The sequence below is a fragment of the Myotis daubentonii genome, chromosome 13 (genome assembly GCF_963259705.1).
Source record: "Myotis daubentonii chromosome 13, mMyoDau2.1, whole genome shotgun sequence".
Classification (NCBI taxonomy): domain Eukaryota; kingdom Metazoa; phylum Chordata; class Mammalia; order Chiroptera; family Vespertilionidae; genus Myotis; species Myotis daubentonii.
In genome coordinates, this window is record NC_081852.1 from 10,767,320 (window position 1) to 10,833,612 (window position 66,293).

Below are 66,293 nucleotides of genomic sequence, written 5' to 3' on the forward strand. Positions count from 1 at the left end.
GTCTTAAAAGAACAAAAAATAGTTTATTATACGATAACATAAACAGCATATTCTTGTGAGAAAAACATTTTCGAAAGCAAAACCATTTGTAGGAAAGTAACAGTTTTACATTTTTGCAAGTCTCTAAGTCTGGCTTCACAGAAGCTGTTGGATTCTCCCATCTGTAGCTGGGTTGTTGCACTATTGCACGTCGTGTGGCCTGCAGGAAACTCAGCTGTGCTGTACCCTTCATCCTTCTCCATAACTTTACTTTAAAGCTGAGGTTTGAAGTTAATATCCCCCCTTCTGGAAGACGCATGAAGGTGATAAAGTACCCACAATCATCAGGCATCCATCCCTAATGAAAACATTAAGCCAAAACTAAATTCTAATCATTTTTTATGTACAAAAAATTTAAGAGAAATGTGAGAGAATCTACAAACCCACAGATTATATTGCTTTATTATTTTTTAAATATATTTTTATTGATTTCAGAGAGGAAGGGTGAGGAAGAGATAGAAACATCAATGATGAGAATCACTGATTGGCTGCCTCCTGCATGCCCCTTGCTGGGGATCGAGCCCGCAACCTGGGCATATGCCCTGACCAGAAATTGAACCCTGACCAGAAATTGAACCCTGACCTCCTGGTTCACAGGCTGATGCTCCACTGAGCCACACTGGCTGGGCACAAATTATACTGCTTTAAATCTTGACATAACCCAGATGTTGAGAACAAACAGGTATCCTATCCACAGATTTCCATTTCTCTTCTCAAAGGCACAGGATGGGAGATGAATCCAGCAGAGATCTTTCTTGGCTCTAGTGCCCCTACCTGTCACTGACAAGGGCTACAATACCTGAAACCACCCATCCCTGCACCCAATGACAGGCTGGAGCTCATTTCAACTGCTCCGTAGGCCCCTTCAGGCTGGACCTCTGATTTCTTTTTTCTTTTTGACCCTGAATTCGAAAGAGCTTCTTCCTGAGATCCTTCTGCCGCTTCAGTTTCTCTTCTTCCTCCTTCTGCTTTGCTCTGAAGTGCTCTTTGTTGTGCAGGTGCCGCTGCTCCTTGGCCTTTCTCATCTTCTGACGGTGCACTGTACTCAGCGCATCCAGCAGCGCGAGGACCTGACAAGGACAAAACCCGGTGAGCAGCAGGATACCCTTACACTTACTGCGGGCCTGCCTTCTAAGGGCCACGGTATCCAAACTGACTACCAAAACGAGGATCCATTCATGATACGAATGGATGTTAACCTGGTGAAATTTATCCTGAATTAGGAAATTATAATTTGCATGAAGCTATATGTGGGAGTCTATTTACTTAGCGAAATACTTTAATGACCTTCCCCACAAAACTACCTTTGTCAGTCACTCTTGGATACTATGTACAACCAATTAACACAGAGTGATTCGCCAGCTGTGTGCCAATTCTTCCCATCAAAATGCCTGAGACAGAGCATAGCTGAACAGAAGGGAAATGGACTCTAGTTTTCCTCTAGCTTCCAGTTCTTAGGGCCTTGAATTACTCTGGCCCTTATCCTTTCTGATGAAAAATGAGAACACAGTGGATATGTCAAGTGTGCTACTGAAAGCATTATTTTCACATCTAAATGCAATGTGCAGTAAGCCATTCGTTGACAGTACCTTTCTTTCATGAGGCTCCCGTATGACAGCTGGTCTCTGCCTGTCCTTTGGTATCTTGCCTGCCTTTGCTTGGGTCTTAGGCTTGTTCTTAAAGGGCAAGGCCTTCTGTAAGGCTTTCGGAATGTGTAGTGAATTAAAATGTTTCTTTTGCCTCACAATCAGCTGAAAGACAAACAAAAAAAACAAAGACTGATATAAATTATGACCTACATGCATTTAAAACTTGCATAAAATCTTCTCAATGGATTGTTGACTTTTCCCACAAGATCAGTAACACCAGAATCTGCTGACAATCAGAAATCAGGATTCAATCATACATCAAACATGGACTGCCTCAAAAGACATGCATAACTCTAGGTGAAACACAGAAATATATAGAATATTTGCAATTCTTCCCGAGAATTCAAATGTGCCTATTACTACAATATGTACTATGGGAGTCTTTACAGAGCAGATAAAAAGATCCAAAGTCTCTTTAAATGGAAAAGTCCGGCCTTATCTCTGAAGCACTGAGGTGGTTTTTCTAGCCGAACAAGAATAATCTCACTGTTCATCTTTACTATCAGCCTCTCTGGACTTAAGGACATAGTTCTTCCTCAGAACCAGTCTCCTCACCCAATTCTCACTGAGAAGTTTAACTTTGTTCTGTTTCTAATGGAAGGCCAGCTGAGAAAACTGAGATTTAAGCAACAAATGAATGCAGGGTAAGCTCTACTTTCAGATTTTAAAGTAATCTAAATTCTATGCTTAAATTCAGATGACTAAAATTGTTAACTGCCTCAGAACTAGTTAATAAGTAGAGAGTTTTACCCTACATTTTTACCAAGGTCAACATCAACTATATAAAGCAATATTTCTCTTATGTCCTTAAATTTATTATTGCTCTAGCAGTGGATAGAGCGTTGGCCTGCGGACTGAAGGGTTCCAGGTTTGATTCAGGTCAAGGGCACATGCCTGGGTTGTGGGCTTGATCCCCAGTAGGGGGCGTGCAGGAGACAGCTGATCAATGAATGATTCTCTCTCATCATTGACGTTTCTATCTCTCTCCCTCTCCTTTCCTCTCTGAAATCAATAAAAATATATTAAATTTTTTTTAAAAATTTATTATTAAAGACATCATCTATAGTAATATTCAATATTCTGTTTTAAGAAACTAAAATGCTTTAGAATGAAAGAAATAAGAGAAATCACCTTCTCAAAAAGAGTAAGCACCACAGACTGGACAAGAGGTGCCAAGAGCTGAAGGGCAGCATATTCTAAGAGACATGAATGTAACATGGTTCAAAATCTTATGAACTATTTTAAAGAAATAGTAATGCCCAAGCCTGGCCAGTGTAGCTCAGACAGTTGAGCATCAACCTATGAACCAGGAGGTCACAGGTTCAATCCCTGGTCAAGGCATATGCTTGGTTGCAGGCTTGATCCCCAGTTGGGGACGTATAGGAGGCAGCCAATCAATGATTCTTTCTCATCACTGATGTTTCTTTCTCCTTCTCCCTCTTTCTCCTTTGAACTCAATAAAAACGTATTTAAAAACTTTTTAAAAAGACAGAAAAAGTAATGCCCGGGGACCTTCTGTCTTAGGCAGAGATCAGACTGATACCCTTCACTACCATCTTATTATATAACAATTAAATATCCTACATTAAAACAACTCTTTTCAAATGTAATGTTAACCTGCAAAGAAAAAAAAGGAAGTTTTGAGACCAAAATCTAAATGAAAATGGGAATCCAGACAGATACTAAGAACTTAAAATAAAAAAGTACTGATGAAGCCAGACTGGCAAGGATATGGACCAACCAGAACTCTGGTAGCTGTTACTGGGAGCCTCACTGGGTATGACTCCAAAATACTACAGGCATCATACACTGAAACAGAACACATGCTGCTCTGTAATCTGGCAACCCCACCCGTGGGGACCTATGCAACAAAAATGGGTGCTCGTGCACACCAAACAAGTCATACATATGTACTCAGAAGAGCATTTATAATAACCAAATATTGCAATTAAACTCCATCAGTAGATAAACTGACATCATCATATAACAGAATTCTACTAGACAATAATGACAAATGAATGTCTGCTACATACAAGAACATGAGCGAATTTCATACTACTACTGAAAGAAGCCAGGCAAAATATATGCTGTATTTTATAAAACTCAAAAACAGGCAGACCTCATTTACATGTCAGGAGTCAGAATCAGACAGTGAGTGTCTTTGAGGTGGAAAAGGAGTGACTGGGAAAGGTCACGGGGGGCTTCTGTTGTGCTGGTAATTTATTGCTTCATCCAGGTGATGGCAAGCTGTGTGTGTTAACATCATTGAGGTATACACTTCTGATTTGTATACTTTTTTGTATGTATGTTAACATTTCAATAAAAACTTTCCCCTAAACCCACATTGCTTCAATAAGAATTAGCATATTATTTTTAAAAGTAGTAAGTATATGTGGTGGAAAAAAACAGTCCAAAATATACAATGAAAAGTTTAAGTCTATTTTCCAAATCACAGAAACAATTATTACTGCTTTGCAATGTTTCTTCTAAAATAGTCTATAAACATACAACATGTTCATTCAAATTTAATGTTAGACTCTCTACTTGAAAATTCAAAGCACAGGAAATGTTACATACAAAGCATCTGGACGACCCATCTAGAGAGCACATGCGTGACTGTACCTTATACAGAGAATCCTTGTTGGGCTTTAGTTTGACACGATTGGCGAGCCGGAGTTGACCAGTTGTCCGCATTCCTGACCAGGTATCTTTCTCACCAACTGGTTTCAACAAAGATGTTACTGGGTTATAGAAGGCTGGAATGGAGACAGGATACCAAGTTCTCATGAAGACAATATCTGGAAGAGAGGAAATTTACTTTAACATTTTCAGAAGAAGGTTCATATCCATATGTCAAACAAAGAACAAAACATTCACCCCAAACTTCTCAAGCTGGTTGCACAGAATTTGAAGACAGATTTTACCAAGTGAACTATGTACTCTTGAATATCACAAAACTTTTACTGGTTGTGAATCACATGGCCCCAGATACAGCGTGACCTGGCACACTGCAATGATGCTCCAACCGGAAGAGCTGGAGCTGACCCCAGTTTTCTAAAGACCTGAACTGCAACTTCTAACCCACACTAGATGGAAATCAATAGAAAGGTATTTACCACTCATCAGCAACTTGTCCTCAAAGGTGGCCCGGAAAGCGCCTTCGGGAGCTCGGAGAGCTTTCTTGATCTGTCCCCTTATTCCACTGACAGTGCGGATCACAGCACCTTCAAATTTGGCCACTTCTAAGGCAGAATTAAACATTCCCTACAGGCATATATATATGTAAAAAAATACACACACACAAAATCAGATACTTTACTTCTTAGTTCATAACTACATCCTTGGTTATAAAACAGAACTCACTGAAGGGTGATAAAGGTAATAATCAAACTATTTCCCCCTTAAGTGGAATTACTAGATTAAAAAGAATACAACTCTATTTTATTTTCCCCAAAATAACATTAAGATACAAATGTTATCTATTGTGGGCTCATTATCATGCTCATCATTGATATCGAATAGAAGATATCTGTTAGTCTGAACTAAGCTGGATAGCCTCTGTTGTCCAGCTCATTTCCTATTACTTAGGTGCACACACTCAGAAAACAAAGAGCTAGATAAATGCTATATTGTAAGAACATCTTATAATCAATCATCTTAACTCTGTGTTAGTGGGAATACCCACCAATGAAAGTTTCAATAAACGTCAAACCACCCTCCGATGTTATACCATGTAAGTGTCCATCTCTCTATACCCTTGTCCACAAGTATGTTGAGAATGGCTTTGTCTATTTTTCTACTAATCTGTCTGATAAATCTATGATTTTTCTCTTTTCTTAACACAAACCAAAAAGGCAGGAAACAAAGCCCAATGAAAGATTACACATATTAGCTCTATGACAGTCTCACTGGAAGTAATAGCCTCAATTACTAACTATTTCTATTTTACTTCACCTTAAGATTGCTGAGCATATGTAAGTAACACAGAAACCAACAGAAAAAAGTACTAGTAAACTGAAAATATCTAAGACCAAGTTTATTTAAATTCCTTTTCTGAAAACATTAGACCTACATTTTAGAAGTATTTCACTGCTCCTTTAATAATACAAGGGGGAGGCAAAAAGATTTACAGTTATAATCCTATCTAATAAAAGACAAAGATGCTAACTGACCATACCTTTGCCATGCCACCAGCCAATCAGAGCAATATGCAAATTAACCACCAACAAAGATGGCGGCTAATTAGCATACTGCAGGTAGGGCGGGCCAGTGCGAGCCGCCATCCGGGCCCCGTGTGTGGCCCTGGGCGGCGAGGATAGGCGGCGCAATCGGCCCGAGGAAGCCCTATTCTTGCAGGAATCTTCCTGCAACAGCCCTCTAGTATAAATAAATACAAGAATAAACTGTATACTCACAACTGTAAACCTATTTTTGCCCACCCCTATAATATACATTTATAAATATGTAAATATACAGACCTTAATGAATGAAGTATTCTTGAAAATTTTATATGGAAAACCAGTTAGCTTTAATTTCTTCACAATTTTTATGGATTTATCCAAATCAAGAACAGTTCCTGTGGCAGCTATCCTGAAATCAGGCTAAAAAGGAAACCCCCAAAATTTGAATACAGGAATAATATCAGCAAGAGAACAACTACAATTCTGTGATACAATAAATTAGCAAAGTGCACTTCACTTACAATTAGCTAAGAAAAAAGAATATCTGAACATGCGAAACAGTATTTTAACATAAGCAATCTGAAACTATAATGAACATAAGCCAAACTAATGTTGATGTCTTCAGTATTTTCCTGAATGAGGGTGATCTCACAGTAACATAGTTTCACAACAATGACTTATCTGAGATAAAAAGGAACATGAAAGTTTGGTTATATTGTTTAAGAAATTAAATTTCAGACCTCCAGGGTGGGTTCCATCTGTTCACTACAGTGAGGCCTTGACTTACAAGTTTAATTCGTTCAGAGACCGAGCTCGTTAAGGAGCTCGTTAACTCAAATTACTCTGTCAACTCAATGCAAAAAAATCGGCAGAGACAGCTGGTATCTCAAAAAACTCATTAGTCAGGACACTCGTAAGTCAAGGCCCCACTGTATTGTTTTCTTTTCTGATAAATGGGGCCAATAAAAGCCACCCTGATTGATCACATGAAGACGGTGTGAACATATTTTGCTAACCCAACATTACAGGGTGTAGCCTTATGTCTAGCTAGTATCTGACACATCCCCAAAACCTAGTATAGTATTAGTATAGTATAGTACTTAGCACATGGTGAATACTGCTTACATATTTTTAGAAAAACACATCCAAAAAGTACATAAAAATATAAAATGTCCTTAGTATCATTACAATTCTTCTACCTCCCTCTTCTTTACTCCCACAATCTACTTAAAAAGATGCAGGAAAATTAAAAGCAAAGTAATTTAGTATACACACTAAAAATGAGCAATTTTCCACTTAAAGGATCATGTACATATTCCATATTTAAGATATATCTCAAACACAATATATAAAATAAAACATCCGAGATATTTACTGTTGTGCCGTCGACAAACTGTACTGCCAAGAATCCAGTTCCTTGTGGAGTAATAGGACCTTGAATAAAACAGGAAAAAATATATAGTGAACCACAAAATTTAGTATCTATTTTACATGCATATATACTCCAATCCAAAAAAAAGGAGAGAGAATTGGGATTTCATAAAATGGAAACTAATTATAAAGCTTAAATGTTTAAATTAACCTAAAGGCAAATTATTCTAATCACATTTTACCCCAAAAGGCTGCTCCACAATGCATGTGCTGAGGGGTGTATTTTAGAAGTCTTTGTCTTCCATTGTGGTCTTCGATATAATACAGTGGGATGGTCTGAAACCTCCTCCACCCTACAGAAAAAATGATTGGATCTCGGGACTTGAGAATTTTCTTATACCAACGATGTTTCTTCAGACGCAACTGAGGGGAGAAGAGATTTCAATAAGATTATTCGGTGAAAGTATGTCAAAAAAAACCTCAATGATCATATCACACAGCAAAGGGTACCTACCTGTACATATCCAACACTGCCCTCACTATTGCCCAAACCACCCAAAATAATTGGGTAATGGGGATCAAAGTTAAGCACGAATTCACAGGGGACATTCTCTATCTCAATTCGGACATACATCCCAGGTCGAAAACCCTCATATTGAACTCTGGCTTCATCATCTTGGTCTTCAAATTCTGCTCGGTTAAGCTATATAAGAGAGGGGGGGAAAACACAATAAGAAACCCACAATACTGTCATCTTTAATAAATGTAAGATTAATATATAAAAAATGAGCTATTTCAAAATAAACAATCTATAAGCAGAATTATTTAGGCTTTATCCTAATTAAAAATATTATATATTCTATCTTCACAGTTTGTTCAGGATATGTCCCAAAATTTTCTTCTCTGCTGTTCCAATATACAGCAAATGTCAGCAACACAGAAAGAAGCCGTAATGGTGATTAGCAAACACCCTCAATTTCCCCAGTACACACTTTCTTTTTTTACTCTCCAAATAATTATTTCACACTTTTCCTCCTTTCTTCAATCACCCAATATCCAAGCCCTCATCCTCATTCTTAGCTGCTGTTTCCTAATTTACTCAAAAGCTAAGCATCTACAAGAACTTCAACACTCAACCTCTCTACCAGGATTTACACCTATGTCTAGCCTTTCATTATAGCTCTACACTGTTCAATATGGTAGCCACAGATGGCTTTTCAAATTGAAATTATTAAAATTAAATAAAAATTTTAACATTCAGTCCCTTGGTCACATTGCAAGTGGTATTAACATGTGGCTAGTGGCTACAATATGGTACAGCACAGAGTTCTACTGAGTGGTTGTTATAGATTATACTAGAGGCCCAGTGCATGAAATTCATGAATGAGTGGGGTCCCAAGGCCTGGCTAGTGATCAGGGCCGATCAGGTCCCCCACCTCCCCCCTCCTCCTTCCCTTGCCACTCGCGTCTGTCTATTCAATTTCACTGATACACTAGGTATCATCCACTCCTGGACTTGATTCCAATATATCTTACCTACTATTTTTCTCATCTTAAAACTTCCTTTTAAGTCCACTTCCTTCAACTAGAATCCCATTTTTCTGAAGAAAATTGCCACAGAAGTTCTCTATAGTTGCAGTCTCCATTTCCTCTTCTCCCATTCTCTTAAATTCCCTAAAACTGGACTTTAACCCACACTCGATAAAAATGTTTGCAGTCACATAAAGGCCTCAACATTCCTAATCTAGTGGTGAATTTTGTCTTAATTATAGTTAACACATCAGCAAGATCTGAAATAATGTCTCATTTCCTTCTGTAGTAGCTTCCAGCATACCTGGCGTTCTCCTAGATTTCTTAGGTCTCCTGAGCACTGCTCCATCCCCACTGCTGCCTCTTCTCTGCCAGCCTTGCAATGGGGCACCCAGTGTCAGTACTGGACCTCTCCTCTTGTCTCTACACTCACTCCCTCGTTGTCCCATCCATATCATGGCTTTAAGCAGCATCTAGCTCTGAGACCCTGGCTCCAACCCCTCCCAGCTTGACACTCTACTTGTCTGAAAAATGACCCCAACCTAACAGACCTAAACTTCATCTTCCCAGACAAACCTATACCAACTAAAGCTTTTCGATCTTATGAATACTCAGTTCTTTCAGGAAGTCATCCTTATTTTCTCTCTCACACCCCCCACATTTAGGAAATCGTACGGGTCTACTTTTCAAACACAGTATACCCAGAATTTGATTTTCTTTCACCTCCACTACCACATACCTCCCCATGCTGCAGTGTGTGTTACTTAATCTTACCAAACTCTTGCCAGAGCAGCCCTCTCAAGGTAATTAGATTACATACATCTATCCTCTGCTCAAATGGGCCCCATTCCACTGAGTAAGCCCGTCAAGACCTTTACAATGGCCCATGAAGTTCTAGGTGAATTAAATTGTAAATGCCTGAAGCAGACTTCAGAACTAACTTTACATTTCTTAGTCACGGTCTGTATAAGGTCAGTACAGACCTGAGACACTATGTTAATGACTAACCAGCAGATCCTTCTTTGACTAGATGAAGGTCTAGGTTGATCACATTTTCACAAATGATATACTTAACTTGCAAAAGGCATAGTGTGTTCCAGTTTACAGAGACTCCTGTGCCCACTCCCCATCAACTGTGCACACAACTTTGTGTCTTTCAGAGTGAGGTCAGCATCCCCAGGCAGGAGGGCTAGACTAGCTCCCTTTCAGCATGCCACATGCCCTTTTTATCTCCCCTTAACTCAAACTACTCCTGAACTCTGATCAAGGTGAGTTTCAGACAACCCTTCCTGAAGACAGTGGTGTGTGCATCAGCCACACAGGCCAAGAATCACCTACCCATTCAAATGATTTCCTTATGGTTCTAGAGAGCAGTGATATGAATGCTAAGGCCACGCTGGTATTTAAATAAACTCACTGCCTCAAATAACTACACAGTGAGAGCCTCAAAGGTGGTGGCAGTGTCTCAGCCATTTCTGTTCCTCACACTTAATTCTTGGTACAAAACAGGAACTGGTATCTTCTGATTTCTTGCAGAAACAGAGGACTGCATTAATAAACACGAATGAACACACTCATCTTCACCTCGACCTTGGAGTCCAAACGAGAGGCACAGAAGTAGATCAGGGAGCAGAGAGCTAAAGAAGTTAAGGATTCACAACACTGTATTACAGCCTTGAAATGAGGCTGATGGGATCTGAGTTTTCTTACCTGTGCTTGTTTATGCATTTCCCCTTTAAGATCATCAAAGTACGTGCTTTCTCCTTCATCATACTCTGCATCAAACATCTCCTTCAATTTTCTCTTCTTATCCAAATGCTTTTTCTTGGCACTTTCCTCTGCAGAGGAGTCAATTTCTTCCTTAACTTCTTCCTCTACATCTTCAGTCTTAAATTTCCAGAAGAGAAAATTTTGTAAAAGTTTGTGGAGATATTTTCTTTAGCTTTAAAGCAGACTTAAAAAGTTCTACTGAGCTGCAAAAATCTAAGTTATGATCATCATGAAACAAAACAAAACAAAACACAGCCTTGAGCTTTAAATAACATGTATTGCTACAAGAGACTTTTAGACATCTGCATTACAATGAACTGCAATTCCTTAGTCTGTCTGGGAATGCCAAATGTGAATAAAATAGCGGCAAGTGTCCCCACCCAGATACTGTTCTAAAAAAATCTTAGGGATAACAGAGAATTGGTTTTTCTAAATGGCTTTTTTTTTTTTTTTTTTTTTTTGCTTAGATATGAATATTTTCTTCTTTTTCCCCTCTTTCTATTGAATTTATTGGGGTAACATTGGTTAATGAAATTATATAAGTTCCAGGTGTACATTTCTATAATACAAATTCTGTATATTTTATTATTTGTTCACCATCCCAAGTCAACTCTCCATCACCATTTAACTCCCCTATACCTTCTTCTACCTACCCCGACCTGCTCAACGCTCCGCTCCCTCTCGCCGCCCCCCACACCCTTCTCTCTGGTAAATACCATAGTATTGTCTGTGTCTATGAGGCTTGATTATTTTTTTTGCTTAATCCCTTCACCTTTTTCAACCAGCCCCTGAATCCCCTCCCCTCTGACAATTCTCTACCTATGAGTCTATTCTATTTTGTTTGTAGTTAATTTTGTTCATTAGATTCCACATATGATTTAAGAACAGGAGAATGATGGCAAAAATAATGGTGGAGAGGAAGACAGTGACCCAAGAGCTAAAACTTTCAATGACTGAAGAATCATAACAGCAAGAGGTAATAGGTGTCACTCCAAAAATCAAGAATAACAAGTAGCCCAAACACTGTGCGGCTCAGTGGTTGGGCGTCAACCCATGAACCAGGTCAAGGTTCAATTCCCGGTCATGGCATATATCCGGGTTGCAGGCTCGATCCCCAGGAGGGGGCATGCAGGAAGCAGCTGATTTTTCATTCTCTCGCATCACTGATGTTTCTTTTATGTTGTTGTTGTTAATCCTTACCAGAGGGTATTTTTTCCATTGATTTTTAGAGATTGGAAGGGAAGGGGGGGAGACAAGAGAGAGAAACATCGATGTGAGAAAGACACACTGATTGGTTGCCTCCTGCAGGCAACCCGATCTGGGCTGGGGATCTAGCCTACAACCAAGCTAGGTGCCCTTGACCAGAATCAAACCCAAGACCCTTCAGTCCAAGGGCCAATGCTCTCTCTATCCATTGGGCCAAATCAGTTAAGGCTCATCACTGATGTTTCTATCTCTTTCTCCCTCTCCCTTCTTTTCTCTGAAAATCAATAAAGACATTTTATATACATAGAAAGAAAGAATAACAAGTAAATCAATAACCTTTGATCTGTCCCCACCCTCCATGTTTTCAGGAAGGAATCCATCCAGTCTCTAATCTACATGGACAACAAGATTAGAATGTCTCAAAATAGGCCTATCTCAGAATATACTGACCACAGTTATAGGACCAGTGGCTGACAGCCACCTGGCAAAGTCATACCTGAGTATCCAGACTTGATTTTCCCTTGTGCACGTCCCCTGTTTCCAAGTCTTCAAAGTCACCATAGAGCTCCTCTGGGAAAAGAACATCCAAATGACTCATCCCTGAATAGGGTACATATGACACCCTAGTACTACCAGCTCCAGGTGGACAGTGCGTTCTGCATCCCAAACTTCATTGTTACTATTCCTACACTACGCACCCCAGAAGAAGGCAGGACTGTTAAACCATATTACATAACCCGTTCAGTTTAAGTAAACAAGCCCAATCCACATTTCCATACTTTCCTTCAATATCCCACACAACCGAGAGCTATTTTTCCAGTATAGGTAACTGACACTATTGCAGAGATGCACACAGAGGTGGCATGAGTGGCCCTGTAGATGAGACCCCCAAAACCAGAAATGTCGAGAGTGACTTGAAAAGCAATGGCTTAGATAACAAGCACATGTGAAAAAGAGTCTCACCAGTAAGCTCAACACAACAGTGACATACCAAGGGAAAAATCTTAGATTATAAGAGTAGTACCTAAAACAGTGCTGAGCCCACATGAAGAGCCCATTAATTCATTCAGTTGTTTTTGAAGCTCTAAGTTTAGTTATGAATATTACCCTTAAAAGAAACAGACAAGTTAAAAGTCCTCTGGAAGGCAACTTCAGAAAGATATTAAAACATTTTCATATAAGAAAGAGTCAAAGAACCAAAGAGCCAAAGGAAATAAAAGATGGGAAGATTCTATTGTAATAAAAACAAAAAATAGGATATTTAGAAATAAACTAAAAAATGTACAAGATCTTTAATTAAATATTATAAAGGCTTCACTATGCTACCAAAGGGCACATGGACTAATGTTAGCTAACACTTTCAAGTGTTTTACATTCCAGGCACTGCTCTGAGTACTTCTTTACATGACTTAACTACATTTTTCAACTTGACCCAGTGAAGAAGGCATTATTAATATTATCTACTGAACAAACAAAGGGTACCATGTTTTTGGAAAGGAAGACTCAATATCATTAAGACGCCAATTCTCCCTTAACACAATTACAATACAAATAGCCACCACGAATTTCTGGTCTGGAAAAGATTGAGCATACATGTTTCCTTTGTTCCTCTCAGCTATCTATAAAAATAAAAGCATAATATGCTAATTAGACCAGACGTCCTTCCGGACGAAGCTGGGACTGCAAGGGAACCTGGGTCCCAGGAGCCAGAGGGAAGCCGGTGCCAGCATCTGGAGGAAGGGAGGCCTAACTCTTGCACGAGTACATTTTTCAAACTCACAAAAATCTATTTTTAACAAATACATGATAAAATTTATGGACAGTTTCCCATTTTTCTTCAAGGTCTTTATCCAATTAGTCAGTTAACCAGGGAGAGAAAATAAGGTCACCATGGAAGGAAGAACCAGAGTATTACCCATAACTCTGTCAGTGTTCCCCAAAGCATTTCACAATTGACTATTTTCAACCACTAAAATATTGAGGAACTTTTAAAGAAGGTAATCTTTGTTGAAGAATATAGACTGTTGCCTGGCCAGCGTGGTTCACTGGTTGAGAGTTAACCTGTACACCAGGAGGTTATGGTTCGATTCCCAGTCAGGGCATATGCCTGGGTTACAGGCTCAATTCCCACTCAATGATTCTCTTATCATTGATGTTTCTCTCTCTCTCTCTCTCCCCCTCCTTAAAAAAGAAAGGACACATCCCTTTACTTACCATCTTCTGCTAAGATCTTGGCTGCATCTTTATCCTCTTCCCACTTCCCAGTCACGAAGCAATCTCGGATACTGTTCATAACCTTACACAGAAACATCGGCACTTCATTAGGCAGGCAAAGTCCTATTAGCCACTGACCTCGTCAGTAAACAGGCATTTACTAACTCAACAGATTTTCAAAGTTTATTAGTGTTCTTAAGACAATGCAGTTAAACAGCATTTTTAACTTACTATTTGCTACTCCAGACTTATTGTGGCTGTTTGGCTTTCAACTGAATCCTATTTTTGGTTATGAATCATGTTTTTCATACACAACCTAATTCTCAAAAAGTAGCCTTGAGGCTAGCATGATTACAATGCATGCAAAAGCAAGTCTGTTCATTTATTCATTCCTTCATGCCTACACTCACTCACTAAACATTTACTGAACATATCTATCTTATGCCAAGAAGTTTTATAGGCAAGCTGTTCCCAGATGATCCTTATTTCATTAAGCTTAATCATTGACTTAGGGGAACCAAAGACCAAACAAATTTAAAAAAAAATTAGAACCTCCATGAAAAGCACACAACTGACTAGGAATAAAAGGAAACTTCCTCAACACGGTAAAGGACATTCATTAAAAACTCACCACTAGCATATTTAATGATGAAAGACTGAGAGCTTTCCCCCTAAAATCAGGAATAGGAAAGTCTATCTGCTCTCACTTCTATTCAATGCTGTACTAGATGTCCTAGCCACGGCAATTAGGCAATAAATTGACATAAAGGGCATCCAGTTTAGAAAGGAAAACTGTCTCTATTAACAGGTGATATAATCTGGTTTACAAAAAATTCTAAGGAATCCACTGAAAAACCAGCAGAACTAACTAATCAATCAATGAGGTTAGCAAGGTTGTAAAATACTAGATTAGTATAGAATAATAAATTTTATTTCTCTATATTAGGAATAACAAATCCAAAAATGAAACTGAGAAAACAGTTCCTTTTTTAATAGTATCAAAAAGAATAAGATGCTACGTACACATTCAACAAAAGTGCAAAGCTTATGCTCTGATAACTACAAAACATTCTTGAAAGACATTTAAAATCCAAATAAATGCAAAGGCATCCCATGTTAATGATCAGAAAACTTAATATTGCTAAGATAGCAATACTTTCTAAAGTATAGATTCAGTGCATTCCCTGTCAGAATCCCAGCTGGTTCTTTGTAGAAATGGAAAAACTGATCTTAAAATACAGAAAACCCAAGATCCAGATTAGATTAAACAACTTAAAAAGAAAGCAAAGCTAGAAGATTCACACTTCTCAATTTCAAAACTTACTATGAAAGGACGGTAATTAAAACAGGATTGTGCTGGCACAAGGAATGACATAGAACAATGGAATACAATTAAGAGTCCATAAACAAGCCCACATATCTATGGTCAAGTGATTTTTTTGCCCAGGGTGCCAAGACAAGGTAAAGGGAAAGAAAGAGTCTTTTCAACAAATAGCGTTAGGACAACTGATTTCCATATGCAAAAGAATAAGTCATATTCATCTCACACCAAGTACAAAAATTAAATAAAATTAAAAATTAAAAATTTAGTTCTTCTGTCTCACTAGACATATAAAGTGCTCAACAGCCACAAGTAGCCACATTGGACAGTTCATATATAAGTTATTTCCATCATCACAGAGTTCTATTGCTATTTCTCTGCACCACTCTATTAGAAACACAGAGGACAGAGGAGCCTAATAAACTGCCCATAGGGTTACAATGGAATTTATAAAGTACATAATACGAGAAACTACACACCAAATACTTGGTTTCTTAAACAAATTAAATGGAAGGGGAGATGGGCAGAGAAAAGGATCGTATATTTAAAGTTTTAGAAAGCACAGTGAGCAGGCTAGAAGGTGCCAATGGGGGAATAAAGGGGACATATGTAATACTTTCAACAATAAAGATTTTTTAAAAAAAGACACAGTGAAAAACAACCCCCCCAAAAAACCTGGTAAAAGTAAACTATGGTGTTTATGATACAAACTTGAAGGACGAAATGATGGAGGAGATGATTAGCACAGAGTCATGTTCCTTCTGCAGGGAAGGGAAGGACCATCACTAGGATGGGCACACGGTGGCCACAAGGGTCCTCACCTAGTAATCCATTCATTAGGTTAACAACTATTTTATGTGGTCTTCTAAAATCTGTATTAAATTTTACCATAAAAATGGTTAATACACCTCATAAAGTACATAAATGCTATTCAGTAAATTAAAATAGCTAATGTGAAAATGACTGGAGCTCTCTGAGAAGTGACATTTTATGATCAAAAGAAGTCAGCTTGGGAAGATCAGAAGAACATTCCAGAAGAGGAAACAGAGGGGAGTAAGCCTAGCAAGTCTGAGAACTGAATGAATTCCAGTGTAATCAGAGAACGGTGAACAAGAAAGAAAATTTACCACTAGCGTAATAGATTTACTTGTTTATAAACAGCAGAAATTACAACTGCTAAATGAGGGACACTAGATTCATTCAAATTATAAAACAAAATATTTTAAATGTATAAGATTTTTTTTTTAAATATATTTTATTGAGTTTTTACAGAGAGGAAAGGAGAGAGATAGAGAGTTAGAAACATCGATGAGAGAGAAACATCGACCAGCTGCCTCCTGCACATCCCCACTAGGGATGTGCCCGCAACCAAGGTACATGTCCTTGACCAGAATCGAACCTGGGACCTTTCAGTCCGCAGGCCGACGCTCTATCCACTGAGCCAAACCGGTTTCGGCTAAATGTATAAGATTTATGTGCAATGCTTCAAATACTATCCATACTAAAAGCTGAACATTTTCCTTTTCTCCATAACACAGGCACATAGTCCGACTAAACTTAGAACATTTCATTGTTTAGGGTGCATGAAATATCCACACCAACATCTGGGACAACATCCTGTTATTTTACAAAACAACAGGTAGGCAACATTAAAATCACATGATCTTTTAGAACAATTTCCTCATATATAAAACATACTATTCATATTCAGTCTTACCTCCTCTAAATCCCAGTCATGGGGCACATCCAAGTGAAATCTGGAGCAGTCCAAAGAGTCAGCCTTGTACTTACACTCTCTGGCAGGCTGGCTGACACGAAACAACCCTCCAAGCTCCTCCCTGGCATCATCATCTTCTTCATTATCCTCTGTCACTAAAGAGACCACCAAGATGGAAAAGGGAGAACAAATCAACACCCTAGAGGCCTTGGGACTGAGGGTCCCTGTTTGTGGTAGGAATGGTGGAGTCCCTGAGCAGATGAGTCAGAGAAAAGCCAGGGAGCTGCTGCTATCTTCCTGCAAGGCAGCAGCAGAGAGTCCATTGAGGAGGGAGAGTAACAGGGGTTGGGGCAGGGAAGGGTTTACAGGCAGAACTTTCAGTTATCGTAGTTTCTCTGGAAGAATGCTGAGTCCCTAGTCACTAAGAGAACTTAAGCAAAAGCTGACTGGAAACCAGTCCACACCTACCTCCTCTTTCGATGCTCCTAGCTCACATACACACTGTTGGCCTTGTTCTAATCACGTAGTGACTAGGGACCCCAATGAAAAGTTCACCACTTTGTATTTTCTGGGTCCTAAATTCTACCATAAAAGAAATTCTCATAAAAGATTTTGTATAGGTGAGACAAAATGACATAATGAAGACTATTCTCATCAAAAGCTTTATGGCAAAGCCAGAAATCTATTTCATAGGACCAATTTATGGTTCTCATAAACTGATGAATAAAAACACCTGCCAAATACAAACTGACAGCCTTCGAAATATCTTACCGATATCACAAGTACCACTCAAACCTCCAACCAATTTTCTCACTGCCTTTCCAGAAATAGTCTAAGAAACTGCGATGCTTCTAGATATGAACCAGAGCTTTTACCTGTCCCATAAATAAGCTTCTGGAGATTTGGCGTTGCTTGTTGCTGCCTCAGGAAGGCCTCAGCTGCCTTCCTGGAAAGGTCTTCCTTCCATTTGAGAGCACCTGCAAAGACCAATGCCAATCAATTAAGGCTGTTTATCTGTCGTCTCTACTTCAGGCTCACTGCTCATCACCCTGAAATCCTTTTTTGAAGTATAATATTTGAAGTTAACAAATATCCAAAATAGCAGACCCCCAAATGTAGACGTTTTATTTGTAAAACTAGAAGCCCGATGCATGAAATTCATGTAAGAGTAGGCCTTTCACTGTGGTACATCTACACGATGGAATACTATGCTGCTGTAAAAAGGAAGGAACTCTTACCATTTGCAACGTCATGGATGGAACTGGAGAGCATTATGCTAAGTGAAATAAGCCAGTCAATAAAGGAAAAATACCACATGATCTCACTCATTCATGGACAATAGAGACCATTCTAAACTTTTGAACAATAATAGATACAGAGGCAGAGCTGCCTCAAACAGATTGTCAAACTGCGGCGGGAAGGCCGGGGAGGGTTGGGGGGCAGGAGGTAGGGGGGTAAGAGATCAACTAAAGGACTTGTATGCATGCATATAAGCATAACCAATGGACATAAGACACGGGGTGATATGGGAGGCTAGGGGACTGTCTAGGGCGGGGGGATAAAATGGATACATATGTAATACCCTTTGTAATACTTTAAGCAATAAAAAAAAAAAAAAAAAAAAAAAAAGAGTAGGCCTTTCTTCCCCCGGTTGCCGGCACCGGACCCAGGCTTCCCTCACAGCCCTGGCTTTATCCGGAAGGTCGTTTGGAAGGACGTCCAGTCTAATTAGCATATTATGCTTTTATAATTATAGACTAGTGGCCCAGTGCACGAAATTTGTGTGTGTGGGGGGGGTGGTCCCCTCAGCCTGACCTGCACCCTCTCCAATCTGGCCCCTAGAGGGATGTCAGACTGTTGGTTTAGGCCCGATCCTGCACTGGAAGTCGGACATCCCTCTCAAAATTCGGGACCAGTGGCTCCTAACTGCTTACCTACCTACCTACCTGCCTGCCTGATCGCCCCTAACCACTTTGCCTGACAGCCTGATTGCTTCTAACTGCTGACCTGATCGCCCCCAAATGCCCCCCCCTCCCCCGCGGTCTGTGGGCACTGGAGTAATGCTGGAAAACGGAAATTAGGAATTGGGAGCCATTACAGTTTGGCCTTTAGTGACTGACTTCTGGGGAGGCCCTCCTTCTCGCTGGACCTCATCCGCCCCAACTGTAAAATGGGGCTTGGATAACTGGATTCCTAGGCCCCTTCCAATGTGACAACTGAGATTCTACAAAAGCTCTAAGCAGCTGGTGTGGCCCAGCCCCCTGGGTGCCCAGAAAGGCCCAGGCTGGGGTCACACAGGGAAGGGCTCCAACCCCGCCCAGACCGCAATCTGAGCTTCCCGAAAAACTTCGGGTCTCCCTTCAATGGCGTGTACCCCGTGATTGCACCATGGCTGGCATTTCTGTACCATGGGCCCTTCCGCCCAGGCAGAGTGCACACTCCACACCCTGTGCCAGTGCTGCTGCCACTACAGAGGCACTTGTGCCTGGGGAGGCTGGGGGCTCCTGAGGCACCTGCAGGCGGAGGGTGGGGGGGAAGGAAGGAGGGTTTGCAACAATACCTCTGGGAGGAGGCAGCTGAGGCAGCAGCGGTGGCAGTGGTGGCTGGAGGTGGTGGCTAAGGCATAGGAGGAGGTGCCCAGGCACTCCCCCTCACGTTGTCTCCTGGCCCCGTGCCCTGCAGCGTGTCCCGCACCCCGGGCCCTGCAACCAGCCCTTACCTTGCAGCACCCAGCTGTCCCCCTGCTTGCTAAAGCTACTTATCCCAGGAGCGAACCCACAGATAAAAAGTGAAACTTCGGCAGGACTAGAGCAACTGCTGGTTGGTGCCTTTCCCCCTCCTTCCTCCCCACCATGCCCACCCCCTCCCCTCGGTCTCTGGTGTGGTGCCCTGAGAGTTGGAAGCTGACATCAGGGGCCTGAATTCCTGACTTTGCCTGCACGCGTTAGACCCTGTAAGATATGGGAAGACAGGTGCCCGGGAGCTACACGGCACTGCCTGCTGGGGGAGGGGGCACCTGCGACGGGCAGGGGCTGTGCCAAAAGGTGGGTGCACAGCAGGTATTTTATTTCCTGGAAATGAGAGGAGGGGACCTAGGGATGCAGGGTGTGTCTGCTGGCTCCAGCCCCAGCAGCCCAGTGCTGTGGCCTCCGCGGGGCTGGGGCTGGGGTCCAGACGCCCCTGCGGGCTTGTGTGTCCATTGGCTCTGTGGCTCCGATCGGCGCCACCATCTTTGTGGCTATGGGTGCTGCCATCTTTGTCACAAAGTGATGGTTAACTTGCATATTACTCTTTTATCAGATAGGATATGTCAGTGCCAAGTTTATAAGGGCAGTTAAATTAAATTTAGGCATACCTGAAGTTTCTGTGGAATAATTACTTGCTTCCTTGTACTCTTCTTCCTCTTTGAGTAAGTCTTCTATATCACTGGTCTCATCAGTTAAGCTCTCTGATCCCCGTTTCTGACCACTGACCACTTGAGCAGGCTTTGGAAACTTCTTCCTCATGAGTGCTTCATTTTCTGAGTCCATTTCCTCTGTACTGAGAGAGGAGTTTCCTTCCGATTCATCTTCAGATGCAAATGCCTCTTCAGCTGTGCAATGGCCGGAATCTGAAGTCGTGAGGGCTGCTTTTTTCATTGTCTTCTCCAGATTCAAACGGTCACTCAGACCATTACTGTGTTTACTGCCTTTTTCTAAAGCCTCAGAGTCTAAAATATCCCTCTCTCCTGCACTGGAGCCCTCTTCTTCACTGCTTTCATCAGCTTCCTCTACTTCTCCCTCATCCTCTGAGCTCCTCTCCAGGTCATCATCACTGTCAGCAAATGCTGGCAAGTCTACCTCGGTGTCTTCTTCCATCTCAAACTTCTGCCGCTTGGCCCCTTTGTCAGCTGTACAGACTTTACCCGTCACGTCAGCATCTTCTTCCTCTTCTGCTTCATCACTAGAGCTATTTTCCAACCTGTCACCTTCAGACATTTCTTCATCATCTTCAGGATCACTATCCCCAGACTCATCTTCCTCGCCTCCAAAAATGGCTTTTCGACGTACTCGACCAGTTTTTAAATCCACCTGCTTTTCCTCTCTTGGCATCCACAGCCTATATTACCAAGTAAAGCAAAATAATTCAACACGTAAAACAATCTGCTAATCTAGAAATGGCAAGTCAATAAATATACAAAGCAGAAAACACTGTCAAGGGATGGTTTTAAATAACAGCACAGAAAGGAATGATTTAATAAATACTATAATATTTAATAAGCAAACTCATACGCAGTTCCCTAACAACACTTAAAAAAGAAAAAGACTAATTTTAGGGAAAAACTGTTCAACATGGAAGCGAGAACTTAATAGATCTTTTAGAAGACTAATCACTTCCAAGCCTGAACCAGGTGATCCTTAGAAAAATGGCTAACTACAGGTCCAAGGCAGGGAAAGGACAAAGGAGCCTGGAACATCCTGCTGTCAGCAGCCAGGAAGTGCTCAAAGAGCGAAAGAAATGTGCCAAAACGACACAGGACAGGCTAAAAGGACAACACAGGCGCCGAAAGAATAATGATCGTAACAGGGTAATAACAGATGAAATACACAAAAAATGTCCATTGTCCAGTGATACTAAAATAAAGGGGTAGAAATGAAAGCTCCTTGCTAAAGCATGCCAGCTAACAAATTAAGAACATTGCCATTTTGCCCTGGCCGGCTGGCTTGGTTGATTGGGGCATGGTCCCATACACCAAAAGGTTGCAGGTTTGATCCCTGATGGGGCAGGTACAGGAGGCAACCGATAGATGTTCCTCTCACATCAATGTCTCTTTCTCTTTTTCTTTCTCTCTCAATGAAAAAAATATCCTTGGATGAGGATTAAAAAAGAAAGAAAAAATATTGCCATTTTGAAATCACCAATGTAATACTTGATAAAGAATCATCATCAAGATGCTAAATCCAGTCCTGGCCGGTGTGGCTCACTTGGGTGTCATCCATGCACTGAAAGGTTGCCAGTTCAATTCCCAGTCAGGGCACATGCTGGGGTTGCAGGGTCGATCCCCAGTACGAGGTGTGCAGAAGGTAGCCAATCAATATTTTTTCCCCCCTCTCTCTCACGCTCCCTTCCTCTCTCCTTAAAAATCAATAAAAAATCTTTAAAAAAAATGCTAAATTCATGAGATAAAATAAAAACTTATGAAGCTATTTAATGTAGTTTATAGAAAATTGTGAAAAAATACTAAAAATTGTACTAAGAGAGATTATATAAGTTAAATATACCAATAACAAAGTGATGACTATATAAAAAGACTATAGAAAAAAGAAATGCTCACAATATAGACACAGAAATTTTATCTGATTATGACTGCAACTATGTTAGAGTGTCCATGTAGACAAGGATGACCAAAATACTTAAAAATGAAAATAGCTAATAACACTGACCATAATAGGGATCTTTAATACTTGTTATCTGCATCATGCTAAATAGTTTATGTATACTATCGCATTTAATAATCATTACTACTATGAGATTATAAAATTGAGGCTTAGAGATGTTTTCCCCAAATAGTAGAACTACTGCACTCAACTACCATGCTATACCATCTGCTAGTTAAGAGGCAGATGATTTTTTTTCTTCATTAGTATTTATTTATAACTAAAGGCCTGATGCACAAAATTGTGCAAGGGGCTTGGCCCTCGCAGCCACGGCGACTTGTCTTGGCCCTCGAAATTCTGGCTTCGTCTGGAAGGTCGTTTGGTTGTCTGGTCTAATAAGCATATTACGCTTTTATTATTATAGAGGCTCAGTGCATGAAATTTGTGCACAGCCGGGGTGGGTGTGTGTGGGTATGTCCCTCAGCCTGGCCTGCACCCTCTCGCAATCTGGGACCCCTTGGGGGATGTCCAAATGCCAATTCTAAACCGGCAGTCGGACATCCCTCTCTCAATCCGGGACCGCTGGCTCCTAACTGCTCACCTGCCTCCCTGCCTGATTGCCCCTAACTGCCTCTGCCTGCCTGATCACCCCTAACCACTCGCCTGACTGCCTAATTGCCCCTAACCGCCTCTGCCTCAGCCCCTGCCACCGCAGCTTGGTCTGGAAGGACATCCGGAATGATGTCTGGAAGGTCGTTCAGCTATCCGGTCTAGTTAGCATATTATGCTTTTACTAGAGACACGGTGCATGAAAATTCATGCACTGGAGGGAGGGGGTCCCTCAGCCCAGCCTGCCTCTTCTCACAGTCTGGGAGCCCTTAGGGGCAGGAGGTGAGCCGACGATCAGGGGAAGGTGACGCCCCATCACACCTCTGATGTTGCCACTGCTGGCAGCGCAAGCCTTGGACGGCCCTGGTTACCTGAGCCTCGGGCGGCCCTGGGCAGCTGGGCAGCCATCATCCAAGGCTTGCCTGCGCCTTGGGCCAGCCCTGGGTGGCTGAGGGGACTGGGGGACTCCGGAGGCAGGCGTGTGGAGCGGCCGGGCCCGCCTGGCCCTGGCGGGGCTGAGGGTACCGGACGCTGCCATCTTGTGGCTGTGGGCGCCGCCATCTTTGAAGGTGTGGCAGTCAATTAGCCTATTCCCTCCTTATTGGCTGTGGGCACCACCATCTTTGCGAAGGCGCAAGGGTCAATTAGCATATTCCCTCTTTATTAGATAGGATTAATATAGATAAGCTATAAATTAGATAATCTCAATCATTTTCAGAATGATTTTTATTGAGGGTCACAAATTACTTCAATAAAACTATGTACAAGGTATACAAATCCCCAACCCAGACTGAAAATAATTTGTATAAGCCACACATTAGTGGAAATCACCCCACAAGAGATACTACAACACAATGTAAGTAACACCTTCAGAGACAAAAATGTGTAGCTTCTGGACAGCCATGTCCACAAGCTCCCCGACTCTGCTTGCTCCACTATTTTGAAGCAATCTATGGAAAATGTTTTGTGATAGTTGAGGAATATTCTGGGTCTGTTAAAAACAGAATTCTCCATACTGTTTTAAGAAATGCCATGTAATGTGACCTAGGGGAAGAGCTCTCAGAAACATATGCACATACAAAGCAAAGCAAAGCAAAGCACAGCACAGCAAAATGCCCTGCAATGAACCACACCAAAATGTGTCCTGATAGGTTATGAGCGATAGAATCTTCTGTAGTGTAATTTTTTTAAAAAATTAAAAATAGAAAAATAGCAAACTTACCCTTGATTATCTATATCCTCTGACCCCAGTGGTTTGGAATCAGAAAAAAGTGTCACTCTACTTGAAGCCATCTTGGCATCAATGGTGGAATGGGTGGAAATGAGACTCTGGACCAGTTCATGGGTGGGCCTTGCCTCGTCCTGCCAAGGCGACCAAGAAAGGGAAAATGAGGAATGCACAAGGACTGTGAAGAGAGACACACTGGCTTCAATTACTTTCTCAAAATTACCCTAAACGCAGCTCCTGAAAACCCTTCTTCCTGCCTCAAAAAGAAAAGAAAATTCTTACAACAAAGCCTAGTTCAATTCTGTCTTCATTAAACTTTTTCAAAGTTCACGGAGTACATAACCTAATAACCTAAATATTTTGCTAGAAAAACCTTACGTGCTGAAGCTACAGAATGTACTCACTTTAGCCCAATTAAATCCCACTTCAGAACAGTAAAAGAAAAATGAGGTGTATGCACACAATGAAATACCACACAACTGTCTACAGACAGAAATAGCTCTACAGATACTAACGGGGAACAATACAATCACATATTCTTAAGTGCCAAATCTTGTAAAAGCATTTATAGTTAGATACCATATAACAATATTACTTCTCTTTCTCTCACTCACACACAGATATATTATAGTATTTACAGATAATATATAATAATATAAACAAACATTATATATTGAGAGAGAAAACCAAAGACCAAAGAGCTGGAGCTAGAAAACACATTGGTTTTATATAAGGAGAGATGGAAGTCAGGCTCCATGCTGCTTACAGTGTTCGTGTTGGGAGATGTGGGATCCTGTGAATCTTGCAGCCGGGAGGTACAGGGGACATGCCTTTTACTTTCTGCTGAGTGTGGTTAAATATTCTGCATATTTACAATAGGCATTACCATAAATACGAATACAGATTACAAAGCTCCAATTATATTATGCCTGTGACTGCCCTCACCGATTCCTGGAAGCCGTGGCTGCCACCAAGGTCGACATAGACAGCATCTTTATCATACAGCACACCGCCAACTCCAGAGAGGGGTGCATAAACCAACTTCTCCTTTTCATTTAAGCAGCGCTTCTTTTGCTGTTCAGGAAGGGCACAGGGGTCTGGCAGGAAACTGATGTCACTCACAGGAAAATCTCCTACACCTGGAAGAGAGACAGGAAAATGGCTTCAGCTGACAAATCTACCGTCAGCAGGAATGGCCCAGTCAGGAGGCTTCAGCCACGACAAGGGCATCCTCGACACTGGCACTGTGTCTCTCCAGCCAACAACAGAGCAGAGGAGACTTGGCAACTCAGTGTTTGCTGAGCAAGGAGGCTGGCCAATTTGAAGTTTTCCTCAGAAGATGAAGTCATCTAAGAAATTCTACAAATACAATACATCTTACAACGAAAGAGTACCTGGCATGTGAATTTGGCTTTTATTTTTCATATGTGCTCCTCTTAAATAACCATAAAGAGACACCTTTCGGTCACACTTGGCATTCGTTCGGATATCTTCTGGGTTTGTCAAATCTTCCATCCTAGAAAAATAAAACCCAATCACATGGCAGAAATGAATGTCAGAGTTCGTGTACCGCCCCCACCCCCTGCGGTCACGTGTCAATAATTCAACACCTTCACTAGTTCACTCATCACATTTAGAAAATTATAGAAAATACAGACATAAGGAAGCACAGCTCACCATCTACCAGAGGAAAAGAAGCAAACACATGACTGCACCTTAGGCTCTATGAACTATACATTCCTTAAGTAAGACCCCAGAAATGGGGAATGCGTGTCCCTGGGGTTAGGGAAGGAAGAGGATTAAGCTTGGATCTGGGGTTTTTTAGTGTGGGTTGGGTTCTGGCAGGTGGAATAAGGGTACCCCAGGCTGAGAAAACAATATGAAAAAAAAAGCATAAAGGAAGGAAAACACAGGACACAGCTGAGTGACTGGAGCACCAACTTAAGGTTGGAAAAGCAGGATGGAGCCACATCCTACAGCCTTAAATGCTTCAAAATCCCCACACTTTTCTAAACATTTCATACTTTATTCCCAAAGCCACAGCATGTTTATGTAATGATACAAAAATAAGTAGATAATTTCCATCAACCACATTTCTCCCTCCACTATTCACAAAGAAACACAAAATAAGCTCTATTACTGTTCTTTTTCTGACCTCCTTCACTTTGAAATATCTGGGCAAGGAAGAAAAAATGACGTTCACTTTTTACCTGTCTGCCAGGATATAAGGGTGAGATGTCTGCCATGTCAGAGGCCTAAACTTCATAACTGTAATAAAACGGCCCAGGTTGTGAATTTCTTGGTTTTGATATTCTCCATGTACCATTCCAGAAAGGTAGAACAGCTTGGCACCCTAAACATAAAGAAAAAAGAAATTAAATTTCAACTAAATTCCTGTCGATAGTGCACTAAAATAAAGGCTTCTAAATAAGCAGCAAGGCTAAGAAAGCGAGACTCCGGTGCCAATGCTTCCGGAACCTCCCCAGCCTCTCAGAAACCATCTTGTTAGGGCTTCGTAAGGACAGAACTGCAAATACATTTACTTTCAAAACTGCTCTGCAGTCCAGCAGTGGCACCTGTCTGGAGTACTGCAGTGAGGCTCCTGGGCACAAAACATCCTGAGACCAATGGGCCACATCAGTGTGAGGGAGGGAGAAGGGGCAGTATGTGTGCACTTGTTCTTGGCCCTGTCACTACGAGAACCTTTGGACACTCTATTAAGTCACAAATCCAAACCACTTAGAACAGTGGTTCTCAACCTTCCTAATGCCGCAACCCTTTAATACAGTTCCTCATGTTGTGGTGACCCCCAACCATAAAATTATTTTCGTTGCTACTTCATAACTGTAATTTGGCTACTGTTATGAATCGTCATGTAAATACCTGATATGCAGGATGTATTTTCATTGTTACAAATTGAACATAATTAAAGCATGGTGATTAATCACAAAAAAAATGTAATTATATATGTTTTCCGATGGTCTTAGGCGACCCCTGTGAAAGGGTCATTCAACCCCCAAAGGGGTCACGACCCACAGGTTGAGAACCGCTGACTTAGAACCAGACACTGCCTGGTGCTGAGGGACAGAGACAAATGAGACACACTAAGAGTCTGTCCAGAATAAAGACTACCTCGAGAAGCATGCCAGGGGCTATCCACAGACATACAGGAGGCGAGTCCCGTACAGATGCCTGTTAAGATCTCCCACTCACGCAGCCCACTTCTAAAGGGTTACAGGGCTGGTACTCAATAACTAACTCTCCACCTACCGGGTAGACCTCTGTCCAGAACCTGTGCTTCAATCGCTTCTTCGCCTTCTTCAGTTGCTTATTATACTTGAAGGAATCGAGGTGAGTGAGAACGCCCATAATTTTAGGAAAGCCGTGTACTTGACAGATGTTTAGAAACTCAAATGTTTCCATTTCAAACCCGAAGCTGGCATCTATGAGCATCAGAACCTAAAAAAAGAAGACAATTTCTCAAGGAAACGACCCAAAACAGACCATCAGAAAACTAAGGCCTATGGGCCAAATCCCAGCCAGCACCTATTTCACAACTAAAGTTTTACTGGAATACAGCCACGTTAATTCATTTATGTATTGCCTATAATTTTTTTTTTAACTGTAACCCAAAGATACTCCCTCCATTGATTTCTAGAGAGAGTGGGAGGAGGGAGAGAGAGAGAGAAACATCAACATGGAGACACACTGACTGGTTGCCTTCCACACGCGCCCCTACTGGGGCTGGGGAACCTGCAACCAAGGTACGTGCCTTTGACCAGGAATCGAACTCAAGACCCTTTGGTCTGTGGGCCTACGCTCTAACCACTGAGCAGGGCCAGGGCTCTACACCTGCTTTTAAGCTACAACTGCAAAGTTAAGTCATTGCAACAGAAACTATAACCCACAAAGCCTATCTGGCCCTTTACTGAAAATGTGCAACTCCGCAACTCCTGATCTAGACTAAATCAAATGATTATTTAGGAATAACCATGATAGAGAAAAAAACAAACACATCTTTTGATTTGCTCTAAAAGGTAAACATAAGACAATATCCACCAAGATATAAACTTCCACTTCAGGAATTTTGATGTCTGAGAAATAACTCAGAAAAGGCTGTATCTACTTTAGCCCTTATCTGAAAAAGTTCTTACTTCAAGAAATAAACTGTTTGGCAAGGTGTTTTTAAGCCAATAACAGGTCTCTCTAACAAAGAAGCCAAATCTTTGACATCCAAAAAATGGGAGAAAATGATAATGAAAAATATAAAAAATGTAGAGAAAACCAAATATTTTTGTTTCAATTTTCTCAGATGGAAAACAAGTCTTTTGCTGGGAAGAATGTAGTAGAAAAGCTCTATCTTAATTTGTAACATGTAATTGCTCAGAAACTAAAAAAAGAAGGCTACCAGTTTAGAATGGAGTCAAAGATAATAAAATTATAAATGGTAATCTATAAAAGACAAGCAGATAAGAACAATTTTTAAAATTTATGACCCTTCAAATAATTTCAGAGTTGATTACTAGAGACTTCTAGTTTTAAGATATTACATCTCTGTCTTCATCTTTTTATAGATAATTAGAAATAATTTTTAGCCCTGTCAGTGTGGCTCAGTAGTTGAGTGTCAACCCATGAACCAGGAGGTCAGTTTGATTCCCGATTGGGGCACATGCCCAGTGGCGGCCTCAATCCCCAGTAGGGGGCATACAAGAGGCGACCGATAGATAATTCTGTGTCATCATTGATGTTTCTGGCTCTCTCCCCATCCTTTCCTCTGAAAATCAATAAAAACATTTTTAAAATATAATAATTTTTAAATACAGAAAAACTTATCTGATTAAATTATGGAACATTCTTAATCCTGAACCACAAACTACATGAAGGCGGGCTGCTGAGCCTTGTGAGAAAGTATAGCTGCTGCTGCAGAGCATAGGCTGAGCACACAGAGCTGTCCAAGACACTGGAGCAGGCTGAAGGGGAGCGGGCTGGCGGTGGTATCCCCATATCCCATTTGACAACATGGAGTGACAAGGGGCAAGCAATCAGTTGTATGATCAGAAAAACTGGTGGCAAACACAATCTTTGTCTTAGTTACAACCTTTCCCAACTGAAGATAAATGAAACCTGCATTCCTCCTCCAGTGCACACACATGTGCATGCAAACACAAATCTGTGTATTATGTATGCCTGCTGTGACTTAGAAGGCTTTATAACAACCCAGAGCAGAGCAATCAACAAAAGCCAGGTTAAATATATATAGTACACACAATGGAATACTTAGTAAGGTTGAGCTTATTTACCTCCAAGAAATGCTAAGTGAAAAAAAACAGAGCACCTGAGTATAATAAACACCGTGAGCTTCAAAAGGGTTATATGTGTAGGTATAGACATATCTGGAAGGATGCTGCTTTGAGGAAAACTTAGAGAAGCAAGGAAACAGAAGACAAACATTGTTTGCACCCTGTAGTACAGTTTGAATATTTTACCAAATTGATGTGTTCCTTTTTAAACCTTAAAAAAATGTATACAAAAGGCTTCTTAATATGTATATGCTTTTAAAATTAGGACTTGGGCCTGGCTGGCATGGTTCAGTGGTTGAGCATCGACCTGTGAACCAGGAGGTCACGGTTCAATTCCTGGTCAGGGAACATGCCCAGGTTATGGGTTCCATCCCCAATGTGAGGTGTGCTGGTCAATTATTCTCTCTCATCACAGGTTTCTATCTCTCACTCCCTCTCTGAAATCAATAAAAATATATTTTAAAAAATTAAATAAAATTAGGGCTTGGAATATTTTACATGAAAGAGAAACTAATGACTCATACACTAAGCTTTCAATCATTTCACATATGTAAGATTTAATAAGTTTATACTATTTTGTGTTGACAATAACATTTTTATTGAAAATTTGAATAGTATTTAGCTTTCTGATATTAAAATGGGATAGCCATAACATCATATTAAATTATTTTTTATTTTAGAGGATTTCCTGGGCCAAAGAATAAAATCTGTAGCTCTTTCACCAAACAGCTATCCAGAAAGTTGAATAAAAAGAACCCCCAAACACCAAGGAAATTATTACCCCAAATTTTCTAATCAATATGGCTTAATTTTTTTCTTTTTGGCTTTATTTTTGCACAGTAACATCTCTGTAAATGCAATCGAGGCTGCACAATTTCCACATGCTGAATACTGTAGAGATTTTTTATTTTCAACTCTGACAACTTCTCATGGGCAATCCACATATTTATTTTATCATAATCATTTAGGACAGAGGTTCTGGCACCAGCTAAGAGTAGAGTTCCCACCCTCTGACAAATCATTTAATTTCTGGGAATCTTGATTCCATCACAATTGGAGATAATACCTATTTACCTCTAGGGCATACTAGGGGATTAGATGAGCTAAACTTGTAGAAAGCTGTTAGCACAATGCCCACTAAGGGTCCAAGAAATGGACCGTTACTACTGTTTCATGTACATACTTATGCATATATATATATATGTATATATATATATACACACACACACACACATGCATATATATATATATGTGTGTGTGTATATATATTTTAATGAGCTTTTATTAGCTATGTTGGTTAAAGGTTTTCTTTGTCCTGTGATTTACTTTTAGATTTTAGAATACATTTCATTGTGCACATTCCATTTTTACTATAACAAAAATTATTATGACCATCATCATCAAATACATCTACTGCATCCCTCATAACACTCATCACTTCCTTAATAATTATAATCCTTTCTTCCCTTCAACATGGGATAAATAACCCATCACATTGCTCTAAGTCCCCATCAGAAAACCACTGCCCACACTTAACTTACCAAATCTGCTACTTTAGCCAGGTCAATCATCATGTTAATGTCACATCCACATTCAATAATGGTGAGTCTGCGCTTTTTACCTATAAGTGAAAAGATGAAAACTGTACTTTAAAAAATATATATCCATTAACGTTAATTAACATTTTTAACTGCATTAAGTAAAGCACCATATACACTTATAGGAGTATGCCAGAAATTCATTTTTATAGGAGAAAATTAATAAAATCTATTTCATCTTGGTTTTCTTGCTACGTTCTCTAATTTTAAAATATCACAAGACTACTCATATGAATAAAGTGCTCAAACAGGTAAAATTCCGACTAGAATGGGCAGACAAGTGGATTTCATGATGACCCTGATCCTGCTGTTCAGTAGTGGCCAGCGCTTCTACCTCTAACAAAGCTTCCCGTGTTCCCACTAAAGCTAAAAAAATCCTCAAACCTACTACAACAGAATGTTTGTGAACAATCATTACTTCTAAAATAGGTCTAAAGAAGTCATCACCATAACAAAAATGTCTTAAAGGTAAGCTTCAGTCCAACTATAGTTGTCCTTTGAACAATTAGGGGGTTAGGGACGCCAACCCTTGTGCAGTAGAAAATTGCATATCATCTTTGACTCCCCCAAAACTTGAGTCGTCCCTTGGTGAACACAGGGGTTGGTTCCAGGACCCCTGTGGATATCAAAAGCCAAAGGGGCTCAACTCCCTTACATAAAATGGCTCATGACAATGCAGAGTTGGCCTTCGCATATGCAGATTCCCAACCACGGATGAAAAAATACTTTTTGATCCACAGTTGCTTGACTCTGCGGATGTGAAACCTAGGGATACAAAAAGCCAACTGTACATTTATTTAAAAAAAAAAAATCCAGATAGAAGTGGACCCGTGCCTATTATTGCTAAATGAGAAAGTTCAGGCTCTACCACTGTCATTCTGGGAATTTGTTTCATCTTCCCTCAAATTTAGAAAGGTCACCATCTTCCAAAGCAGATAAACCTCACAGGAAAGAGGAAAACTCCCTTACCTCCACAAGAATGGGAAGTACTTGCTATCTGTTAAATGAAGGTGCTCACCAGGACCAAGCCAGCCTGCCCAGGCCAGCCACGCCTTTCGGAGGAGCATCCCTAGCAAACGCACACTGCAGTCAGAATAAGGTATACACCTGCAGCATTACTACCTCTAGGAACTTATCTTTTTCTGAAGTTACAGCCAACTTAGTAAAACTTGTAAGAGGTAATATGAAGTGACCATGTTAATTTCGCATTTACCGGTAAAAAAAAAAGTTCAACAAGGACATGCATGCTTCTCAGACGACAACACCTGCCATGACAGTCTGGGGTCGCACCCGCCTACCTGACACAATTGTTACAGGGCCTCTGATCTCTGTGAGCTTCTGCCTGGTGAAGTTCCGAATGAGGCACTGAATCAAAGTGCTCTTGCCGACTTTCGGAGGCCCCATCACCACCACCACTACTGGCGGAGGCTCCAGTGGAGTTCGATCAACCACTGGGATATGGTGCTTTTTTGTCTTCAAATCCTGAGTCCTAGTTGTTAAAAAATGAATAAATAAACTCATTTTCAAAATATAAAAGGCAGTACCCCCATATGTAAAGATTTTAAAGAGAGCAGAACAGACAATACACAGGTATAATTAACTTGTTAACTCCTGGCTCCAATCCAAATAACCACTTCAGTAAATATAAAAACAGATGGGCTTCAACAGTACAGAAGGTTGAAAACTATACTAACCTTAAATCTGATTGCTTTATTAGCTGATTACAGTAGTTTAAAGAGAAAAAAAAGAGCAAACATAGAGGCAGTATATCATAATGAATAAGAGCAGAGGCTATAGAGTTAAATTTGGCTCCTTTACTGGAAGAATATAATTCACTAATGTTTAGCCCGGCCAGTATGGCTCAATGGTTGAACCAGAAGGTCACTGGTTCCATTCCTGGTCAGGGCACATGCCTGGGTTGTGGGTTCCATCCCCAGTGGGGGGTGTAAAGGAGGCAGTTGATTAATGCTTCTCTCTCATCATTGATGTTTCTACCTCTCTCCCTTCCTCTCTGAAATCAATAAAAATACTTAAAAAAAAATAATGTTTAACCCAGCTGGCATGGCTGAGTGGTTGAGCATAGACCTATAAACTAGAGGTCACAGCTCAATTCCCAGTCAGGGCACATGCCCAGGTTGTGGGCTTGATCCCCAGTAGGGGGTGTGCAGGAGGCAGCCAATGAATGATTCCCTCTTATCATTGATGTTTCTCTCTCTCTCTCTCTCTCTCTCTCTCGCTCGCTCTCTCTCTCTCTCTCTTTCCCCCCCTCCTTCCCTCTCCCTCTGAAATCAATAAAAAAAAAAAATAAAATAAAATAGTAATGTTTATAGTACACTGGTTGGCATATAAGGATTCATTAAATAAAGTTATTTAATATTACATATTTCAACTATATAAAACACATCCAAAAAAACCCCACAAGCACACCTATTATCAGAGATATTATTTAAAGTTTAAGAACAAACAAATTCTATTAAAAAACTCATGGCTTTTCTTGGGCAAAAAAAGGCAATCAGTATAATCACTGGAGGCAAGGCAGCTTCCATAGGAACGACCTCTTATGTCTTAGTAAAAGAAACATGGCATGCATCTCCATGTCCTTCAGGGCTGAATAGACTCATGAATTCAAACATCATCTGGAGAGACTCCAACTGTTTAAAAAGAAAAAAATGAGCCCAGCCAGTGTGGCTCAATGGTCAAGTATCAACCTATGAACTGGGAGGTCACAATTCGATTCCTGGTCAGCACACATGCCAGGGTTGTGGGCTCCATCCCCAGTGGGGAGTATGCAGGAGAGAGCTGATCTATGATTATCTCATCATTGATATCCCTTCCTCTCTGAAATCAATAAAAATATATTATTTACAGAAAAAAATGAAAGAACCACTAGAAGAATCTAGCTAAACATACCTGTGAAAGGATCGAGCCATCCGCACAGCAGACTGGACTGCAAAAGCTTTGGGGTTTCTCTTCCGGGCATCTTCCTCATCTCCAAGTTGGAGGTCTTGCAAATGCCGTTTCTTTTTCTTCTCAGCTTTGGGCCCGCTGTTTTTCTTTCTGTGTTTCTTCTGGTCCTTGGCCTCCATGGTGACTTTTTACCAATTCACAAGTAACCTACATTGAATGAGGTGGGGGTGGAGGAAGCATTTTACAATCTACACGGCACCCAGGGAAAGACAGCAAATTTATTTCTTTAAAAAAAGACACAGATATGTTCACCCAAGAAGGGTAGGAACTACTTAATATGCCAAATTTCACTGCTCTGCTATAAATTAGATTAGTTAGCTCTGCTTAGATTACTATCTATTCATCTTAAGTTTCTGCATTAACATTGTCCATTTCTGCAAGGATGGAAACATTCTATAGCTATTTTTAACACAGTAGTCACTAGCCACATGTGGCTAATGAACTTACAATGTACCAAGTGAAACCGAGAAATTGACATTTTATTTTAATTAATTCCATTCTAAATTTAAATAGTCATATTTTACTAGAATATTTGGACAGCTCAGCTCTAAATAGCAACTGGACTAATAAAATGGCTTCCAAACAAACTATTTTAAGGTATTTTATTTAAAAAATCAAAGCATTTTAATAATCCCCCAACATGATAGCAGTATTACTTTTAGTTTGATACTGTAAAACTCTTAAATTATAATTACCTACATACACTTAAAAAATAGCAATATGTACTCGTGTGAGATATGACTGGTTGTGGATGATGCCTGGAGACCACACAGATTTGCAGAAACCCTTAGGACTCCTGAGCATCCCAGAAATTCATTGCTCATAAACTGGGAACCACTGGATTAAGTTTTGTTGTTTTTAAGGAAATCAGGCTGCATACAATATAGCACATGGGTAACAAAAAAGGGAAGTGGGGCAATCAAGTCATCCAATGAAGGTACTGAGATAACTTCAATTCAATAAATATACGCGTCTGCCTAAGATGTGCCAGGCACGGTGCCGGGAGATGGCTGCAGCTATGATCTGACTAGTGGGCGGAATTCAAACCACTGTCTTCAGAGCCAGGCAGGAAGGGCCACATCAGAGGGCTGCACTGCAGGAGGGCAGGCCGATTCCCCCCTCTCACCGGCGGAAGAGAAAGTCCGCACATACCAGCATAATGTCAAGAAATACCAATGGGAGTTAGGGGAGCTGGGTTCTAGGAGCGCTTTGAAACTGAACAGCTGTGTGTTTCAGGACATTCTTTTTCTACTCAACTGTATCTTGGTTCCGAACTTGTATGCACTTGATGCCAAGTTTATCCTCTTGGGATGCTGGTTAGGTGGGGAGAGGGGAAACACTTTTTGGAATTAACTGCCGTGACTCGGGTCTGTCACCGGCCGGGATTATGCCGCATTGAAACGCCCGCCAGCTCTCCCTGCCCCTCTCCCCGGGTCCCGGCTCCCCACGCGCATTCCTTAGCCACGCCCCCAACGACCGAGGAGCACGTCTCCGGAAGGTACGGAAGATGCCTGCCCGGCGCCTCAGGTTCTCCCCGGGGGCAGACTGCCAGACCGAACACGGGCCTTCCCGTGCGCTCGGCTCGCGAAGCTCCCGGAGCCCCAGCCCCGGAGACCCCGCCGCCGCCGCCTCCCCCAACCCCGGGCGCTCACCAAGCTCACAGGTGCTCCTGCTCAGCCCCGCGTGGACCACGCCGGAACCGGAAAGGCGGCCTACGCACTTACTCCACCTCCGGCGGGAAACAAGGCGGGGGCCGAAGAAAGGGACCGGCGGAGGGACGACTTTCCGGGGAGAGCCGCAAGGAAGACTTGTGATTGGCTAGTGGAGGCGCCCCGCCCCGGGGATCCGACCGCGGGGTCCGCCGCCCTCAGCTACAACTATTTACTCTCCTGGGTTTCCGAGCCGCGTCCTCTCCGGACGCCCGAGCGACCCGGAGGCCGTGTCGACTGTGCGGCCTGACGCCGTTCCTCGCTGCGGGACGGAAGCAGGAAGTAGCACTTCTGGTCTCCCTGCGTCACCTTGCCGACCCCCGACGGGCCTGGTGGGGTATCGCTGGGTTGGGAGTCGCTGTGGCTCGACCGCTTGCTCGGGAACAGCAGACTCAGGGCAGGAACAGACTAACCCACGTGGAATGCCTCGGCCTTCCTCTGACCCCGGGAAAGGACTTTCCGTGGGAGAACGCAGCCTCTTGCCGCTTTCTTCTAGCACAGGTTTGCCCATTCCACCCGAGGGACTGCTGCGGGTTCATCCAAGCCCATCCCGGGTGAGCTGGATGCCAGTTTTATCTCCCTCTGGTCTTGGAGGTTTTCTTTTCAATATCCTACCAGTGCCACCCCGCGCCCCCCCCCCCCCAGGGCCCAGTTCTGCCTCATAAAACCAGGCACACTAGTAACGGAGACCCCCTGCCCTCGATGCCCTTCACAGCGAGCTCGAGTTCTCCCTCGGTGCCCACAGGCATTCGCTCTGCATCACTACACGCTGCTGTGCCAGGGAGGCTGCCCGCCAGGGCACACACTCCCTCCTCTGTGAAGAGCTCATAATTTTGTAGCTTTAACGCTAACCCCCATACTCTCGGAGATTTCAGTATACAGGTGGGTAATCCTAGCATCCACTTGGCTCCGTGTGTCCCACTCTTGTCTTCTAACTTGGCGCAGCCTCAGTGCCCCCGTGATCACACCCTAGAACTTGTCTAAGGTCTGCAACCCCTGAAGCGCCCCACTCCGACTACCACTTCCGATGTTTCTAAGTTATTCCCTCTAATGCCCCCAAACCAAAACTCCTGCAACCCTACCAGTATCTCCAACCCATCTCCTACCACCTTCCTCCCTTGGTGAGTTCTCCCTCCCTAGTAAGCTAGCGTGAACTCCATGGTCAGCCTGTAGGAGGAGCTTCTTGTATCCCTTTTTAACTCCCTCATCTCCCTGTCACATCATATCTGCTTGGTAAGGAGAACCCTGGAGAAACCCAATTCCCCGTCTCCATACTGCAGCAGTGCAGCTAAACGCGGCTAGAGGAGAACGCAGAGCCGTCCTGACTGCCCTCCCTCCAACAGTTCCAGCATTGCTTGGTCTCTGCCATTCTCCCAAATGAGGATCTCACGCCTCTCTTCTCTCTTCAGTCCTTCCCACCTCCTTCCCCCTCCATCCTACTTCACTAAGAAAATGGAAGTGGAGACTCCCACCGCTGCAGACTTCTACCACCATATCCACCAGACGCCCCCGCCCCCCTTCCCCGCCCCTTACTGTAGATGCGCTACCTGTGTCCACCTAAACACATCCTGCACCTGACTGCTGGATCCTGTTACCTCCAGGGCGTCGCTCCAGCCAGTCTGTTCTCTCCCCCACACCATCAGTTTTTATTAGCGTATTCCCGTCATCATACAACCTGCAGTTATTTCATCTTCAAATGAACTCCTCTTGACCCCATTTCCTATACCTTTTCTCCATGTTTCTTTGTAGCAAACTTTCACGAAAGAATTGTCAGTATTTTCTCTGGTTCCTCTCCTATTCTCTTAGGTTCGCTTTGCTCTCAGAACACCATCTACTAGTACAGTCCTGGGGTTTTCCTTCTCGATGGCCTTTGTTTGTTCTTCCACTCCTACCTGACCAGCTGTCCACTGGGCGCACTGACTCTAAAGCCTCTTGGGAGGTGCAAGGTCAGCCACCACCTGTGCCCTGCCTGGGCCACCCCGCACGAGCTGCCCAGTGATCTGCAGATGGCTGCTACTTAAGCTGGGCTTGCAGGTGCCCAGGAGAGTCCAAGGTGGGAACCAAGGCTGGCTGCCATTAGTGCCAGGCCTGGGGCCTCTTGGTGAGAGGTATGAGGCATGCCAAGGCTAGATGCTGCGTGTCTGCAATTTGTGAACCTTTAAGAGATTTTCAGGAAAGCCCGCCACAGGAGCTAAGAAAGGCAGTTTGTATAGAAAAGCCACTGGAAACAACTTGGGTGGTCCACAATTTGGGTGGGGCGGGGTCTCAGGGGATCAACAGGGAGGGGCAAACAGGGTGAGCCAGATTGATGGAGACTCAGATATGGCCCCTCGGGCTCGTCAGGGGTACTAGTGCCTCTGCCAGCACTTTGTCAGACAGAAAGCTGCCCCTCCAGCTCTTGCCCAAATGCTGGAAAATTCAGTTCCTCCCCATATGTCCCTTGTGCCTTTCGAGCTGTTGCCCCAGTGCTAGCGCTCAGAGGGAGCAAGTCTGAGTCAGTACAAAGGCCCTTTAAGAGAAAGTGCTTGGGACTCCAGCAGCCTCAGTCCCTCTCAGCTTCCGTCTCCCTCAGTCACCTACCCCCACTGTTTTTTAAAGCCAGATGTTATGGGGTTTTTCTCTTCCTGCCACTGAAACCCTGGGCTGGGGAGATCTAGTGTGGGGTGGGGTTCCTCACTCTTCAGGGAGGTCCTCTACAGCCAAGATAAACCTTCTGATTTTTATCTGGCACATGTGGGCGTGGGACCAGCTCATTCCATATCTCCACCCCTCCTACCAGTCTCAATATGGCTTCTTTAAATCCCCAGTTGTAGGACTTCCATTCAGCTAGACGTCAGGCAGTTCTGAATAATGCTTGTTCTGTAGTTTATTTTAATTTGATGTGGTTGTGTGAGGATTTGAGTAACTGCATTTACCTACACCAGTGGTCGGCAAACTCATTAAGTCATCAGAGCTAAATATCAACAGTACAACGATTGAAATTTCTTTTGAGAGCCAAATTTTTTAAACTTAAACTATATAGGTATGTACATTGTTATTAACTTAATTAGGGTGCTCCTAAGCTGGCCTTTGCTAAAAACGTCCTCAGTGTGATTGAGGTACGTTTGCTGAGGTCGACCCCTTCCAACTCTCCCATCCACACTCGTCTTGTATACTTGTTTCGTCTATCTCCTTTCGTTCATCCTCTCTATATGTCCAAACCATCTCAACATACCTTTTTCAGTCCTTGACACTACATCTTCTTTCACTCCACAACGTTCCCTAAAATTAACTTAATAAACTTTACTTAAAGTTTTAAGTCAACTTTGCACTGTACGTGTACTTCCGCACGTGGTATTTTGTGGAAGAGCCACACTCAAGGGGCCAAAGAGCCACATGTGGCTTATGAGCCGAGGTTGGCCAACCACTGACCTAATTATGTTGAGATAGGGTACCTCTGTGGAAGGTGTGATAGAGGCAGCAGACCAGAAGCTCCAAGATTTCTACCAGAAACTTGGGGTGTATACAGATCAGTACTGAAGGCTGATCATAGGACAAACCACACAGCGGAAGGGTGGCATAGCAAATTTCAAAGGTGATGGTAGTGTATTATCCTTCAATTTGGAGTTTATTTAAGTGTTGAAAGATAAACAGTAAAGCTATAAAGTTACCAGCCAGGTTTTGGTGGTCACACTCAAATATAGCCACCAATTTAACAATGATACCAACAAAATACAATTTGTATAAACAAAATTGTTAACAGATATAACAAATATAAAGCCAGTAATCAGGTTGATATATTCTTTTTTTAAATGTTTTTATTGATTTTTTAGAAAGAGGAAGGGAGAGGACAGAAACATTGATGATAAAGCAATATCAATTAGCTGCCTCCTGCACATCCACTACCAGGGATTGAGCCCACAACCAGGCATATTCCCTGACCAGGAATTGAACCAGCGACCTGTCGGTACATGGGATGGTGCTCAGTCCACTGAGCCACACGAGCCAGGCAGGTTGATATCTTCTTTAGAGCAATTGCTCATGGCTTTACAGAGTAACGCTGCCAAACTTCATGACAAGGAAAAACAAGAATAAATATGAAACCCCAAATTCATCATAAAAAAATAACAATTTTAACAAAGTTAAATGTATTATTTAATGAATTGTGGGCCGAATGTCTCAGTGGGTGTTTTGGACAGGACCAAATGTCCTGCAAAGATGTAATAAAAATGCCGTATCAGAAAGAAAAAGGTGAATTAAGCTGCAGGGACAGCTGGCTTATTTGGAAGAATAGAGAGCTGCTTACCTCACACGACATGTAACAAACACCACAGACGGAAATATGAATAATGCAAGTATACATGTCTGCTTCACACGTTAAAGGTGAGCCATACCTACCACAGTACTCAGTTCCAAAAGGAATGTACTTATGACAACAAAGCACAACAAAGCAAAAACACAACTCTCAACTAGAATAAATTTCTAATGCTGGGCCTTTACATAGGAATTAAGAAACACTGCGCTGCTTATTCTCCATCGGCTCCACCCAGATCTCTGTGCCCCCTTGGGCTTACCTGCAGATGGCATCTGCTTAGGTTCTCCCTAGGGAGGCACCAGCAACTTGGTGTCACAATTCTGGAGTTGGCCCCTCCTTCATGGGAGCAAGTCTCACTGGGCTCTGGTAACACTTGCTTCCATCCTTCGCCCCTTTAGGATTTAGAATAGTGCAGATGCTAGTCTCTAGGTGATTCAATAGCCCGTTTCTCATCCACTGTAAGTCTGCCATTAAAATCTAGAATTCTGTTTTTCACTGGAACCATGCTGACACAAGACCTACCCCATATTAAATTGTCAAAAGAAATAATTCTTCCCAGTCCGACCAGCATGGCTCAGTGGTTGAGCATCGACCCATGAACCAGGAGGTCTCAGTTCGATTACTGGTGAGGGCACACACCCTGGTTGTGGGCTCAATCCCCAGTATGAGACATGCTGATCAATGATTCTCTTTCATCATAGATCTATCTCATCTATCCCTCCCTCTCTGAAATCAATAAAAAAGTATATATTTTTTTAAATGAAATAATTTGCCCTAGCCGGTTTGGCTAAGTAGATAGAGCCTCAGCCTGTGGACTGAAGGGTCCTGGGTTCAATTCCAATCAAGGGCACATGCCCGGATTTCGGGCTCGATCCCCAGTAGGAGGCATGCAGGAGGCAGCCAATCAATGATTCTCTCATCATTGATGTTTCTATCTTTATCCCTCTCCCTCACTGAAATCAATAAAAAAATATATTTTTTAAAAAAGAAATAATTTTCCCCAAAATTCACTGTATTTTAAGAATATTAACACTTAGAAAATAATTCATCTCTATTGGGGGAAATGTCTTCAGTTCTAAATAATAACCCTAAGAATAAATGAGAAGCCATTATTATCACAGTAATATAAGGTCCTGAGAGAGAGCAAGTCCATAGAGAGTTGCATATCTTAAAGCTAGGGTTTTCTCATCTTGTGTGCTGTTACCTTTGGGCTATTGCCCTTTAAAGCCATAAACTATAATTTGATATACTATATAGACATGAAAAAGTCCATTACAACAGAGACAATCTCTTCTCATGTTTTCTCATGTCATGACATTTGATTGCTGACATCTTTCCCCAAAGCACTACAGAATATTTTCCAAACATCTCATATCTCACATATCCACCCAACAAAATCATTAGCATATCCACGACTAACTCAGACTAATCTGGATTTACCCTTATATCATCTGGGTGAGGGATAGACAAAGAAAAAACAGAGCCCAACAAATAAGAAGTAGAGTCTCTTGGAACTGCTTATCAACATGTTGCAAGGAATCATAGGAAACAATAGGACAAAGGCAAAAGGGACAGTATGTAACACTATTATATGAAATATAAATACATACTTCCTGGATTACATACAACTTAGGTTACACATATCATGCCTAAATAGATACAGCAATGAAATACCAAGAGTATGAAAGAGGCATTTCATTACACACAACTATTTTTTATTTGTACAGTGCAATATTACTGTTTATAACTAATATTAATCTTTGTGGAATTTATGTATCACTATTAACAGCATTTACAGTATTGACTGAGAGGCTGCTTAAAAAAACTCAGGAAAAAATGTTTGGTTTTTTAATGGAGGTAGTTCAATAATAATGGCAGTACTCATTCATCTATGAGGAAAGGTAGGTGATGTGGCTGTAAAATAACATATACTGGCCGTACTCTAGAGAGACTTGGTAGTATTGAGAATAGAAATGATGAAGAGGTGGTTAAAAAACTCACAGAAACATATTTTGTCTTTATTGAAGTGGCAGTTCAGCAATGACAATAGCCATGTATTTGTCAGGAAATAGGAGAAAAGTTATGTGGTTTTCACTTTAACTCTTCCAAATATATTTTCTTATATCCATAGTGGTGTGCTGCTAAATACTTGACAATAGGTTATCTAAGAAAATAACTCTAATATGTAGAGTTTGCCAATTTCCCTTGTGTAAATACTCACACTAAGTCAAGCTACCAACATGATGGCACTGAATGTAGAGATGAAAAGAGATGTGCAGCTGCACACCATTACTCAGTATTCTCTCCATGAAGACTCAAAAATATAAGTAACCTAAAGAACAAATAGCAAAATATTATAAAATAATTAGGAAGTAATGTGTTGAGTATTTACCACCTTTGTTTTTAATATAATTTAATTATAATTTTATGTAATTTAATTTTTAAATGACTGTGTTTAACAACTGGCTGGCAAAATTCCTGAAAATTTAAATCAGCAGTACTTCCAAGCCAGTATGAACTTAATCTAGCACATCACTATATGTGTGTATAAATATATTTACATGTACATATGCAATTATGTTAACCTACAAAGATACTGGTGGTATTTAGTGTGGGAAATATTAATATAGATCACAATAGTTGTTTAAGTGTTCATACTTTCTCTTCACAATTAATGTTGGACTCTAATATATAAATCAAGCATACCTCAAATTTCTATTACGTTAGAATACTTACATAGGTCTGAACACATTAAGGATTCTTCACATGAATGTTTAACGCTATTGTCATTCAACATTTTTTAAGCTGTGAATATCAGTATAAGTGAGTATCACACATTATGTTTACAATAAAGTTTTGCTATCACATTTGGAATATGATACAACATAAATTCTCTACAAAGATTTTTACCATATAACTTAAATGAACAAATTTTTCCTAAGTACAAATTTTCTGACAAAAGTTTATTTTTTCTTAAAAGCTTCCACATATTTAAAACATTAATAAGGTTTTATTCTAATATTAATTATCTGAAGTGCAATAAGACATAACTTTTGAGTAACTTGTGATGTTCTTTGGGTTTCATTGATCTTATTTTTTAAAAACTGAATAATGAATTTGAAAGGGTGGACAGATTTCTGAACATTCAGGATGTGGAAAGAGCTTTCACCCTTGTGTGAATTCTCTGATGTTTAGTGAGTACTGATCTCTGACTAAAGGTTTTCCCACATCCATTACACTCATAGGGTTTCTCCCCTGTGTGAGTTCTGAGATGCTTAGTAAGAGCTGATTTCTCACAGAAGGTTTTCCCACACTCATTACATTGATACGGTTTCTCTCCTGTGTGAGTTCTTTGATGTACAATGAGGTTTGACTTCACACAAAAGGATTTCCCACATTCATTACATATGAAGGGTTTCTCTCCTGTATGTGTTCTCTGATGTACAGTTAGTGCTGACCTGTGGCAGAAGGATTTCCCACATGTGTTACATTCATAGGGTTTCTCTCCTGTGTGTGTTCTGTGATGTTCAGTGAGGTTTGACTTCACACAGAATGTTTTTCCACACTGGTTACATTCATAAGGTTTTTCCCCTGTATGTGTTCGTTGGTGGTTGGTAAGGTGTGGTTTCTGACAAAAGGCTTTCCCACATTCAGCACATTCGTAGGGTTTCTCTCCTGTGTGTGTTCTCTGATGTTGAGTGAGGTTTGACTTCTCCCAGAATGTTTTTCCACATTCAGCACATTCAAAATTTTTTTCTCCTGAGTGAGCTCTTCGAGGTTGGGTGAGATGTGACTTCTTGTTGAAATTATTTCCATTCTCCTTGTGCTCATAAGGTATTGCTCTCATATGTACTATCTGATGTTTAAAGAGGGCTGATTTCCCTCCCGTTTTGTGACTTACTTTATATTCATGGGGAATTTTTCCTGTGTAAGTTCTCGGATGAATAATGAAAGTTGAATTGTCACAGAAAATTTGATCATAGTCATTATATTCATAAGGATTCTCCCCTGTAAGAGCTCTCTGATGTCCCAATCTTAAATCCACATAGAAGGGATTCCCACAAATACTGCATTCATATGGGTCCCTTTCTAAATGAGTTCTCTGAGATAAACTGAGCTTTAAGTTTTGGATGAAAGTTCTTTGACATTCATTATATTCACAGAGTGTCTCTCCTGTCTGAGATCTCTTATTTGAGAAAAAGGCTGCCTCTTCTTGGAAGTCTTGTCCATTTTCATGATACTCAGAAGGCTGGTCGAAAATTAGCTGAGTGAGATCCTGGCCATGACTAAGGATATTCCTTTTTTGATCATAGTTATAAGATTTCCCTCCAGTAAGAGTTTTCTCATGCCTAATATCAAGGAGCAATTTCTCATATAAATTAAACGTATCAGGTTTTGTTCCAGAATAGTTCTTTCTACTAATAATTAAGTCTGAAATATTCTTCAAACTCATTTCACAAGAGGAACATATCTTATATGAAATATTTCTTGAAGGAACACAGTCTTTACCCAGATTGAAAGTTTTCCTTACTCTCTCACCACCATGTATATTTAATGTTTTGTTGGTGGTGAGAGCAAATTGCCAAAAATGCCCATCTTCATTTTCTTGGCTGCTCTCTATTAGGTCATCATCTTTCCAGTCTTCTGGAAATGAGAAAAATAACCACATCTTATGAATTTCAGTACATTTCTAATGGAATTGGACTTTCACACAAATGCTCTATTATGCAATAAATCCTTTGGTTTAGACCCAGTTTCCTGGTATGAACTAAATCCAACTATATATTTCCTTTACTGTTCTGGTTGGAGTGGAAAATACATGTTGCAGTGGAAGCAGGGAAAGGAAAGTGGCAATGACATTTAGCACTTTATAAATATATAACCTTCAAAACTAAACCAAAAAAAGGAAATAAAATTCAAAGCACTGGGAGTGGCTGATTCAGAAACAAGGAAATGCAAGAGAATGGGGTGAGCCCAAAGGAGGCATTAAACATGGAATAAAGTGATAGTTAAGGTGAGTAGACAAGGGCTTTCAGAGGATGAACTGTGTTTGGTAGAGAGAGAACAATTTAGTAGTAATCCTCTCGTACACAGAATACTGGGGTAGGATTCCAACTAGAGTACATGACTCCACTCTACACATGAAACCAAACTAAAGTTCTGAAAACACCAACTTCCTTAGGTCCAAAAGAATAGTCCTAATAGTCCTATAACCCAGGATCTAGATTTTCCTTTAATATAATTCACAGAAAAATAATTACTTTTAAAAATGTTTTAAGAGGCAAGTTAGAGACAGTGAAATAAACTGAAGAGATGGTGAGCAAACAGTACAGATTTTCTGAGAGTTGTTCATTCGGAAAGCAAGACACTCAGAACTAGATGAGTTCAACAAGGGAAGTTTTTTTTTGTTTTGTTTTTGTTTTTAAGGAAAACAGACTGAAAAACAAATTAGAAGAAGAATCTGCTTTGGCAGAGGCGGATCATAGTTTATGTCCTTACCTTCTCACAACCTGATTACTGTGGGAAGATCCTCACTAATGCATGTTGCCATTCCTTTCTCTCCCCATTTTATGTCAACATCAAAATAAATTTCTGAAAGCATCTATTTCCTCATGCTTTAAGCAACACTGCTTTACCTGAGACTCTAACTCTCTTTCTAGCTGTGACTCACAACATCACAAATGTTCAACAGGAAATACAACCCAGATGAGGAGCAGGCCTTCTTTGCAAAAGGACCAGGTTCATTTTGTTTTCTCACAGCTGTTCACAAAACTGCCCAAGCCATCAAGTCATACGTTCCTTCACCTCAATCTGCTGGCTAACTTCTCCCCAAAATAATTTTGTTTCTGAGGCAGTGTTGATTTTTAAGTCTACTTTTATTTCTAGGTTTATCTTTTATAGTTTTCAGTTTTTATACCTTGAGGCTCATCTGTGGATTTTACTGAACTGTAATATCCATAATGATCACATTTCTCTATATGCTGTACCTTTCTATATATGAGACCTTAAGTAGATATTATCTTAAAGTTTTTGGCTAGCCTGGCCAGCGTGGCTCAGTGTGTGAGCATAGATCTATGAACCAGAAGGTCATGCTTGGATTCCCGATCAAAGCACATTCCAGGGTTGCGGGCTCAATCCCCAGTAGGGAGTGTGCAGGAGGCAGCCGATCAATGATTTCCTGTCATCACTGATGTTTCTTATCTCTTTCTCCCTCTCCTTTCCTCTCTGAAATCAATAAAAATTCTTTAGAAAAGCAAGGACCTATAACCAAGATTACTCTACCCAGCAAAGCTATCATTTAGAATAGAAGGACAAATAAAGAGTTTCCTAGACAAGGAAAAGCTAAAGCAGTTCATCACCACCAAATTAGTGTTGAAGAAGAAAAAAAAATAAGAAGGATAAGAAGTATGAATAAAATGGTAATAAATACATATCTATCAACAGTTACTTTAAATGCAAATAAATTAAATGCTCCAATCAAAAGACATATGGAGACTTAATGGATAATGAAAACAGACCCTTGCTATCTACAAGAGACTCATAGACCCTTGCTGCTTTCAAGAGACTCACTTAGGATCAAAAGACACACACAGATTTAAAGGGATGAAAAAAGATATTTCATGGAAATGGAAACAAACAAAAAGCTGGGGTAGCAATACGTACACCAGACAAAAGAGATCTAAAAAAGAAAATAAACAAGTAGAACAGAAAGAGACTCACAGATACAAAGAACATTTTGACAGTTGCCAGATGGGAAGGCTGTTGGGATGGATGGAAAAGTGAAGGATTAAAAAGTACAAATTGGAAGTTACAGAATAGTCACAGAAATGTAAAGTATAGCATAGGGAATACAGTCAATAATATTGTAATAACTATGGTGTCAGATGGTTACTAGATTTATCGGGGTGATCACTTAGTAAGTTATATAACATCTAATCACTGAGTTGCACACCAAACTAATATAATATTGTATGTCAAATGTAACTGAAAAATAAAAAATTACTTAAAGTTTAAAAAAGAGCATTTATAAGTGAATTTAGGATATAATATAGTATGGGTTTTAGTGTAAATTCTGGAGAGCAGAAAGAAACTAAGATAGGTAGGACAGTAGAGCACTTGTGATCTTGGTTCCCAGCATGTCATCATTTTGGCTCAAATAAATTCTTATAAAAATAAAAAAATAAAAAGAATAGGACCACACTGTAATAGTCAATGAAAGGCTTTAATTTTATTTATAAATAAAAAGCTACTTTATCAGGCTAGTAAAAGATACATTGGATGCTTTAGGTTAAATAAAAGCCATTTTTAGGAGGTAGCTCAAGCCAGAAATGAGACATCACAGGCACAGTTCTGGTTTTACGTGTTATCAGTGAAAAGTGAGAAAATGAAGAGATGTAGAGCAGTGGTTCTCAACCTTCTGGCCCTTAAAATACAGTTCCTCATGTTGTGACCCAACCATAAAATTATTTTCGTTGCTACTTCATAACTGTAATGTTGCTACTGTTATGAATTGTAATGTAAATATCTGATATGCAGGATGGTCTTAGGGTCGTTCGACCGCCAAAGGGGTTCCGACCCACAGGTTGAGAACCGCTGCAGTAGATGGTTTTGAAAGGAAAACAACAGCAGTCTGAATAGACCAGTAATAGGAAATAACAGGTTTAGTATAGTGACCCATGGTTGCCACTTAAGGTAGTAAAGGATTGTAGAATGTCCCTTATTTGACTCCTAGAAAACCAGCCTCTCTGGTTTTCATGCCACTCAGACTGTTCCTTCTCAATCTCCTCTAATGATGAGACTTAATGGATTTACATGTCTCATAAACGTGTATTGTCCCAAGACTACTTCTCTCACAAAGAACCACTCTTTAGAAAAGGAGTCAGCAAACTATGACTACAAGCAATGAATGGTCCTTGAACTAAGAATGTTCCTTACATTTTTAGAGGGACAAAGTAGAAGAGCACTAGGTAGGAGCAAGGATAAGAAGAAAGGAGGAGAATAAATAGGAAGAGAAAGGGGTGGAAAGGGGAGGGGAGGAGCAGCAGCAGCAACAACCATGACCACATGTGGCCACTAACCCTGAAATATTTACCTTCTGGTCTTTTATTAAAGTTTCCCAACATCTGTTCTAGAAGATCTCCTCTACCCATGCCTTTTGACACCACCTGAAATTAATGCCTTTCAAATGGATACTTCTAGTTCTATATTCCATACTTGTACACATCCAACCTCCAATACACAGACTAGATTTTAACAGTTACCTCAAGCTTATTGAGTCCAAATTTAAATTTATAATAACCCCCCTATAATCTCTCCTCCCTAATTTTCTCTATTTCAGTAAATGACACCCTAATTTATCCAGTTGCTTGTCATTCATGACTCCTCTCTTTCTCTCACACACTATTATCTAATCCAACAGCAAATCCTCTTAGTCGGATCAGTACATCTGTACAAATCTACCACCTCTGAGCACTTCCAACATAGCCTTAGCTACTATCTTCTCTCCTCTGGAGTACATAATGGCCTCCTAACTGGTGTTTCTTCCTTGCTAATGCCTAAGTACCACTCACCCACCATAGTTTATTTACTGACCAGAAGTCAGAAAGACTCTTTTAAACTGTAAATCAGATTTGATGACATAATTTGATTTACATGTACTAAAAAAACAAAGGATTTCTCACATCACTCAAAACAAAATTAACCATGGTATCTACCATGGTCCATGCTACTAATTATAATATCATCTCCTATCTATCTCCCCCACGCCCTCTGGTCTCCAGCCACAGTGGCCCGCAGGCCGACGCTCTATCCACTAAGCCAAACCGGTTTCGGCCAGATATATTCTTAGAGTGAAGAATGGCAGGTTTGATTCCGGTCAAGGGCATGTACCTGGGTTGCGGGCACATCCCCAGTGGGGAGATGTGCAGGAGGCGGCTAGTCGATGTTTCTCTCTCATCGATGTTTCTGACTCTCTATCTCTCTCCCTTCCTCTCTGTAAAAAATCAATAAAATATATTTAAAAAAAAAAAAAGAATATATCTGCCTGAGAAGTTCAGCACCTGATGTTTCCCCTGCCTAAAATATTCACGCTTCCACTTTATTAGTCTTGTCTCTATTAATCTCATTAAAAAGGTTTTCCCTGACTTTCTTACCAAATAGTACATCATTTTCCATCCTCCTTTCCACTACTTTAACAGTACTTACCATCACCCAACACTGTGTGTGTATATACATGCACATATATCTACACACACACACACAGGTGTGCTTTGTGCCCCTCACTGTAATATACACTACATGACAGCAGGGACATTATTCTTTTAATTACCTAAAAACATAACTGGATCATAGTGAGTGCTCACATATATTTGTTAAATGAATATATAGAAGTACTGCATGAAAAAACACCAGCTAACACAAAGACAATAGAGGTGAACAATTCTAAGATACACTAACCAAAAAAAAAAAAAAAAGATACATTAACCAAGAAAATTTATCTAAGATGAACCTGACTGCGTTTAGCTTATGGGTATAGGTAAGTCACCCTTAAAATGTAGAAGGAAAAAGGAAAGCACTTATGAGTGAAAGTGACATGTGGAGGAATGTGATTAAAGTAATAAAGGGATGTGGGCCAATTGTCCTTATAACTTCCAAAGGTCTGGGCTACAAAAAAAAAAATATCTGAAAGGTGATAAGCCCTAAACAATGGCTTAAATCTCACTTCCTGTGGCTTCCATCTGCGTGTGAACTCATGAACTCACCTGGGTGGCACTGGCTTGAGAATCCTTGCTTTAATATCCAGGGCTCTTCTCCTTGCTCTATCTTGATGATCACTTCTGGCTTAGTAATGCAATACCCTGTTAAGAGAAAATACTACAGCATTATGGCTAAACAGCCTGGTTTTAGGGACTCTGAGAAAATGGTGGGGAAGAAAGGTACAGCTTAAAGAGCTGTTCAAAGGAGGTGCCCTAATCAACCAATCCCTGAGGAGGGAAAAATACAGCATTCTTTATGCTAGCCCAAATCTCTAGCTTCAAATCAGAAAATTCTTACAGGAAGTTCATATGTTTCATCAACTAAGAAATGCATGGTACTGGTAGTCACATAGAAATATTCTTACCTATTGAGACAAGGTGGCTGTAATTTTCCAGCATCATGTCTCTGTATAGTATCTTCTGAGCAGGATTCAGCAGATGCCACTCTTCCTGGGTGAAGTCCACGCACACATCTTTGAATGACACTTGTTCCTGTAACGGTATATTCTTTTTCTATATGAAGCTGTCAGAACTATATAATGAGGAAAACATTTGAAAGAACTAATCTCTTTAGAGCTTACTAAAAATTGTCATATAGGATTCCTTCTTTTGTGCTATATTATGTAGGATAAAATATGTACAAATTGACTTTCCACTAAGGGCTTGGAACTGTCCTAACTGCTGCAAAAATACTATTGATGAAAACAAACACAGTTTCTGTTCTCAATGCTTATGACATGATAAGGAGACATATACATTATCATTTATTAAATTAGACATTGTAGGAGCTAGCAGTATTCACAAAATAGGCTGGGGTTACCAAGGAAAAGTTAGTTCTTTTTTTTTAAGTTAGTTCTTTTCTATTATCTTTTATATTATTACTAGAGGCCCGGTGCACAAAAATTTGTGCACTCGGGGGGGAGGGAGGGTCCCTCAGCCCGGCCTGTGCCCTTTCGCAGTCTGGGACCCCTCGGGAGATAACAACCTGCTGGCTTAGGCCTGCTCCCGGGTAGCAGAGGGCAGGCCCAATCCCTAGGTGCGGGCCCTGGTCAGGCTCAGAGCAGGGCCAATTGGGGAGTTGGGGTGCCTTCCCCTGTCATGCACAGAGCAGGGAAGATTGGGAGGTTGTGATGCCACCCTCAGTCACGCTCAGGGTAGGGCCAATTGGGGGGTTGGGGCACCGCCCCCTGTCACACTCAAGGAAGAGTCGATGGGGAGGTTGCGGCGCCACCCCCTGTCACGCACAGAGCAGGGCCCATCAGGGGGGTTGGGGCTCCGTACCCTGTCACGCACAGAGCAGGGTCAGTCGGGGTTGGGGAGCTCCCCCCTGTCATGCACAGAGGAGGGCCGATCAGGGGGTTGGGGAGCTCCCCCCTATCAGGCACAGAGCAGGGCTGATCAGGGGGTTTGGGTGCTGCCCCCTGTCACGCTGATCCCGGTACCGGGAGGCCTCTCGGCTCCACTAATCCCGGTGCCGGGAGGCATAGTCCCCTTTTACTATATAGGATAGAGGCCTGGTGCATGGGTGGGGCTGGCTGGTTTGCCCTGAAGGGTGTCCTGGATCAGAGTGGGGGTCCCCACTGGGGTGCCTGGCCAGCCTGGGTGAGAGGATGATGGCTGTTTGCATCTGGTCACACACCCTTCAGGGTGGGGGTCCCCACTGGGGTGCCTGGCCAGTCTGGGTGAGGGGCTGAGGGCTGTTTTCAGGCCGACTGAAGTTCCCAACTGCTCCTTTTTTTCTTTTTTATTCTGGGCCAGCTTTAGCTCTGGCTCCAGCTCTGAGGCCTCTGCTGCTGAAAGAAGGTATCTGGTTTGTTTAGGTTCTATAATCGAAACAATCTATAACTCCAGCTCTGATATCCCGGGCTCGCTGAAAGCAGGTTTCTGGGGTTTTGTTTAGCTTCTATATTTGTTACAATGTTTCTTAAACTGCAGGCTCAGAGGCCGGCAAGGCAGGCGGGGAACGTTGGAGTCCTCCGTCACTGAAGCAAGCAAGCCTCATGTTAGTTTCAAGCTGCCTGTCTGCCGGCCACCATCTTGGCTGACAGGTAATTTGCATATCTTGCTGATTAGCCAATGAAAAGGGTAGCGGTCGTACACCAATTACCATGTTTCTCTTTTATTAGTGTAGATTATATTTTAAATGCTTAATACTTTTATCTTTTTAAATATATTTTTTACTGATTTCAGAGAGAGGAAGGGAGAGGGAAAGAGAGATAGAAACATCAATGATGAGAGCCAATCATTGATCGGCTGCCTCCAACATGTCCCCTACTGGGGACTGAGTCTGCAACCCAGGTATGTGCCCTGACCGGGAATCGAAATGTGACCTCCTAGTTCATAGGCTGACACTCAACCACTTAGCCACAACGGCTGGGCACCTTTTATATTATTAACTTTCACTGAGGAAGTAAAACTTTGTTAAAATGAATAGTGGATTGAAATGAATATGGTGCAGGCTCTGACCAAGTTCAACCTATGATTGATTAAAGTGACCAGCCCTGCATTCTACCTGCCCACCAGAGAAAGGATGAATCCTCTCTGCTGAAAGAGATCATTTTCTGAGCCTCTACCATTTTTTAAAAAAATATAAAGTCTGGCATCCAATAAAAAATTTCAAGTTCTGTGAAAAGACAATGACCAAGAAAAAAATAGACAATAAAAACAGACTAATAGGGGACTCAGATATTGGAAATGATAAGCAAGAACTTCAAAATAAATGATGAATAATATATTCAATAAAACAGATGAATATATGAACAAAATAAATGAAAGATGGGATGTGTGGTTTGCAGAAAAGAACAGAGCAGGGCTAAGACCACTAGCCCTTGATAAGTCCGCCGCCACAAGGTGTCCTTTGGCTGGCATCTGGGACCTTGGATTTCAGGAGAGTTCTCACCATCTATCTATATATACTAGAGGCCCGGTGCAAGAGATTTGGGCGGTTGGCAGTCCGGGAGCCCTCGGGGGATGTCCAACTGCCAGCTTAGGCCCGCTCAAGCCATCAGTCGGATATCCTTAGCGTGGCCACGGAGGTGGGAGAGTCCCCCACCACCGCTGCTGCGCTTGCTGGCTGTGAGCCAGGCTTCTGGCTGAGCGGCACTCCCCCTGTGGGAGTGCACTGACCACCAGGGGGCAGCTCCTGCATTGAGCATCTGCCCCCTGGTGGTCAGTGCTCATCAGAGTGACCAGTCGTTCCGCTGTTCGGTCAATTTGCATATTAGCCTTTTATTATCTATCTATCTATCTATATATAAAAACCCTTATATGCAAATAGACCAAACGGTGGAACTAAAAAACTGAACCAAACAACCAGTCGCTGTGACGTGTGCTGACCACCAGGGGGCGCACACGGAACATGGCGTGCGTTGGCTGCGGCAGGATGGTGGAACAGGTAAGCGGGGGCGCCAGACCAAGGTGGGGCACCGGTTGCAGTCATTGGTGCAAGCTTCTGGTGGTTACTGAATACTCTTTGCTCACGTGCACCACGGTCCTGCCCAGTGCTTGCACATGCTGCCAGTGCTGGAGCTACTGCTCACACCTGCTGCCGGCACCTGGTGCTGGCCCTGATTGCCCCTCAGGGCTTCTCCACCTCCCCCTGCTCTTGAGGGGCAAATGGGGCTGGCAGCTACCTCTCGCACCTGCTGCCGGCGATGGCCCCACTCGCACCTGCCGTCAGCAGGGCCGGTGCCGTCAACGCATGGGAGTGGTGGCGGGGGGAGTGGGGCTGCCGGCTTACAGGGGAATGGGGGGACCACGGTGGGAGGGGTCAGGTGGGGGCATGGAGGATGGGCTGAGACCTGCCCCTGTGCCCACTGTAGCCTCACGGCCCACAGTTTCTTTCAAGCTGCATGAATTCGTGCACTGGGCCCCGAGTATAGGATAAAAGCCCAGCAACTGGAATGGCGGAACGACCAGAACAACTGGTGACTATGAAGTGCACTGCGGCAGCAACCAGCCTGATCCAGGCCCCAATTGCTCCCCCCGCCCCCCAATCCTGCTGGCCTGGCCCAATTGGCCCCCACCCCGATTGGGGGCGCAGCTGGCTAGCCAACCGCCCACAGCCCCTTCCCCCCACCAGCCCTATGGAACCCCATCGGGGCAGGCTGGCTGGACCATACCTGTGCACGAATTTATGCACTGGGCCTCTAGTTCTCTAATAACAATGGTTCACTGAGCCTAGACTGTTTATGCAAACAATGTGGTTTATGTTGTACATGTGGTGCCTGGGAGTTCAGGTGCTAAGCAGAGAGTACCTATGTGACTATCTCCTGATAAAACCCCTGAGCACTAAGTGTCTACTGAGCTTTCCCGGCAGACATTTCATGTTTGTTGTCATAGCTCATTGCTAGAGGACTAAGTGTGTCCTGGGAGAAGACTCTTAGAATCCTGTGCCTGGTTTCCTCTGGTCTAGGCCCCATGTGCCTTTTCTCTATGCTGACTGTGCTTTGTATCCTTTCACTTAAATAAGTCACCACCATAAGTACAACTACATAATGAGTCACCCCAATGAGTCACTGAACCTGGGAATGCTCTTGGGGCCCTCTGATACATGTATATACGTACACACATGTACATATAGACACATATACATTGAAAGGGCATTCTAGAGCTGACACTAAGAACTCATTAGATGGGTTCAAAATCATACCACAGAAAGGAGACAATCTGAAACAAGTATGTATCTAACAAAAGAATATCAAAATACATACAACAAAAACTGACAAAACTGAAAGGAGAAACAGACAGATCATAGTTGGAGACTTCAGTTGCTCCTCTCTCAGTATTGAGAGATTGAGCAGGCAGAAAGTCAGTAAGTATATGGATGACCTGAGCAACACTATCATTCAACATGATCTAACTGACTTTATCCCAAACAATAAAATAGACATTCTGTCACTCTGTTCTAGCTCACATGGAACAGTCACCAAGACAGAACATAGCCCAGGTCACAAAACATACCTTAATGAATTTAAAACAATAGTTGATCATACAAAATATGTCCTCAGACCATGAAATTAATAAGCAAGTGACAGCTGGAAAATCCCCCAAATACTATTTATGTTATTAAAATCCCCCAAATACTAAATGTGTTATTAAACAACACATTCATAAATAACTTACAGGTCAAAGAAGAAATCTCAAAAGAAATTTTAATATGTTTTAAATAAAATGAAGATGAAAATACCTCTCATCAAAATTTGTGGGATGCAGTGAAAGCAGTGCATAAAGGGAAATGCATAGCATCAAATGTATGTTAGTCACACAAGTTTTTTAATTGGTAACTTGTGATATCAGAGGAATGGTGCTGTGGGAGATCCCCTTGGTCTCACCCCTTTAAGTTTCAACAATTTGAACAGCTATAATTCAACAAAGAATTCTTTGTTCAACACACAAACATGTCTGAGAGATCTGCACATTGAAGCATCTAAAGGTGGGCAAGTGGGAGCCAACCAGGGAGACAAGAAGGGAGAAGAATTTAAAGGAGCCATGGACGCAGCCCTGCAGCCAAGAGCTCCTTGTGGGGCTCAGTCCAGACAGAGGAATCTTGTGAATGGCCCTCCCTTCAGCCAAAAGAAGCCAAGAGATTTAGTAAGCATTCCTGCAGGAGTGGGCAGTATGAGCTTCAGCTGAGCCCAGTGTCCAGGGCAGGGACAAAGCACAGATGTGGCCATGGTTGTCTGGCAAGTGGCTTTCCAGACAGAGAATTCCAGACAAAGGCCAGGAGCCTGGCCACCTTCCTTAAACCACCCAGAGCTCGCCTCACTTCACCCTTCGTGTTAGGTTGCAGAGCACATTATCTGCAAACCCGAGAAATGTTACTACAGAAACACTTTTTCTCTGAGCAAAGGGTGCATTCTGACTAATCGCAGGGATGGGTGGAGGCACAGAGGGGACTCCATGGAGGTCCACTGGTCACCACTGCTGGAAGGGCAAAGCAACAAAGGAGAAGTCTCAACTCACCTCACCCCTAAAAACAGTTTGGCAGTTTCTCACAAAGAAACACAGTCTTATTTAATACATGATCTAGCAATTTCACACCCCAGGTGTTCAAAAATTTACATCCATGCAAAAACCTACATGTGAATGTTTCTAGAAGTTTAATTCAGGATGCCAAAAGCTGGAAGGAAACAATTCTAAAATCACTTATACATGTATGCTGAAACTAAATAATTAAGTGAAATTTGAATGGTGGTAGCCAGATTCTCATTGTTAGTGTGGGAGATTACAGACAAGCAAAGGGAGAAGGCTAGATAGAATTTTCCCTGTGGCAATGATTATAGCAAGAGACATCAATATGAACTAATACTTACTATAGATACAGATGGTTACATACTGAAATACATACATATATATATATATATATATATATATATATATATGTATGTGTGTGCGTGCATATATATATATATTAGTATAGACATCTATTTCCTTGTTCAGTCAGCTGAGAGTGTCTACAAGCAATGACACATTAGCAGCAATAGCCTCCCAATCTTGGTTCCAATAAAAGAAACCAGAGCAATTACCAAAAGACAAATGATATACCAAAAAATAATAGTTTGTAACGCATATAATAAACAAGCATTAGTATCCCTAATATAAATAAAGAGCTAACTAGTCACTGAAAAAAGGAAGCCAGAAACTTAGGAGCAAAATGGGCAATAGTTATGAACAGATAGTTCACTGAAATATAAATACAAGACAACTTTTAGATACATGAAAAAATATTCAGCCTCACTCAGAATTAAGAAAATTGCAGGTGCAAACTACATAAAATATCACTTTTTACTTATTAGTTGCCAGAAGTTGAACCACATAGTGTATGAAAAATAGCTGAGGAGAAACAAGCACTCTCATGTAGTATAAAGGGGATATAATAATATTCTAATTCCACCAAGCTGATCAAGTTTATTTATTTGTATTCACCCTTTGATCTCGAAACTCCACTTATGGTAATTTATTTGATGGAATAAATCTATACTTACTAGGTTAGTCATTAAAACATGGCTTGTAACAGAAAAAGGTTGGAAATAGTTAATAACTGGTTAAATAAACTATGGGACATTCACAATTGAATTACTATACAGTTATAACACAAAAGAAACAGCAATCCATGTTCTGTTATAGAGTTCTCTGGGACAGGATGAAAAAAGGTGAAAGAAAATGCCGAAAAGGGAAAATAGTGTATCGACTTGCTATTTGGTGTGGTAACTTTAACAGCTGAATCAGCTTCATTTGGGAGGTTATTAAAAATATAGAATTCAAGACTCCACCCAGCTCTACTAACTACATCAAAAATCTGCATTTTAACAACATGTACAGATGCATCTAAATTTGAGAAGCATTTAAGGAAGCATTTTAAATAGAGAGGGCATACAAGAATATGCACGCATATTTTCTTTTAATTGAGTAAAGAAACACTTGAAAGGTAAACAAGAAATCATTAATAATGGATACCAACAGTAGGGTGACCACGCACTCCAGTTTTTCTGGAACTGCTCCAACACCTGCCAGTTGTCCCAGCATAATTGTTTGTAGAACCTCTTTCACTCTCAGTGAAAGCATCTCAGTTTAAGTGATAAATAAATGTCACCAAACAGAGAGGGAGCATCAGGTACAGAGAGGATGGAAGTGTGAGTTTTTAAGTTACTGTCTTCTATATCACATGTTTAGCCATGTAAATATATCACCAATTCAAAACTATTTTATTTAAAAAACTAAAAAGCAATACCGATCATAAAAAATAGGTAGACTGAGGAGAGCAATGGACCAAGAACAGATAAGAAAAGAAAAAGACACTTCTTGGGGGACAGAGTAGGTAAAGACAGCTAGGAGGGCAGTGTCACAGACAACAGAGGACACTTTCAAGACAGACGATAGATCAGAGTTCCAAGTACTGCAGAGGCGGCAAGTAAGACAAAGACAAAAGCTGGGTTTCACTACAAGTTGGTGGCCTTTTCCAGAACTGATTCAAGGTAGCAGTGGTGATGCAGCAAGACTGCCTTCATTAGGTTGAATGTAAATGACAAATGCAGAAATGAACATCAGAGCTGTCTACTACTCACGCTAGAAATACAAACGCGCTGACACAAACATTTATGGGGAGTTATTTGGGGAATTAAAGTCCCTCCATTCAGCCAGATCTTCCAGGTTTTTATTCCTGGATCAAGCAGGACCATGAACAGCTGTGGACTCACTGTTGGGTCTCCTGAAAAGTATACCCGCCGAGTTCAGCCTTAGCATTTACTGTTCCCACCAAAGAATGGTTATAGGCAACAGAATGCATGTATGCCAGTGTTGTCATTAGGAAGATCAGAGAAAATTTTACAATCACTTGGGTAACTGTAAAATGAAACATCGTGCCCCTGATTTTACCAACTGTCCTTTGGGTTTACTTCTCTTGTTACGTTTCCCTTAATGTAAAACTTTGCCTATTTCTACTTTTTCATTTTAAAAATATGAACCCTTATAAAATTTAGAAAACACATTTTAAAACAAGTGGGAATACATAAACAAAACACTCACCTGGGGTTTGTTCATTTTCTGTTCTTAGAGGAGGCGGCAGTGCTAAGGGAGAAGGGAGAAGGAAGTCAGGAGAGCATGGCCTGCTGTGCGGTTCCCGGTTCCCGGGTTGACCTGCCTGCACAGCTCCACACGCAGGATACTTACATGTCCATGTGTGGCTCCAATACATGCTGAGCTTAGACATGACACTTGTCACTGAGTGAGTGTAATATTTGTTTCTTACTGATTTATTACCAATTTAGGGTCTGCGACACAAAAATTAAAAACATAAGAAGATGCGTTTAACATAGAACAGTAATCTAAGGAAGGAAACGCCACGGATTTGTTAAAACTGATGTTGTGGAGAAAAAGAAACCCTCAAGCCATATTGCTTATCTCTTTACCTGCGAGCAACATTAATCCTTTGGGGTCAAATAATCCAAGGGATGGGGATGTTTACGACCAGGTAATATTTTTAATGTTTGTTCTAACCTGCTCACAATTTTCAAAAAGATCTTTTAATAAGGAACCAGCTTTGCCCCAACTGACAAAATGAGCAGTAGCTCGGGGGTCTGCAGACCTACCTTTTCATCTCGGTCCCACCACTAACACATGGCATGATCTGAGCCGGTCACCTTCTCAGACTCATTTTTTAAAAAACCTTTCAAATGAGGTCAAACGAGATCATCCAGAAAGGCCCTGCCCGCAGAAGGCCAGGAGAGGGGGGCCTCGCATCTTCTCTAGGTGCCATCAACAATCACCCACGGGGCGCTGCAGGCAGCTCACCTCCGGAAGAGTGGACCGAGGACCGAGGACCAGAGGCGTAGCGGGCATTTGGGGAGGAATTATGACAATTTCCTCAGCTGTCGCTGGTGAGCCTTCCATCCCCACGGCAGGGTCACGAGCTCGCCAAAGGGGTGGCATGTGCTGCACAGCCTGTGCGCGGCCTCGGCTCCAGCTCACCTCTCTCCTCTTCCCGTCACACAGCCTCCCATGGCTTCCAGAGGCTGTGCCGTGATTACACATAACCCACAGCAAACGAGCACATAATGAATACTAACTTGGGGTCTGGAGAATGCTGGAGCCGGGGGTGGGGGGTGGGGGCTCGGTGCCAGCCAGCCCAGCCCTTTCCCTCCCGTTTCCCCAGAGTTAACGGGGAAACGAGGCCCCGCAGACCAGTCCCAGCTCCAGCCGCAGGTCACGCGCACAACAAACAGCAGCTAGCAACGCACAGGCGCTCAGAACAGCACAGGGCGGCGAGTGTCCCTAACGCCGCATTTCACAGATGAGAAATGAGGGTCTCCGGGGGCTATTTGGTCCGGCGAGTTCACGTACTACCAGCCCCGGCCCTTTCCTCGCAGGCCCAGCGCACACGCCAGGCACGCGCACACGCCGCGCACGCGCACTCCTGCGTCCCAGTCTCTGCCCCGCGGGCCCAGCGCTCGCGTCGCGCACGCGCACTCCCACCGGCGGCCACACGGGGGCGCGTTAGCTCGGGGCGAAACGCCGTAGAGCTCGCCAGCCCTGGAGCCCGCATCCCACGCCAACGGGGCCCAGTTGGAGGGAGAAGCCCCCGCCCGGCGTCCCTTCAGCTTCAGGTGCCGCAGACGCCAGGGGTTCCGCCGGGCCCGCAGGGTTCCTCCCCATCACCGGAACCGCCGCACCCCCGAGCCGCGCGGGGCCCCCTCGGCCCTCTCCCACCCTCTGGGGCTCACCCGCAGCTCCCTCGCCGCGTGGACCCGCAGGCCTAGGATGGTTCCCCCCGGAGGGCTAGAGGCCGGGAAGGACGCGCGGGGTGGAGGCGGGGATGCACATGCGCAGAGGGCGGGCTCCGGCGGGCGCGGCGCGGGGGCTCGACTCTGACAGCCGGGGCTGGGGGAGCGGCTCGGCCCTCGGAGCGGTGCCTCGCCGCAAACTCGTAAACGTAAGCTAGTAGCGGGGCCTGCCTCGCACGGTTCTCACGAATACGCATTCCAGGCACTTACTGTGAAAGCACTCGGGACGGTGCCCGGCACGTAAATTGTTAAGAACATTCTCAAGATTCCCCTCCCAGGCAACGCCGTGCCCCCGGTAGGCGTCCGCGGCGGTTTCCTCCTGGACCCGGTGGAGGGATTGCTACCTGCGGCTGCTGTCGGCCGGACCGGAGGCTTCCTCCCCGAAACGCGCATCCAAGTGCCGCCCCTTCAGGCACAAGCCTAGGGGAGGGAAAGGGGCCTGGATTGCATGTCTGAGCGTGAGCAGTTATGTTACTGTAGGTCAATTTTTTAACACTTAGAAAATAAATTTAATATTTGTGACCGTAGTTACTCTCCAGAGTGAGGAGTAAAGCAAGCTAGCAGTTCGGTGTTAATAATAAACATTGCTCACATGTAAGGAACTTCATATAAAGAGGAGGGCACACCAAAATGTACCTGCGCCAACTATACATTATTTTGTGTGCACATCCTCCCGATATTTTTAGTACAGTATGATCCTATGGTCATGCTTTTTAAAAATTTTTATTGAATTTATTGGGGATGACTTTGGTTACTAAAATGATACAGGTTTCAAGTGTACAATTTTATAATACACCACCCCAAGTCAGGTCTCCTTCCATCACCATTAATCCCCGTTTACCTCCCTCACTCTCCTTTCCCTCTGGTAATCACCATACTGTTGTCTGTATCTATGAATTTTTTTGGGGGGGGGGCAGGAATGGGCATATTATTTATTTTTTAAATATGTTTTTTATTGTTAATTGTATTACAGATATATCCCATTTTCCTGGGCATAGTATTTTATGATGAGCTTCTTATGAAACAACTAGATCAGGGGTGGGCAAACTTTTTGACTTGAGGGCCACAATGGGTTCTTAAACTGGACCGGAGGGCCGGAACAAAAGCATGGATGGAGTGTTTGTGTGAACTAATATAAATTCAAAGTAAACATCATTACATAAAAGGGTATGATCTTTTTTTTCAATAGTTTTAATCATTTCAAACGGGCGGATCCGGCCCGCGGGCCGTAGTTTGCCTACGGCTGAACTAGAGGCTCGATGCCCGAAATTCTTGCAAGGGGCTCGCCCCCCCCCCCCCCCCCCCCCGCAGCCCTGGCTTCCTCCAGAAGGTCATCCGGAACGTCGTCCGGCTGTCTGTCTAATTAGCATATTATGCTTTTATTATTATAGACTAGAGGACCGGTGCACAAAAATTTGTGCACTCGGGGAGGGAGGGGGGGGTCCCTCAGCCCGGCCTGTGCCCTCTCCCAGTCTGGGACCCCTCGGGAGATAACGACCTGCTGGCTTAGACCTGCTGCCGGGTGGCAGAGGGCAGGCCCAATCCCTAGGTGCAGCCCCTGGTCGGGCTCAGAGCAGGGCCATTTGGGGAGTTGGGGCACCGCCCCATGTCATGCACAGAGCTGCATGGAGAAGCTCCCATCACTGGCTCCACCCCTACTTCCTGCTATCACTGGCCAGGGCGGAAAAGGCACCTGATTCTCTGATCATGGCTGGGGGGCAGGGCAAAGGCGGCCCCCAGCTCTTAGCTCCCCCCTGGGTTTCCGATCACTGTCAGTGGCAGGGGGCTTCTTCCTGCTTTCCCTTTGGCCTCCCTGCATTGTGCCTACATATGCAAATTAACCGCCATCTTATTGGCAGTTAACTGCCATCTCAGTTGGCAGTTAATTTGCATATAGCCCTGATTAGCCAATGAAAAGGGTAGCTTGTACGCCAATTACCATTTTTCTCTTTTATTAGTGTTGATATATAGTGAACTCTTTGGTCAATGTCATTTTTTTACCTTTTTTTTTTTTAAATAACTTCAGATTTATAGAAGAGTTAGTTAAAAAGCTAGTTCCCATATATTCTTTCCCCAGCTTCTAGAATTCTGTGCCATTGGCCAGTACAGTTCAGTACCTGTCCTTGTCCAGCCAGCTTAGTCCGATCCCGGCTGGCGCTGTGTTGCCATACTCAGGCTCAGGCTTGGACCTGTGCTTGGAGTCCGCGCATGGCTGTTAGGAGAGAAACGCAGGAACAAACTGGGGAGTGCATGCTACTGAGAGTGAGAGAGAGAGCTTTGTTTTTGTTAGGCTGATTACGTTATCGTGGGCTTGGGAAAAACTAGGAGCCCTTTCAAACCAACCAACTTCTCAATCGTTCTAGCATTGGGTTCTCCCCCTAACCAATCCATTTCCTAGGTCTTCCAGGGTTCTATGTCCCTTATCCAATCCAGTCCTTTCCCCAGGCTAGACCGACAGGCCTCCATGTTTCCTAACTTGGCTCCTACTGTGCATGTCTCATAGTAAAAGCACCTCCCTTGTGCCATCTTGGCTTCTACTGGGCATGTGCCCCAGCAGAGGAATTTCTGCTGTTTATATTCCTCCGCTGGTAATGACCAGTAACAGTCCTTCCTTCCTGCTTGGGGGATTAGGTCTCCAGGATGGAGGATGCCCCGGACCAGCATGTCAAACTGGCACCCCATGGGCCGCATGCAGCCCACAACGAATATTTTTGCGGCCCAGCCAATATAACGGTATGTAAAAAACGTTTTAATAAAAAGTTCATAACTTAACGTTTACAATATCCTGTTATACATAGTTATTAATAATGAACTACAATGTTCACTAATGACTGGTTACTATAATCGTGTTGCATTCATTTCCCTTACGCGCCTTACGCACAGGCGCACCATTTCTCTCCACTAATACTAGCAGCGAATATTTTGCAGCCGATTGCCCCATCATTAGTCTTGGACTGACTTGTTTGGTGTGCGCAACAGGAAATATTTTGCTTTCGGAGAACAAAAAAAAATAGATTTATTTGCACTATGCTTATTAATTTGTGCAGTTATTCAGTATCTGGTAAGCTAATGTTCAAGAAAAATGTTCATTTTTATTAAAATGTTATTTTATGTTAATGATTACTCATTTATTTCAGCCCTTTGTTTTCAGCATGTCTCTATCAAAATAAACCTTTGTTTCTATGAAAATTGAAGCTTTTGGTTTTTTGCAGCCACATAAACTTAAACCTTATTTATTTGGCTCATGTTAGCCTTTGAGTATGAGAGTTTGACATGCTTGCCCTGGGCGGGGGGGTGGGGGGGCGGGTGTGAAGCTATAACTTCCTAGTGAAGCAGGCTTATTATCCGATTCAGGTTCCTAGATTATTATGCTTAATAATGTCTGGTTCCCTTTGCTTCCTTTTATTATTAATATCTGGCTACTTACTCTAACACTACTATACATGTAAAGTATTTTCAGAATTGCTAACCCCTATTTACCAATGAGACTACAATGTTTATGTACAGTTCTTTTTGTTTTCAGTCTCATCGTATTCAGTAAAAATGTTTTACAAAGTTATTTAGGATAGTTTCTCCCCCTCCCTTTTTCATTCAAGTTACATTATACATTTATTTGTAAAAATAGAGTGACTTGTCACAGTCTGCATTCAATGCTCCCCCTGTTTGATTTTCTTTTTGTTGGAATAGAGTTAGTTTCTCTCTTGGTGGTGTATAGCTTTGTGGGTTTTGATGAATGCATCACCAAAATATCAAGCAACATAGTTCTATTGTCATAAATATTGCCTGGAGTGACCTGTTGTTACTCAATGTCTACTTACTCGCCAAGCCCCTGGCATCAGTGATCTATTCTCTTTTATATAATTTAACTGTTACAGAATGTCAGATAGATGGAATGATATAATATGCACTTCTAGGTTTGACTTTTTTTCAGTTAGCAAAAGTCATTTAAGATTTATTCATATAGTAGTGTGAGGCATTAGTTCATTCCTTCTTATTACTGAACTAGAGGCCTGATGCACGAAATTCATACAAGAGTAGGCCTTCCTTCCCCTGGCTGCCGGCACTGGCTTCCCTCTGGCACCCAGGACCCGGGCTTCCCTCGCAGCCCCGGCTTCATCCAGAAGGTTGTCCGGTCTAATCAGCATATTATGCTTTTGTTATTATAGATAGTATTCCATTTATAGGTGCTCCACAATTTGTTTATCCAGTCACCTGTTGTCACCTGATTTGGTGGTTATGGAAAAAGATACTATAAACATTTGTGTTCAAGCTTTTGTGTGAACCTAAATTTTTAGTTCGCTTGGGTTAATATATTGGAGTAGGTAAGTGTATGTTTACATTTATTAGATATTGTAATACTGTTTTCCAAAGTGTATTATTTTGCCTTCCCACCAGCAATGAATGAGAGATCTTGTTTCTCAATGTCCAGTGTTTGTTTTATTTTTTCCATTCTCATAGGAGTGGAAAGACCTTGTGGTGTTTTATTTGCATGTCCCTATTTTCCTGATGGAAGTGGGGTTCTTTCACCAGGTCCCAAGGAAGACATTCCAGGGACCCATGTACAGGAGCTTGTGGCATGGTACGATTTATTTTGGGAGGAAATAGAAGGCTGTCGCCAGGTTCCTAGTGTCTCATCTCCATCTGTCCCCCGGTGGGAAAAGTCCAGCCTTGTCTTCCAGCCCAGAACAAAGGCCAGTGTGCAGAGAGTCTGTGCCATATTAAAGCTGCGTGGCCTGACGTGGGCCCCAGGTGGCTGCTAGGCCCACATAGCTGCTATGAAACAGTGATTTTCAACTGGTGTGCTGCAAGAATGTTTAAAACATGCAGTAATACCCGACTCTTTAGTTACTTACATTTAAATAAATATAAATATCAATAATTGTTTTAGGTCAGGTTTTCCATTGTTTTAAATGTAAGTAAAACCAAGAAAAATGAGAAGGCCACAACCTTGGAAGGATTACCCCCCCCCCCCCCCAAAGTGTGACGAGAAGAGGAGGGCAGAAGGACAGAGGTTCAAGCCCAGGCGTTATTGGAGGGGAGCGTGCCTCATCTGCAGTTGCTGCTGGGAGTGGAATTCTTGTGATATCCGGAGAAAAGGAATTTTCTGAGATTCTCATGGGAGGATGCAAAATGGTTGAAAGTTTATTTTCATGGAATTATACCCCTGGTCTTCCAAAGTCCCATTTCCTTTAGTCCAGTCATAGAAGAAGTGTAGATGGGGTTCAGTGGGACTAAAATCAGAGCCAGTGTCCAGAGTTTCTTTTCCATGTTGGAGCCAGGACCAGTCCGGCCTCAGGCTAGTTACAGTTCATTATCCATTGCATGGAGGGGTCCCTATGGCCGTGGGCTATGAGGGTAAATACCAGGAAGCCAAGAGCAAGCCAGGAGCACATGAACAATGAGTTCCACGAGCACAAGAGAGCAAACGTTTTTGTTTAGGGGATGATGTATCCCCAAATTTCCATGTGCTTGCAGTGGCCACGCCCATTCCAGCCAGTGACCTCTGATTCCAGGTGTGACTGACAGCGTCTTCCCTAGTCTCTCCAACTTTACTGGGCATGCATCCATCTCCTCTTTGTTGGATTCCTGGGGAGTGTGAAACTGCAGCTTCCTGGCTAAGTTGCCCAAATAACATGCATTGAGATAAATCCAATTTATTAAAAAATTAAAGCATGCAAGTTTATTAAAGAGGCAAGGCAAGCAAATCATAATACGCTGTTGGGCTCTCTGCTAATACATTTTTATTGATTTCAGAGAAGAAGGGAGAGAGAGAAACATCAATGATGAGAATCATTGATTGACTGAATCCTGCACACCCCCTATTGGGGATCAAGACCCCAACCCAGGCATGTGCCCTGACAGAGAATTGAATCATAACCTCCTGGTTCATAGGTCTACATTCAACCACTGAACCACACTGGCTGGGCCAGGCTTTATTCTTTTTTTGTTGTTAATCCTCATCCAAGGATATTTTCCCATTGATTTTTAGAGAGAGTGACAGGGAGAGGGAGAAACAGAGAAACATCGATGTGAAAGAGATTGGTTGCCTCCCACACCAGTCCCAACTGGGAGTGAGGGGTGGAGGTGGGAGGGACCAGGCATGGAGCCTGCAACCAAGGTGCCTGACCTTGACAGGAATTGAACCCTTGACCCTTCAGTCCTTGGGCTAATGCTCTATTCACTGAGCTAAACCAACTA

General features: G+C 42.2%; 2 protein-coding genes across 4 annotated transcripts; both read right to left on the reverse strand.

The window, feature by feature from the left end:
* Positions 1-415: 415 nt before the first annotated feature.
* BMS1 (BMS1 ribosome biogenesis factor) lies at positions 416-35,786 on the reverse strand. Its single transcript, XM_059662170.1, has 23 exons — positions 35,710-35,786; positions 34,001-34,204; positions 32,389-32,579; positions 31,034-31,113; positions 27,463-27,651; positions 26,403-26,545; positions 25,587-25,708; positions 25,138-25,331; positions 24,187-24,326; positions 20,354-21,096; positions 17,874-17,975; positions 16,999-17,153; positions 13,961-14,042; positions 12,243-12,316; positions 10,481-10,657; positions 7,755-7,943; positions 7,483-7,663; positions 7,245-7,303; positions 6,167-6,289; positions 4,805-4,952; positions 4,311-4,486; positions 1,629-1,790; positions 416-1,109 (listed from the first exon to the last, which is right to left on the reverse strand). Exons 2-23 carry the CDS (start codon positions 34,174-34,176, stop codon positions 879-881), a joined length of 3,837 nt encoding a protein of 1,278 aa, XP_059518153.1. The 5' UTR covers positions 34,177-34,204; positions 35,710-35,786; the 3' UTR covers positions 416-878.
* Positions 35,787-41,552: 5,766 nt separating this feature from the next.
* Positions 41,553-60,175, reverse strand: ZNF248 (zinc finger protein 248). 3 transcript variants are annotated; one of them, XM_059662173.1, is made up of 6 exons: positions 60,036-60,175; positions 58,486-58,586; positions 58,342-58,383; positions 50,181-50,307; positions 49,822-49,917; positions 41,553-44,704 (listed from the first exon to the last, which is right to left on the reverse strand). In XM_059662173.1, the coding sequence occupies exons 3-6, from the start codon at positions 58,354-58,356 to the stop codon at positions 43,206-43,208; spliced, it is 1,737 nt and encodes a 578-aa protein (XP_059518156.1). In that variant the 5' UTR covers positions 58,357-58,383; positions 58,486-58,586; positions 60,036-60,175; the 3' UTR covers positions 41,553-43,205. The 3 variants fall into 3 exon arrangements, with proteins under 3 accessions (XP_059518156.1, XP_059518157.1, XP_059518154.1); XM_059662174.1 differs by lacking the exon at positions 60,036-60,175 and adding an exon at positions 58,725-59,960; XM_059662171.1 differs by lacking the exon at positions 58,486-58,586 and having other exon boundaries at positions 60,036-60,134.
* Positions 60,176-66,293: the final 6,118 nt, after the last annotated feature.

Bases quoted from the DNA above. Each gene is read 5' to 3' on its own strand.
- ZNF248 (XM_059662173.1), bottom strand. The intron at 49,918-50,180 runs GTAAGAATATTT...TTCTCTTAACAG, and splicing joins CAGCCACCTTGTCTCAATAG to GGTATTGCATTACTAAGCCA. The intron at 44,705-49,821 runs GTGAGTTCATGA...TCTCATTTCCAG, and splicing joins CTCAAGCCAGTGCCACCCAG to AAGACTGGAAAGATGATGAC.
- BMS1 (XM_059662170.1), bottom strand. From the start codon at position 34,176: ATGGAGGCCAAGGACCAGAAGAAACACAGAAAGAAAAACAGCGGGCCC. The intron at 31,114-32,388 runs GTAGGCGGGTGC...TTTCACTTATAG, and splicing joins CCCTGTAACAATTGTGTCAG to GTAAAAAGCGCAGACTCACC. The intron at 25,709-26,402 runs GTAAAAAGTGAA...TTATTTTTCTAG, and splicing joins CCTTATATCCTGGCAGACAG to GATGGAAGATTTGACAAACC.